This window comes from Tauraco erythrolophus, chromosome 4 (genome assembly GCF_009769465.1).
Source record: "Tauraco erythrolophus isolate bTauEry1 chromosome 4, bTauEry1.pri, whole genome shotgun sequence".
NCBI classification, from domain to species: domain Eukaryota; kingdom Metazoa; phylum Chordata; class Aves; order Musophagiformes; family Musophagidae; genus Tauraco; species Tauraco erythrolophus.
Window position 1 is genome coordinate 60,966,664 of NC_141468.1, and position 54,139 is coordinate 61,020,802.

General features: G+C 50.7%; 3 protein-coding genes across 6 annotated transcripts; all 3 read left to right on the forward strand.

The window, feature by feature from the left end:
- Positions 1-2,733: 2,733 nt before the first annotated feature.
- On the forward strand, positions 2,734-10,520 carry EIF3D (eukaryotic translation initiation factor 3 subunit D). Of its 3 annotated transcripts, none has more exons than XM_086611094.1 (15): positions 2,734-2,792; positions 3,178-3,310; positions 3,639-3,684; positions 4,084-4,220; positions 4,322-4,407; positions 4,896-4,968; positions 5,095-5,210; positions 5,428-5,560; positions 6,180-6,327; positions 6,573-6,703; positions 7,123-7,208; positions 7,437-7,566; positions 8,052-8,194; positions 9,037-9,317; positions 10,356-10,520. In XM_086611094.1, the coding sequence occupies exons 2-15, from the start codon at positions 3,188-3,190 to the stop codon at positions 10,367-10,369; spliced, it is 1,647 nt and encodes a 548-aa protein (XP_086467220.1). In that variant the 5' UTR covers positions 2,734-2,792; positions 3,178-3,187; the 3' UTR covers positions 10,370-10,520. The 3 variants fall into 3 exon arrangements, with proteins under 3 accessions (XP_086467220.1, XP_086467222.1, XP_086467221.1); XM_086611096.1 differs by having other exon boundaries at positions 5,098-5,210; XM_086611095.1 differs by lacking the exon at positions 2,734-2,792 and adding an exon at positions 2,854-2,898.
- A 1,012-nt stretch (positions 10,521-11,532) lies between these two features.
- On the forward strand, positions 11,533-19,907 carry FOXRED2 (FAD dependent oxidoreductase domain containing 2). The gene is made up of 8 exons (XM_009983557.2): positions 11,533-12,056; positions 13,663-13,914; positions 14,434-14,703; positions 15,373-15,539; positions 16,198-16,363; positions 16,858-17,099; positions 17,975-18,145; positions 18,902-19,907. The coding sequence occupies exons 1-8, from the start codon at positions 11,533-11,535 to the stop codon at positions 19,165-19,167; spliced, it is 2,058 nt and encodes a 685-aa protein (XP_009981859.2). The 3' UTR covers positions 19,168-19,907.
- A 1,681-nt stretch (positions 19,908-21,588) lies between these two features.
- TXN2 (thioredoxin 2) lies at positions 21,589-30,184 on the forward strand. 2 transcript variants are annotated; one of them, XM_086610244.1, is made up of 4 exons: positions 21,589-21,598; positions 22,329-22,564; positions 24,188-24,311; positions 29,481-30,184. In XM_086610244.1, the coding sequence occupies exons 2-4, from the start codon at positions 22,329-22,331 to the stop codon at positions 29,595-29,597; spliced, it is 477 nt and encodes a 158-aa protein (XP_086466370.1). In that variant the 5' UTR covers positions 21,589-21,598; the 3' UTR covers positions 29,598-30,184. The 2 variants fall into 2 exon arrangements, with proteins under 2 accessions (XP_086466370.1, XP_086466369.1); XM_086610243.1 differs by lacking the exon at positions 21,589-21,598 and adding an exon at positions 21,613-21,633.
- The last annotated feature ends 23,955 nt before the right edge of the window (positions 30,185-54,139 follow it).

A 54,139-nucleotide genomic window follows, 5' to 3' on the forward strand; every position in this document is an offset into this window, starting at 1 on the left:
GGGTCAGCAAGAGAGGATGAGGCACGTGCAGCTGCAGGGCCCCGGCCGCAGCACGGCACAGGAGGGAGATGCAGTGCCTGGCACCAAGTGGAAAGCAAGACAGACCTGCTCACCCCCCTCTCCTAGTAAATTTGGCCTATTATGCGGCAGCAAATCTCACCTGCTTCAAGACTGGATTTTTTTCTTAGAACATTTCTTTCTTGATAAGAAACTGGAAGGTCACGTTCATGCCCAAAGGAGCATTTATCCTGCACTGGCCACTCCCTACATACGCCTTCTCCTCCAACCCACACCCATACCCAACTCTGTCCCCCAGAAATGTAACTTGATGGGCTAAGCTCAAACTGCATGACCTGTTGTCTCTGGGAGACAGCAGCAGCTTTACATTCTCTTGTAAGCACTTCACACAGGCTCAGGAGTGAAGAGAAAACCCTGGAAAGGAAAGGATTTTGTTTTCTCAGTCTGTTTGCTTCTCTTCATTCATTCCTTAGTCTAGTTTTCTCTTCAGAACTTCTTGCTCTTTTTATCACCATCTCTTAAGCAGCCAGTCCCTCTGCGCCCATTCAGCCCATTGCCCCAGCTTGGGAGGGCAAGGGACGGGCGCTGCGGGGGTTACCTGGAGCTGGGATCGCACTGAGCCACCGTCAGTGACTGGCGAGGCAGTTCCAGCACTAATGATGTTTGTCTCCAAAAAGGCTGTTTAGGTGAGACGGTTACAAATTGTATTTTATAAACTGTATTTCTATAAGTGGATTTTTTTGCTAGCGGGGAAAAGTACTTTAATAATCCCACTTCTGATTAATGGCAGGGTGTCTTGGCGATGCAGAGACTGCTGCAGCTTCAGTTCTTTCTCAAGGAGGAATTACAAGTGGTAAATAAAGGAGAAAATGCACACCTTTCTGCCTGGAAAACACTGATCTAGACTTTTCTTAGGTAAAAGATACCCAGTAAAATTCTCTGAAGAGTTAGTTTTTAGCCTGTGAGCTGAAGAGATCTGTAAACTGGATCCTGCTCTTTTTAGGGGCAGAGAAAATTTCAATCACTCTGGCATGTGAACATGTGAGATTTAATGATTGCCCTCACTCCCTGAGGAGAAATACTATCCCAATTACAGAGATAGAGATCTGAGGCACATGCTGTATTAAATGACTGGTTCATGGTCTCCTAGAGAGGCTGTAGGGCTGAATCCTAACTTGCAGCACTAGGTCTCCCCTTCAGCAGGTCAAGGAAAGCCATCAGGGACAACGCAAAACCTTCAGTACTACCTTGTGAACACAGCAAGGGCAACTGCAATTCCCATTCTTCATACATGTTTACCTCTCAAAGTCAGGTGTTTTATAACAACCTCTAAAACACAAAGTCAGTTGAACGATCATACAACTACAGCTTGAAAATGACCTGCTTTTCTGCAAAACCACTGCATAGTTTGGAATACATTTTTATTTCAAGAGGCTGTGTGCTTGCAAAAATTGGGAGGCAAAGCATTAAATCATGCTTCCTCTTCTGACGCATCGCCTTATCAATATACTTCTTGTCCAGAGCACCGTAAGTCTATTTAAGGCTCTATCAAAGTCACAAATCTGTTAACTTCTACCTCCACGTTTATCTGTGAAAACAGGAATTTACCTACCAGACTTCACGGTAACTCTTATCTCATGTCTGTAGAACAACGTGGCACAACCAGATGGGCTACTGCATGCTAGTAACTGAAGTCTTCATTTGACTGAGCTGAGGATCAGTGTTCTCCCAATACACGATTCTAGGCCAGATAATTTGAATACAAAGATTGGGTAGTCCCTTGTGTCATCATGAAGCCCAAGTTATCTTCAGGAGATGAGAGGATAAACAGGAGGAGGAAGTTTGTTAGACAACCTATCTCATCCTGCTGCTATCAGGCAAGTCAATTACACCAAAAACCATTCCCAACAGACATTTGTCTACCATGGGCTTAAGTACTTCTGCCAAGTCCCACGTTTCTAGGAAGTTTAATCATCATTTCTGCTGGAGAAGACGATTCTGACACCTCGCCGTTGTCTGTTTGAGATACTGTGCTCTGCCCTGCTTTCAGGTGCAGGAAGCAATGTTTTCTTCCCCTTTGTGACAGCCAGGTACAAACGGAACAGTTTTCTCATGTGTCACCCCCACCTTCTCTACTTAAAAGCCGAACCCAACCTTGTTAATCAACAGGGCGAATTTTCCATCAAGGCCACTCTCTTCCCACTCCTATGCGGTTTTGTTACTCAGCGGTAACTACGAGGCAACAAAATTCCAGTAAACGATACCGCAGTGACAAAAGGCACAGCAAAGCGGGACGCAGACCACCTCGTCCCGGGCACGCACCGCACGGGAGCAGCCTCACGGTGCCCCCCGCGCCCCCTCCAGCGGGGCGGCAGCCGGCTCCGGCACCCTCGGCCACGGAGCCGGGCACGGAAGGAAGCTCTGGCTGCCATGGATGCGGCGGCCAGACGACGAGGCACGAACGTTCCTTCGCCGCCCCGCCCAGTGTCTCCGCCACTTTTCCAGCGCGGCTCTCCTGTATCTCCATGCCCATGACGCACAGCGCGAGCTTGGAGGACAACGCTTTACGGCAGCCGCGCTTCTCTCCTCCGCGGCGTTCTCTTCTTCTTCTTTTTTTTTTTTTTTTTTAATTTTACGACAGCGGTGCTCGGCGGCGCTGGTGTCGCGCGGCGCTGACGCGGAAGGGAGGGTCGGGGCCGCGCGCGGCCTCTTCCGTCGCCCGCCGCCGCCGCCGCCGCATCCGCTGCCATCGGGGCTGTGACGGGGCCGCGCAGGTGAGGGGGCTGTCGGGGCCGCCCCGGGGCCGCCCCGTTGTCCCACCGGCACCCGCCCGCGGCCATCGGGACCCCCAGCCCCGCCCCGGCGCTGCCGCCGGTTCCGGTGAGGGCCTTTTTCCCCGCCCCTCCCCCGCGTACAAACGGCGGCAGCCGGGACTGGGAGTCTCCGCGTTCCCCTGACCCTATCCGCTCTCCGCCGTGCGGGCCCGACTGGCAGAGGCGGCCTCCCCGCCCTGCCGTCACGGTGGTACCGCGCCCTGGCCTGTGCCGGGGCGAGGCCGCGGTCCCCGGTGCCCCAGCGCGCTGGGTGTCGCGGCGTGCGTGAGGCTCGCCGGGCGGCAGCTGAGGGGGTTGCTTGTTTTTCATTTTTTCTGCCCTCTAGAAATTAAAAAATGGCGAAGTTCGTGACACCCGTGATCCAGGACAACCCCTCCGGCTGGGGCCCGTGCGCCGTGCCCGAGCAGTTCAGGGACATGCCCTACCAGCCCTTCAGTAAAGGAGACCGCCTGGGAAAGGTACCTCCACCGTGCCACGGTGTGTCGGGCTGTCGCTGGACAAGGCCTGTGTATCTTCTGGCATCCCACCTGCACGCACTGCTGCTGCTTTTTGCTTCCTGCGACCGTGGCTGCTCTTCTGACACCCTTCGCGGTGCATCCTGATATATAGCACAGTTGCGAACAGTTAGTAGGGCTGGCAAGTGGAGGTGGGAGTTGCAAGGATTAGTTCCGGAGTGTACAGCAGTGTTTGCTTTTGCTGCTTGAAGGCCTGTGTATGTAAAGTCAGAGGTGGGGGGAAATGTCATGTTAAAACTCGCTTATTTTGACTGTTTATGCTTGTCCTTAGGTAGCTGATTGGACGGGAGCCACGTATCAGGATAAAAGATACACAAGTACGTGTTGTCTGGTGCCTGCTCCTATGGCTTATTTCCTACAGAGTTGTCTTCAAGCGTCGTTCCTGCTTTTATGTCTCACACCTGCTCTGGTGGTTACCTGCGCACCTCAGCAAGAGAGGCTTCTTAAATTGCGAAGTGTGCCTCACCCTGAGAAGAGCTCTGTGGGGCTCTCCCTGTCCTTAGGGCTTACTCCTGATGTTTGTACTGCCTTATGACTAGGGCTTCTGAGGGAGGCTTGGAGTGGGGAGGAAACGTGCTGGCGTAAGGCAGGAGTCCCAGTTTATGCATCAAGCTTAGGTGAAGGCAGTTGGAGAGAATTTTGAGGGAGAAAGGGGCAAAGAGCCAGGTTTTTTTTTCCTAGAAGCTTGATGTCAAGATGTTTCGTTTTATTTCCAGACAAGTACTCATCGCAGTTTGGTGGCGGAAGTCAATATGCTTATTTCCATGAGGAGGATGAGACTAGCTTCCAGCTGGTGGATACAGCACGAACGCAGAAGACAGCATACCAGAGGAATCGTATGCGATTTGCACAGGTAGCCTGTATTTTCAGACACAGGCTCAGAGGAGAGCTTCAGTGGCACAGAATTATTTTTCAACTGACATCCTTTTTTTTTTTTTCCCTTCATTTCTGCAGAGGAACCTTCGGAGAGACAAGGACCGTCGGAACATGCTGCAGTTCAGCATGCAGACGCTGCCAAAGAGCGCCAAGCAGAAGGAGAGGTGAGGCCTCAGATAGGAGCATACCGTGCTCGGGTTGGAGTGAGTGAACATACTGCTGATAAATTTTTGAAGTTACTGTAACAGAATCCAGTAGAGCGAGCAGTCAGTAAAGAATTTCAGGATATTTCAAGTCCAGTGTTTTGCTGGTGTCAGCAGTAGTTACAAGCATGGATTTCGAACAGCTGTCCTAGAATTCAGGAAAATTTTTGAATAGTATTTAGAAAGTAAATGTGGTGTTTTAAAGCAGAGCATACTCTTTCTGAAAGCTGCGTTGCAGTCTTTAGAGGTATTTGGAGAGCGGCTCAGAGTAAAGATAGAGCTTTTAATACCCTGGGCATCTTGATCAACAGACAGCTCAGCACATGTTTCAGTGGCTCGGTGCCTGAAAGCATTGCTCCTCTGGTGGTAATTTGGAAAAGTAGGAATTGTTGTGGCACGTAGGAGTCAAGAACTTCTCTTCATGGCTTTTCTCATACTTGTCATTTTAGAGATCGTTTGCGCCTACAAAAGAAGTTTCAGAAGCAGTTTGGAGTGAGACAGAAGTGGGACCAAAAATCACAGGTAAACAAGCTTTCTGTCCTCTGCGATGGTTTGGTTTCTCTGGCTGCGCTCCTGGGGCAGCTCCTCTTGCTCAAATCCTGATGGGCTGTGTCTTTGTTTCTCTCTCTTCCACCTCTGGCTGCACAGCAGAAGCCGCGTGACTCCTCTGTTGAAGTTCGCAGTGACTGGGAGGTGAAAGAAGAGATGGATTTCCCTCGGCTGATGAAGATGCGCTACCTGGAAGTGTCGGAGCCGCAGGACATGTGAGTTCCTAAAGCAAACGTGTTCCTGCTTCCTGAACTGACTGGATTTTTGGAAGGCAGGAGGGCAAGGGTCTTCTGGCCCGGTCCCAGTGTTCTCAGTGAGGTACCCAAAGCAGGGGGAGGTAGTGGAACACCCAACAGACCCCTCAGTCCTGTGCGGTTTGTGGGTAGTGTTATCTGTAGGGGGGTTATCAAGATGGTTGTCTTACCTCTGCAGAGAGTGCTGTGGAGCCCTAGAATACTATGACAAAGCCTTCGACCGCATTACAACAAGGAACGAGAAGCTACTGAGGAGCATTAAGCGCATCTTCCATACCGTCACTACTACTGATGACCCAGTTATCCGAAAGGTATGTTCACTGGTTTGTAAAATCCAACAGTGTGTTTCCTGGTGCATGCTGTTTTCAACAGACCCGCTGTCATGGTCAAACCAAAGTTAAGAGGTGGTCAGAAAAATGTCAGATCGTTAAACTCGCAAAGGCAAAAAAGCATTAGCTGGTATTGTTATTTTTCTTAGGTCCAAGGCAGAGCTGAATTAATGCAAAACTAGGAATACTGGCCAAGGAAAAGGGAAGGGGAAGCAGACCGGTACTTGAGCTATATTGGGAAAGAACCTTCCATGTCAGAAATGTGGTTCTTGAGGTTTCTGCGTTTGGAGATGAGGAAGGCTCAGGGAGATTTCTGTCTGTGACCCAGTGAGCAATAAGGGGCCAAGTCTTTTCCCAACAGAATTCATGTTGTGTAATAGGTTTCTTACTTTTTTATTGCTTGAGGGTGGACCTAGATTGCTGGGTAGTACCTCGCGCTTTGTCTAGCAGTCAGTGGTGTACCTACGAGTCTGGCTTTCTCAGTGTGAGAGAAGAAATACGTGATCTGGTTTGCTAACACTTCTCATCCTGGCTGGGGAAGGAAAGGGGTGTCTGTTCTTGTTCCTGAAACACAGTTTTCTCCTCTTCCTGTTGTCTGTAGCTGGCCAAGACGCAAGGAAATGTGTTTGCCACAGATGCCATCCTGGCCACACTGATGAGCTGCACTCGCTCCGTCTATTCCTGGGACATCATTGTCCAGAGAGTTGGATCCAAGCTTTTCTTTGACAAGAGGGACAATTCAGATTTTGGTGAGGAAAAGTCGCGAAAGACACTTCTGTTACAGTAGCTTAAGTGTCTAATTTTCTCTATGCTTTTCTTCAAGTTTATTCTGTGTCTCAGTGTCCGCACTGAGACACCTGGAAAAAGCTGGTTATGGTGCTGTCCTTGGGGGTAAATTCAGTACAGATCTGCTCCAGCATGGGGCTAGAGACTCACTGAAGCTGACGTAGTTACTCCCCCAGGTGTAACCGCTTCTGTCTGGTTTTCTTCCCAGACCTCCTGACAGTGAGTGAAACAGCCAATGAACCACCACAGGAAGAGGGAAACTCCTTTAATTCTCCACGCAACCTTGCCATGGAAGCCACCTACATCAATCATAACTTCTCCCAGCAGTGTCTGAGGATGGTAAGGTCAAGCAGTACTGAGTAGTAGGGTCTGTGTTTCAGAGAGTCTCAAGAATAGACTTCATTAACGCCGCTTTAATACAGCACAGAAGCGTTTTAATTGACAGAGGTATATTACGCTGATGTTCTTTCAGTTTTGAAAAAGGTGGGATTTCTTCTGGTGAGTGGTGTGACTTTGTTGGAGAAAGATTTTCACCTTTATTCCACAAAGAAGAAATCCCACTCCTACTGGTGAAGCAGGCGGGCTTCTGAGTACGCTTAGTGAAGCTGAAGTGACTAATGTGAAGATGAGGCTTCTCATCAGCTATGTTAATATTTTAGCATTTTTCTGTACAAGGGAAATCAGCTACTGTTGCTGTCCAGCAGGAGAAGCTCCCTCGGGTTTTTTGTCCTAACATGCCGTTCTGTTTTCTTCTGCAGGGAAAGGAGAAATACAAGTTTCCCAACCCAAATCCCTTTGTGGAGGATGACATGGATAAAAACGAAGTAGCCTCTGTTGCGTACAGGTATGTTGATATCTCTCTGATGGCCAGATTTGGCAAGGGGCCAGGATGTCAGTGTCATACAAAGGCCGAATGAGTCAGGAGTGTTACTGATAGAAGCTTTGCCATGAAAGGGATTCCTGGATGTCCTCACAGTGAACAGACAGAAGAGAAAAGGATTTTGCTGAATGCTTGCATGGATCAGGAAGAGAACAAGGGTCAGAAGTAACCAGCTGGGTTGTTTTTTGGCAGATACCGAAGGTGGAAGCTGGGAGATGATATAGATCTCATTGTCCGCTGTGAACATGATGGAGTGATGACGGGAGCTAATGGAGAAGTGTCGTTCATCAACATCAAAACACTGAACGAATGGGATTCCAGGGTGAGGAAGAAAGAGATCCCAAAGCTAGCTCTAACTGCTGCACTGCTGCCTGATGTGCCAGGTACAGCAGGCAAGATGAGAAACATCTGGCGGTGTCCCGTGGGTGGTTACGTTCCGCCAAAGGAGTGTAACTTTGGTGGACAAGCAGTACTGATGGGATTGTCCCCCAGATGCGAGGTAGCTGGTTTGAACCTTCTTCTCCCCAGGTGCTGAGCACAAGTAGCCAGTCTGTTCCCACGTTTCCCTCGTGAAGACTTCCCTCACAAACTTCCCTTCCTAACCAGTGCCACAAATCTTGGCCAATCCCTGCTATTTGCTTTTCTCCCTTTCCAGTGCAAAGGCTTTCCTTGTAGGTTGCTGTTTGCGTTCCCCCATATGGTATCGTAAGGTAGACACAAGAAGCTTCCCCATGTGTTGTCAAGGTGGCTGAAGCTGTGACTGCTGCCCGCTTCTTTGGTTGACCCTAGTTTTGATTCTCCCCTCAGTATTGCAATGGAGTGGACTGGCGCCAGAAGCTCGACTCTCAGAGGGGAGCTGTGATTGCCACAGAGCTGAAAAACAACAGCTACAAATTAGCCCGCTGGACATGTTGTGCGCTGCTGGCTGGATCAGAATATCTTAAACTCGGGTAAGATGGGATTTTCACACCAAACAGCTTGCAAGTGCGTTTTCTGTGATTTAACTCAGTGTGTGTAAAAGTGAACCATTTGTGGAATGGGTAATCATGAAGTCACCCCACGTTCTGAGTGGCCGAGAGGGGAAAGCTTGTGGTGAGTGCACCAGCCTTGGCGTGAGCTGCATCTCCTCAGCATCCGGCTGATGTGCCCCCCGCTGGCGCTGATGTGCCCCCCGCTGGCGCTGATGTGCCCCCCGCTGGCGCTGATGTTGTGAGACTTCACGCACGTGATGGGCAGGCAGCTCAGCCTGTTTGCCAAGATTGCCAACAAGGGAAATAAATGCCGTGACTGTGCTGCCTGTCAGGAGTTTGACTGAGATCCTCAGTCACCTGTTACTGAGAAATTGGGTGCAGGGGAGGTATCGCCACAGCCTGTTTTGAACTGTCGGCTCAAAATCAGCTGAGTCTGTGCAGTGGATAATGAACAAGAAGCGTTTACTTACTTGGTTCTGGTGGTCCTGAAATCCTGGGTTCCATCCTCAGATATGGAACTGATGTGCTTACATCTGTTCAGTTCCAAACTCCGGGCTAATTATGCTGATGCTTAATTTTTATCTGTGGGACTAATTCTTACTGTATCTTTCATACCACCCCATCTGATTTGGGGTGGTAGAAGGATTCCAGGTACATTACTGATTGACAGCTTGTAGCCAGGAGATCCTCTTAGCTTTCAGTTTTGGAGTATTAGGATTTTTCAGCTCAGAAAAGATGATCGTGCTGCTTTTCTTGGTGTTGTTCCTCTGCTGGCTGGGCTTAATCTCTGATACCCCTCTGGTTTCTTCTTGACCCCCCAGGTACGTGTCCCGTTACCATGTGAAGGACTCTGCCCGCCACGTGATCCTGGGCACGCAGCAGTTCAAGCCAAATGAGTTTGCCAGCCAGATCAACCTGAGCATAGAGAACGCCTGGGGCATCCTGCGATGTGTCATTGACATCTGCATGAAGCTGGACGAGGGGAAGTACCTCATCCTCAAGGACCCTAACAAGCAGGTGATCCGGATCTACAGCTTGCCTGATGGCACCTTCAGCTCTGATGAAGATGAGGAGGATGAGGAGGAAGAAGAGGAAGAGGAAGGTTCGTAGCATACTTGGTGATTTATGCTTTTAATGATCTACTGGTCTGGGTGAAAAAAGGTTCTCTATGATAAAGACCAGATCTAAAGGGTGAGATCTGAGTAGTGCAGTGACAAGAGAGGAGTGAGGCTGGAGAATGTGTGCTCCCAAGGATACTGCTCAGCGGTGGAAAAGGTGTGTGTGAGTGACATTGGGAGAACTCCATCAGAAGCAAAAAGAGCTGCCGGTTGGAAATGCAGATGTTGTGCCTCTATGGATACTGAGCGAGGACTGATTTTAACAGGGGAGGGGGAGAGTTCCCAGGTCCAGAGCGCTGACTGAGGAAACAAAGCCTGCCAAGGGAGCCCTTCGCTCAGTGGCCCCGAGATCTGGGGAGTGGGTGCTGATTTCTGTTGGAATTGGCTATTTTTTTTACTACACTTTTAGAAATGGGAGTGACTATGAGATGACACACTTAAAACGCGTGCTGACCTAGCCTGATGGAGGTAGCTTAGCGAAGGCTTTTACAAAGTGGATGTTGGAGTTGAGCAATCACTAGTGGGTCAGGGTGAGAGTTTTGGAGGATTGGTTGTGCCGCAGCGGACAACCGCAGTCTCGCCTTGCTGCCTGAAACCATCTGTGATCCCTGACGCATGCATGGTCTGTCTGTGCTCTGTCGACAATGGGAAACCGTTTGACCTGGAGCTCTTGCTTTTGTGATACAAAAAATATCTTCCAGCTTTTTTTTAGGCTGTAAACGTAGCCTGGCTGCCTTGGTTTTCATTACCGAAATTTTAGGTCGCTGCGTAATTTGCTCAAGAATGTAAATTGTGTAATTCCAAAGGAGGGGTGTGTGTGGTCTGGGTGGATAGAAAAGTTTGTAGGGGAGGGTGGGGACAGGAACACTGAGGTGGGATGAATCACTCTGAAGTCCCGGACTTGTTTTTTTCTTGCTCTTTGTGGCATTTCCTTGACAGAGATCTCAGATTTCATTTGGGGGTGTGTAAGGTTTTCCTTCCCCAGCTGCGTTTGTTTCATTAACATTCCTCGTCTCTTTCAGAGGAAGAGAGCTGAGCCCCGTGGTCGGCCAAGGGGGACCGCAGTGCCCCGGCAGCCTTCCCTCTCCTGCTGCTGCCGGACGGGTGAACGGTGGCTGCACCTTCGCGCTTGGCTCTTCTGCAAATAAAGGATGAGGGGGGAGAAAGCAGAATAAAAATGGCTTTTGGTCCGTGAGGCTGTGTTGTGTGTCCCCGGGGTCCGGTGCGCTCCCCAGCATGGGGGGAGAACGGCCGGGGGCGGGATGAGGGGTGGGGCGGGGCGGGCGCAGGGCCCTGGCGCTGGAGCCGGGCTGGGATAACTCACGGCTTCGCTTCCCCGCCCGCGCCTGCCCCTTTAAGCGCCCCTCCCCGCCTCCGGACACGTGGTCCGCGCGCAGCGGCGCCAGGGTGCCGGCGGCGGGAAGCGGCGTCACGTGACGCGGCGCGGGGTGCTGGCTCCGCGCGCGGCGCGCGCCTCCCTCTCCGCTCCCGGCGGGCGGCCGCGCCGCCCTCCCGTTTCCCCCGGCGCGCGCGGCGGCCGCCGGGCGCGGCGCGGCAGGAGCGGCGCGAGCTCCGTGGTGCAGGTGCGGCCGCTTGGCGGCACGGGACGGGTCCGGCCGGCTGGCGGCGGCCCCGCTCCCCGGGTGCGCCGCGCCTGATGCGCGGCGCCTCGCGGGCGGTGGCCACGCCCTTCACGCCATTGGGCGGGGGCGGGGTGGGAGGGCGGCGGGGCGAGCCCGGTCCCTATTGGCGGGGGCGCGAGGGCGGTGCGGGGCACCCGGTCTCCCGTTGGCTGAAGGGCCTGCGCCTCCCTTTCCTATTGGCTGTTGGGGTGCAGTGGCGCTGCGGAGCACACAGCCGTCAGCCCGGGGTTGCCGCCCGACCGGCCCGCCCTCTGCCCCCGGGCCGTCCGCCGCTACCGGGGGGAGGGACCCCGCGCACCTGTCGGATGGAGGGCCCGGGACCCCCGTCGCTGTGGGCTGGCAGGGAGCAGGGCCCCGCCCCAACGCCTCCGCCCCAACGCCTCCGCTCTGGCTCGGGCCCCCGAGGGGTGATGGCGGCATCATGGCGGCTGGGCCTGCGCTGGGGCCAGGCCAGGCCAAGCTAAGCTAAGCTAAGCTGGGGGTCTCTGGCAGGGATGTCTCTGGGTGACGTCTCCCCGGTCCTCTCCCCAACAGGGGCAGCTGTCTTGGCCCTGCCATGGCCCCAGCGCTCTGCGGGATGCTCCTGGCGCTTGCCCTGCACGCCGGCAGTCTGTGTGCGGCGAGCGGCACCGCTTTCCTCTACCATGACTACTGCATCATTGGGGCTGGCCCCTCGGGCCTGCAGGCGGCCTATTTCCTTCACCGAGCCAGCCGGGATTATGTCGTCTTTGAGCGGAGTCACGCTCCTGGTAGCTTCTTCGCCCTCTACCCTCGCCACCGCAAGCTCATCAGCATCAACAAGCAGTACACGGGCAAATTGAACAGCGAGTTCAACCTCCGCCATGACTGGAACTCACTGCTCAGTCACGACCGTCGTCTGCTTTTCCGACGCTACTCCCGTGACTTCTTTCCCAATGCTGACGTGATGGTGCGTTACCTGGAGGACTTTGCTTCCCTGCTGAAGCTGCGGGTTCAGTACAACACGGCCATCGTCCATGTAACGCTGGAAAGGGATGCACGGGCCTGGAATGGTCACTACTTCCTCCTGACTGACCAGGACAGGCAGAACTACAAGTGCAGGTAATGGGCCAACGTGAGGCTAGCCACACCACTCTCCATGGGCATCTTCAAAGTCACAAAATCGCAGAATAAATTAGGTTGGAAGAGACCTGCGAAGGTCATTTTGTCCGAGCCCCTTGCCCAAAGCAGGGTCAGTGGTGTCAGGTTGCTCAGAGCCTTGCCCTGTTGAGGCATGAGTGTCTCCAAGGATGGAGATTTCAGAGTCTCTTAGAGCTTTAACCACTGTCACAGGGGAAAAACATTTTGCAGGGATCGGCTGGGTGGGTGGAATAACTGCTCCTTGGAAGGCGTTGCCTTTCACAAGCAACGTTATGCCTCAGACAGCTGAGGAGCTGGCAGGGCAGGCAAACCGGCTGTGACTGCTGTCACTGCAGTTTCCATGCTTGATATGTAAGCTTGAAATCACTTTTGTTTTATCACTAGATAATTGCTCTCTGTGAAAAAATAACTCAGTCATATTTGTAGCCACTGCTGCCTTTCTTACAAACTCAGGTGAGTCAGTGCAGTGACACCTCACCTCTGGTAACCCACCTGTGCTTAGAAGAATGAGTATTTAAAAGTGTGTCCCAGCCACCTGAAGCCCTGGGTTAGTACAGAGCCGGCAGGAGGGAACCAGAGAAAAGAGGGGCTGTTGCAGTAGAGGGAGCCGCCTGAGGAATAACCCTCAAGGTTGCTGGTCCCAGAATTCCCCTTCCCCTTGTCATGTTTGCGTGTGTGTATCCTGTACTGCCACTGAGCTACATTCCTAAAAACCATCTAGAAGTTGCTCATGTGAACATATGGAGTATATTTCTCACCTCTCCTGAGAACCTCAGCTCTACAGCAGCAGGTCACGCTGGCTGTCACTTGGAGGTGTGCTGGCTGGCAGGCTTGGAGGGGACAGAAGGCAATCCTGGACACCCACACACCGCGAGTGAGTTGCTCTCGGGAGCTGTGTGAGCAAGGCTGGGGTGGCAGACGGTGCCAAAAGCCTCAGCTGCCTGGTGTTTGCATCTAAGTCACAAAAATTTCCCTAAGATTCAATTAAAAGTTCGTACAGAAAGGTATAAAAAGATTACTGTACTGAATTTTCGTGTTAACAATTATTGTTGTTGCTAACATATTTTTATGCCTAGGAGTTACATTTTAAAATATTGAAACCATTTTCTGTCCCTCTCAAAAATAACTTTTGTTCCGCTGTATTAAAAGGCAACACAAATTTTAAATCAAAGTAACTTTTTAAGCAGAATATGATCAACCTGTGAAACACTTTATCATTGTATATATCATCAGTGAGTACGTATGAGTAGTATTTGCACATTCATGAACAATGGAGGGAGTCTTAGGAAACAAGTGGAGCTTATATGTACAGCACCTACACTGACTTTTGATATATATAATGACGTTCCTAGTTGTCTTTGTTGGCCTGAGGATGAGGAAGAGAGGAGCAGGTCATTAGGTGAAGCTGGGGAGAGGTTTCTCTTGAAATCATGACCTGTGCAGCTGATCCAGCATGGCTGGAGGGGGCACGTCACAGCCATCTTCCACAGTGGGAGGAGTGACAAGATGGAGCCACAGCCCTATTCCTGTAACTCCTGCATTCCATAGTGCTATCCCTGTTTTGCAGCTCTTTGTTGGTCGCCACTGGGACGTGGGTCCCCAACGTGGTAAACTTTCCCGGCTCTGAACATGTTGAGGGTTATGAGACTGTGTCCATCAACCCGGAAGATTTTGCTGGCCAAACTGTGTTGATCTTGGGCCGAGGGAACTCGGCCTTTGAGACGGCGGAGAACATTCTGGGCGTCACGAATTTCATCCACATGGTGAGCCGGTCCCGCGTGCGCCTCTCGTGGGCCACCCACTACGTTGGGGATCTGAGGTACGAAACCACTCCTCTTCCTCTTTCTGACGCAGCCGGAGTACAAACACGGGGAACCGCTTCTTGCCCAGGCAACAAGCTGGACTGTCCAGGAGGTGGTGTGGTCCCGGGGTGACAGAGGAAATACAGCGCCTTCTGTCTTTAGATCCTTGGTTTAAAGCAGTCCAAGTTGCAGTTACTGAATGCAGGAGCTTGATGAGAGCTCTTCAGGGTCCCTCTGAAATAGGAAAGTGTTCCCTTGGAAACTGTATCATTAAAAAGTGCTGGCTCCCAAATTGTTCCCTTGCTTGCAGTCATGAAGGAACGCTGAGAGCTTGACTCTATCCCGCAAGGACAGTGAGGGCTATGTTACCTGTGCTGTGCCTGTGAGCCTTGAGGCTCTGGGGATAACCTTCACACTGAAAGGGAGTGTGGAATGCCTGGGAAAGATGTTTCATTTTCAGCAGCTTCAGACAGAACTGTGCACCCCACCTCTCCTCCCTTCTTTTAGCCCTTCTTACATTCTCCTTTTTTTCATAGAGCAATTAACAACGGCCTGCTGGACACCTACCAGCTGAAGTCTCTGGATGGGCTTCTGGAGGGTGACCTGGAAGATCTGGCTATCATCAAAGACAAGAAAGGGAAGCTGCACATCACACTCCGGTTCTACTTGGAGAGCAGGAACACCAGCGCAGACATTGACTCCATCACTCTCCCGCAGGACGAGCTGGATAATTTTGCCACACGTGCACCTTACGACCGTGTCATCCGCTGCCTGGGCTGGAAGTTTGACTTCTCTATCTACAACAGGTGAGGGAGAACCAGGATCTCCAGGGAAGCAGGTATCTAGAGAGAGACACTATGAAGGGCCTGACTAGGAAGGAAAGGGAAGGGCAGGTCCTCTCCTGGCAGCATTGCCTGGACCGCCACATGCTCTGAGCCACCTGGTTCTGCACAGTCTTTTGTTTACCCCGCAGCTATGTCCACATCCCAGTGGGAATGTGTATGCCACTGCCCCCTGACCGACAGGCTCCAGGACTGAGCAAATGGCAGTGTTGCGATCTGAGCAACACAAAAAACCTTGTGCCTTTAGAACTTAACATCCTGACCTGCCAGATCACATGAAGAAGGCTAGCAATGTTTTGTGGGTTTTTTTGGAATGAGGATAGTACAGGTACAGATCACTACAGAAAGGTTTTGTCTGCTTTTTTCCCCTTCATTCCACCTTGGTTAGTCTCCTAGTAAATCCTGCAGTGGAAAAGCATACCGCTAATTTCACTGTCTTCTAAAATTCACTGTCAGTGGCTCAGGATGGAATTTGAACTCATCCAGAGCTACCTTGAGATGAGCACCCTGGTCTTCTGGAAGATCCTCGTCATAGTAGGGGGCAGCAATATAATGTGTGCCTTAATCAGAAACCCTTTTTATTTTTCCGCCCCTGCCCTTCCTGACAGCTTGCTCTTCTCTTTTGCACATCAGGTCCCTTAGAATGATGCCAGGAAAAGGGAATAAAAATAAATATCCTCAGATCAAACCCAGCTACGAGTCCAGAGGCACTCGAGGGCTTTTTGTTCTCGGCACTGCTAGCCATTCTGTTGACTTCAGGAAATCTGCTGGGGGCTTCATCCATGGTTTCCGGTATACAAGTGAGTACTGGGGCGTACAGAAAGGGCAGAAGTGGGAATTGGTCCTCCCTTTGAAGGAGCAATTCATAGCTTGCTACTAGAAAGAGATCATCCTTAGTCTTGTGCTGGCAGTAAGAATGACAAAACACAGCCACGCTGCAGCTGCAGTTATCTGAAGTGGAGGAGAAGTGACTTGGGGTCATATCTGAAGTTTTTGGTTGTCTGTCTTTGTTTTGTCTTGTGTCTCTCTTACTCATTGTCTCTTATTTATGTAACACAATAGATTTCTGCCTGCCAGATGCTCTGCCGCGTGACAGGCTGTGGGTGAGAGGTCTGTGCTGTGGAGTTAAAACCCAGCGGCTTTGGGCAGTAGAGAGAATTTCCATTTTTATGTGTGTGTGCCCATCCTTATCATTAAAGGACTGCTCAGAAGTAATGAAATATCCCTGAGGACCCCCCGCCCCCTCACGAACCACTTAGCATCACATCAGCTTTCAGAGGGCATCTCCACTGCAGTTGCCAGTGATTGGGGTGGGAGATCCTGAGCACGGATGAGCTGTAAAGCTTATTTATTGTGTCCTGCCAGTATCTGTGTGCGCTGCAGCACAGTGATTGGATTTCTTAAAAGGGTAAGCTTGGATTTTTAAATAAGCTGTCTTTGTTTCTCTCAATGTCTTAGCTCGTGCAGTCCACCGCCTATTGGAAAACCGTCACCATGGTGTCCCCTGGCCATCCACAGTCTACCCTATTACACAGCTGACCAATTCCATCATCAAGCGAGTGAACGAGGCCTCAGGCCTCTACCAGATGTTCAGTGTCCTGGCTGACATCATACTGCTGAGAGAGTGAGTGAGTGAGTAATTATTCCCAGCGCTGCACTCTGTCGTTTCATTCCTTTTTCTTTGCTTCCCGTGGTGCCACCACGCAAATTGCTCCGTTGCCGTCTAAGGACGTTACCGTAACATAGGCAGCCACCTCAAAACCTCTACCACTGCTGCAACCCATGCCACTATGCCCAATTCTGCCAATTACTTCTCTCTTAAAGGACTGATGATCCAGACCTTTGTGCTAGGCTCGGAAGTGTAGTACCCAGGGAAAAGCTTTCCTTGAGTAGTGCTCATGTAGAGAGGAGTCCCATAATCTCGGAAAATAATGGAGTCTCGTAACAGTATCTGCAGCCTTCATAAGCTCTGCATCAAGTCCAGCCCAGATCTGTAATGACCAAAAATAATTACTATCTGATGGCTCTTTGGCCTTAGCCTCAACCAGCTGAGGGGATTGTTAGATTCCAGCTGGCTTTTCTCTGGTGGAATAGTCTGATGGTTGTTGCACTTCACAGGAATGCCACAGCATTTGAATACCTGGAAGAGTACCCAGTTGGAGTCCTGCCAGAGCTGGAAATGCAGACAGGGAGAAAGGCTCCCAATGGGCTGTTTGTCATCATCATGGAGTATGGGAGGAATTTCTCTGGGGCTGACAAGGATGTCTTCTACTACAACCGAGCTGTGGGAGAGGCACAGCATGCCTGGCAGTCCAACTTTTTGCACCCTGTTATTTATTATTACAAACGCCTCCCAACAGGTAAGCTTTCCTGCCTCTCCCTGATAATTATCTGATATGCGCAAAACAGAGAGGGATGAAAATAATTCAGAGCCAAAGAGCAGGGGAACCTGATGGCATTACACACCCTTCTCCTCCACTTCCTTCATGTCCATCCTCTGGGGCACCCACTACCACTGTGTGAGCTGAAAAAAAGCCGGGAGTTGGCAAGAAGTCTCCATTGATCAGACTGATACGAGGCGTGGCTACGTAGTGTACCAGAGACCTCACATTTGAGAATAGAAACAAACAAATGGGCTGGGAACTTCCCTATTCCCAAAAAGAGGAATGTTGCTTCCCTTTGGCTGGTACCCTGCGTGTGTTTTGCAGAGTCGTGGCAGAGGAGGCTGAGCTGCTCAGTGTTACTGCCAAAAGAAGGCTGCTTTGTGTGGCCTGCCCGGGTCTGAAAGGCCACGAAGTGATAGAGGCAGCCAAAGGCAAGGGTTTGAAGATGAGTGTTACACAAGCACGCTCGGAATAGATATCCCTGGGAAATGAGTGTGCTGAATCTTCGTCTCCAGAAACCCAGGGTCAGGGTCTGGCCTGCCTTGCACAGAAAGAAGTGTGATGGGTAGCAGCATTAAAACTTGAACGCGGCTCAGCCTGTCTGGCAGTCCCTGCCCAAAGGGAACGGGAGTGAAATGACAGGAAGTACTGTAGGCAGGGACAAGGGGCAGCTGTGCAGTGGCAGGGCTGTTGAGGACAGAGCTAGCAAAGGGGATTGCAAATGAAAGCAAGGTAGGGATTAAAAAGGTCAGGACAAAAGCTGGAACAGCTGTCGTAGCTGCTTTGCACTCCCCAAGCTCTTTTTAATGCCGTTTTGATTCTGAGAGATTCCCTTAATGTTCTCTTGGCAGAGCGTGAGATGAGGCTTCGGCCTCCGGATTGGCCTCTCCCCCGCCCAGATGCCGTCCATCACATTGTGGAGGACTTTCTGACAGACTGGACAGCCCCGAACGCTCACATCCTGCCGCTAAGGCGGTTTTTGGAGAACTGCCTCAGCACTGACCTGCGCAACTTCTTTGCAGGTAATTTGAGCACAGGGTCCAGGTGGCGGGAGGAGGAGGAGGGATGTGAGGGACTTGCGACAGGAGTGATCTCTTCTGCAAATAGCTGAGATGTCCCTATGGCAAGTTGGCGGTCTCACTGTCAGTCACACCTCTGGTGTACTCCCCGGACGGGCAGTAAAAAGTGACAGTGTTGTGTCTGTGTTCCCAAATAGCCTTTGCTCTTGCTCACCACCAGAAAGAGACTACCCCAGGCACACACGGATTTAGGGAAAGGTGTATGAGGTTTGGTTCGGTCCTTTTTCTACCTGCAGTTTTCCTTCCTCCTCTGTTATCTGAATGTTCCTTTGTGCCATCGGGTGCCAGATCTCTTTTCATGTACTGATGATGGGATTGCTTTCCCATGGGGGATGAGAGTGCTGGGACGTGGGAGCTGGTCTCCCTTCCTGGTCTGAAGACTGGTCTGGGAACCTCCTGCAGGAACCCCACATGCCGCACAGAGGGAAGCAATCCTGTGGTACAAAGAAGATGCCAGAGGGCTGCAAACTTAAATCCAGCTCCTTTTCCTCGCGGAGTGCAGACTGGAGATGCCACCCTGCGTCTCCTGAGCTCTGCAGTATTGAGTCGATTACTCTGCTGCCGTCCAGGCCAGGGTGCTGGCTAGGAAACTCCAGTCATCTTCCCTCATCCTCTTTGCCTTTTGTTCTGAATAAGTCCTCAAAAGTTCACGGGAGTTACTCTCTGCCAAGTCTGATTTTTTGATCCTTTCCCCCACAGAGTCCTGTTTCCTGTTTGCCTTCACCCGTCAGAAGCTGCCTCCCTTCTGTCGGCAAGGGTACGTCGGAATGCAGGGGCTCCTGGGCAGCGAGGAGCTCCGGCGCCACGCGGTAGAAGCTGGCCTGCTGGAAGATCACACTCTCACAGACTTCTCAGGCAACAGACCCCCTGATAGCCGTGAAGGGTCAGAGGACCAGCTGCTGAGAGATCACGTGATACCAGTTCGTCCGCTGCAGCATCTCGTTAATGCCAAGGATGAACTGTAACTGTTCTTGCTCCACACTAAAACCCATAGGTGCTGTTGTGACTAAATTGTAACGGAGATCCACAGCAGGGTTCTGCCCTTCCTGTGCACCTTTTCTGTCCCCATGCCTTCCACTGATCATGAGTTGCCAAAGACCTGCTCAGATCTTGCTGTTACAAAGAGGACCAATGTGCTCTGAAGGAGAAGTGAGGGGCCAAAATCCAGTGACGCTGCGGCTCCTGCATTGTCCTTGCAGAGTTCAGAGTTGCCTGAAGATGGTGTTCGTGTTCATCTCGCAGACCAGTATCTGCAGCCATGTCAAGGGGTCAAAGAAGAGAGCGCAGGAATGCCCGGGTCACTTGAAGTGTCACATCTTTCTTCTGAGGTGACCTGCTCACACCCTGTGGCAGCCCGGTGCAGGCTCTCTGGTCCCTGGACACCATCCGCTGCATACACTTGAAGATTTGTTTCTATGTGGAATCCCGAAGCGGTACTCCAGGCAAACTTCATGGTTGTTTCCTGCATTTGAGTTAGGGCAGTTATATAGCTTGAGTGGAGAGGGGTGGTCTTTTTTTACTGTGTAGATCAAATAATTTGTTGTTTCCCAGAGAGCACTACAAGCGACCCTTCCCTCCACAGAGGACGCGTAGCTTGCCTGGAGTGCCCGGGACACAGAGACTTAACACTGAGTTCAGCTCCGCTGTCCTCACGTTTTTTTTCTCCTGCACCAAGTAGCCTGAGAGATGAGCCCTGTGTTTTATAAAGCATGACTGATAATTTCTCTGATTTGCACTATGTCCTGTCAAGAAAGTTTCAGGTGGACTTGGATGTTGTTAAAATGCTCGTCCTCTGTTTCTTTTATTCTCCTCCAATCACCTTGAGATCTTACCAGCACTGACTGGGAGACTGTCTGCACTTTATTGCTCCCTCTGTCAGTGACCTGCATGTGTCTGTCACCTCCCTGTGGGCTCCTTCCATAGTCCTGGAGCTGCAAAGCAAGAGCCGTTTTGACCTCGACCTTATGATGTCCCTGTGATTTCTAGGAAATGGAGGAGGGGAGAACTGGCTTTTGCCTCCACATGTTTTCCAACCCCTTAGCATCTAAAAGAATAAACCCCTCTGCATCTGTGCTTCCCGATACCCCAGACTGGGGGGGCTGTACCTCCACGTACCCAAACGCTCCCAGTTCTTTGAATTCAGCTGCTGTTCCTGTCAAGCCCCAGTTCCTCTCCTGCCTCGGCTTCATGCTTAGAGCTGTCTGTACGCATGGGGAAACGATCACGTTCTCTGGTGTCAATCAGCATCCTTGCCCCAGCCAGCTCCAAGGCCAGTTGGGGAAATGGCTCTTGTAGCCTGTAGTTGTCTGTGTAGTGCCACTACTTGCTACATCCTTGGCACCATGGGCTTTTTCTTTGGGGATCATCCCAAAGAAGAGGGGTAAGAGCCTGCAACTGAAACAGGTTGACTGGCTGTCACTAAGGGCCTGTTCATTCATTCCCCATCTGTGCTGACATTGAGTGCAGCTGTGTAGTACCTACACGCAGATGCCTTCTCCAGATATTTCCTATTCCATCCTAGAATTCCCACAAGAGATCTGCAGACTGGACGCTCACAGTACATGTGTTGCTGTAAAGTGGATTCCCTTAGAAAAGCAATGATGTAAAAAACTGACACCCACGAACTCTTCCAGCATGGTCTGCACCTGTCTCTCAGGGTTGGATCCAGTGACTTTAACCACAGCGGTTTTGCTGCCACTTCCTTCCAGTGGATCCCAGGGAGCAGGGATCCAAGACCCTACCCTTTGTGCGTGGCTACGCGAGCATTGCCCTTCCAGCCTCGCTCCTGCTGGGCCCGATGTGGTTGGGGCTGGCAGGGGGAGGGAGTGCCAGCTCTGCATCGTTTCCGATCAGAGGCCGGGGGGAGCTGTAAGCCACGCGGGTTTGTAGCCACCCGTGGGAGCAGGGTCGCGTGCTGACCCTGGCGCCCTGCCCGGTTGTGCGTAGTGTGGAAGGGAGCTAATGGCTGGCTGCAAGACGGGCGTTGCCGGGCTATGTCCTTCCAGCAAAGCTTGAAAAAGCAGGTGGGCGGGCGGCGCCCTCCGCCCAGCCCCGAGCTGCAGGGAGCCGTGAGCCGGAGCGGCCGCAGGCGAGCGGAGCGGGAGCGGGAGCGGGGCCGGGAACGGGGCGGGCAGCACGTGCGGAAAGCGCGCCACAGCCCGGGCCGCGCTCGCGGCGCCCATTGGAGGGCGCCGCCGCCAATGAGTACCCAGGACTGGCCCCGCGTGACACACCCTGCCAACCCTTGCAGGACTTGAAGGACGGCCACGGCTACCAATCAGAGATCGGCACTTGGGGCGGCGGCCAATCGGTGGGGAGGATGGCTGTCCTGTTGTTCGCAGCCTTCCTGTGGCGGCGGCCAATTAGCGCGCGGGTGGGCGGGGCGCTAGGCAGAAGGTTGGTCGGTGTGGGTCACCTCCGGGCCCGGGAAGGTGCGGGGCTTGCGGCGGCTCTTTCTGTGGGTTCGGGGTGTCCCGTGACCGGGGGGGATCTTCCCGATGGCGCCGGGGGAGTGGGAGTCCCCTGGCAAGGAAGTCCCGCCCTGTGGGGCTGGCGGAGGGAATCGGGCCCCCATGGCTGGGAGGGCGGCCTGCCGTTTGGGGCTGGAATAGCAGCGGGACCCCCGTGTCCTTCCCTGCGTGGCTGAGGGGGGAGCCCGGGGCTGAGGGGCCCCGTCCTACTGGTGGGAGCTGCTGGGATCCCAAGGCTGAAGGAGCTGTGCCCCGTGGTACCAGGGGAACAGAGGTTCCGTGACAGGGGGCCCTGCCCTGTGGGGTGGGAAGAAACAGGCTGCGGAGGAGGGCTCTGCTCTGTAGGGCTGGGGGAAGCGAGGACCCTGTCCCTGGAGTGGGAGGCCCTGCCCCATGGAAATGGGGAGGAAGCTGGGGTCTGTAGCTGGGGGTCCCGTGGTGGGTGGAGCCCCATGGCTGTGGGACTGGAGCTACACCGGGGTGGCAAGGGCTGGGTGTAGCGGCAGTAAGTGCTTCCGAGTGGCGTCCCATGTTTTTGCCTAGGGCACCTCCTGGCTTAGGGGCTGCCCTGCTGAGAGGACTCTGAGCAGAGCGTTGCTGCAGTGGGACTGGCTGTGGGGTGCACTCGCCCCACATACCTTCTCCTCTCCTCACAGATGGCCCAGAGGCTGGCACTCCGGCAGCTGCTGTCCCTCACCCCCAGGACACTGCCTCTGCAGGGGCAGCAGGTGCTCCCTGGGCCCCTGGCACCGCGTGTCCCCGCGGTACACCATGGCAGGGCCTTTCGTACTTCAGCAGGCTGCAGGAGCACCTTCAACGTGCAGGATGGCAGCGACTTCCAGGACCGGGTCGTGAACAACCCCAAACCTGTTGTGGTCGACTTCCATGCGCAGTAAGTCCACCCCACAGCTCTTGTGCCTCTCACTGCTATCACACTTGCAGGTGTATCCCTCCTGCTTTCCTGACATGGCGGCTCACCAGACACCCTGGAGACGTGAGTGTCTCCAAACCTGAGGGCTTCCTAAGCCGCAGAGCTGCGAACCACCTTGCCAGGTGTCTGGTGTTCAAGGTGCTTCTGCTCCTGTGGCACAATCTGTAGAGGTTTCGCCCGTTGGGTTGCACTGCTGTGGTTGTAGCTACACCCCGCAGAAGCGTAAAACAAACATGCTGGGAGCTTCCCCAGGGCAGCACAGCTGCACCTCCCGAGTGCTCGGGTGTCACCCTGGCCCTGGCCTTGCATCATCCTGCAAAAGACCTCTCAAGAAAAGGCTCCGTTACCTCTCTTTTTTAGCCTCATGGATTAAATGTCCTCTTGAAAACGCTAAATGATATTAACAGCTGTGGAAGAACATTGTGCTTCCTATACCCCTGCACCGTCATGTTGTGTTTTTCCAGTTTTCTTACGCTGCATGCTCGAGGCTGGGCTCTTGATGGTGAATGCCTTATTGCGTTAATAACAGCCACGTGATACCAATGACAGCATTTGTCATCAATAAAAATGTTGTCATCCCCTTGCCAATAAAAATATTCCTAGATGTTATCTGCTGGATTAACAATACCAATTATCTTTGTTTTCTCAAGTATTTTCATAGTCTCGCAGTGCTGTCATGTGAGCCTGTTGTGGCTGATTCTGGGCAAACGGAGTATGAAACAGCCTGAAAACTTCTGCTCTAACTAGACCAAACTGACAAACCCAAATAAGCATTAATTGGCATCATCCAAGAAGGAGAGGACAAGTACTTGAGAGCCTGAAACAGAGGGAGGCTGAGGAAATACAAAGTTTACCAGAGCTTCAGTTTTAAAAGAAAAAGGCACCTAGAGCTTTAACCCCTATTTTCCTTGAGCTGAGTAATTTCATGCCATCCTAACTGGTACACTTGAAGGATGCAGGGAGCATTTTCTGTGTACAGGGCTTTGCGAACTCTGCTGTTGCTGCATCTGGGTTTGGAATTGGTGGTCTGTCTTTGAACAGATGCGATGCCTCTGCAAGTTTTGCAGCTAAAGGGGGATTTCTGTAAACCCCGCAGTGAGTGTGGAGGGGAAGTGTATGGTCTGGTGATTGGCATAAACCGATTTGAGTGTGGGCTGTGACCGCCACACCCAGCAGAGACACTTGCTCTAAGGCACTGTGCGGTCACAGCTCTGAGTGTACCCACCAGTGAGGACACAAAGCAGAGTGGGGATGAATGGCTGAGAAGAGGGGGCAGAAAGACCACCAAGGCTGGCAGAGCGGACTGCAGTGTGATCGAAATGACATCAAAAGCACCATGAATGCTGAACAGTGACCTCTTCTTCTGCTCAGCCCCCCCCACCACACATGCACACAGAAAACCCCTTTGACAGCTCCTTTGCGAGAGAAACATTTTTTCTAAGCCGTGGCTCAGCAATGGCGTTTCCAGGCTGGCTCTTGAATAGAATGGCGATGGTGGTAAAGGCACTGACGTACCAAGCAAGCCTTCCGCAGCTGCTGCTGCACTTGGCTCCTCTAATTTCCCTTCTCCTTTTTCTCCATCAGGTGGTGTGGCCCCTGCAAGATCCTAGGCCCAAGATTAGAGAAGGTGGTGGCCAAGCAGGAGGGGAAGGTGCTGATGGCCAAAGTGGACATTGATGATCACACAGACCTTGCTATTGAGTATGAGGTAGGCGCTGGAAGAGCACGGGCTTTCCTTTGCTGGCAGTGTGAAGATGCTCCTTCCCCGGGGAGAGGTGTGCCTGCACAGCAGCGGCGTTGGTGGGGAGGGGAAGCCCAGTGCCTACAGGTTGCTGATCCCTCAGGTCACTCATTAGTAGGTGGATTTCACTGCTTGGCTCTCCTCCAGCTCTTCTGCTTGTGTTCAGCACCAGCACCTCTAATTCTGCATAAGCAAGTCCTCTAAGCCTTGCAGGCTTTTGTCAATGTAAATGCTTGCCTGCCCTTGAGGAGCCTGCAGCATACGGGGCATTTTACTGTGTCCATGGGCTGCTCAGGTGCAGGGCAGGAACATGAAGTAACAAGCCCCAGTCTGTTCTGCTCCTGAACGTGGTTCTTTGTGCAGCCAGCCTGTCCTCTTTCACCTCCTTGTTCAGGATTTCTTGCTGGATGATAACGTCCCATCCTTAAGCCGCAGCATGAGAAGACATGCTGGTTTTGTCTGGACAGGTGGAAGCCAGGTCAGAGAACACATAGGCAACAGGAGCATGTGTCCTGCTCTTGACAAGTGTGGACCTTAGTGCTTACACTAGTGTTTTGCATGCCTGTTGTGTGTGTTCCCTGTGCTGCCTTGCTCCCAGGAAGAAGCAGAGTGACTGGAGAAGGCCACGGCCTTGGTTTATGTGATTTATTTATCTTTTCCCTGTGTCAGTGCTTAGGTAGTTTAAGAAAGGCCAAAATCCCCCTCGTTGTCCCTCCTTGTAAACAACATGGTCTATGGAGTCAGGGCATCCTGCTGCTGTGTTTTACGTGGAAGAAAGTACTTAATTTAAGTACACTTGCATATCACACAGATGGAGCTGCTCTCCCTCCACAGGAGGGAGCTGCTTACCCTCCCAGGGTGGAGGGTAGCACAGGAAGCACCTCAAGTTGCCCAGCAAAGTGTGAACCATCTTCTGAGCCAGCTGTCATTTTGTTGAGCCTGGAGGAGACGCTCTGTACTGTTCCCACACCCTGCTGAGCCAGAAGGAGAAGGAAGTGGAAACAGCTTGTTCCCTCCCACTCTTTGCCAAGGAGACCTTTCTGCCTGTGCTGTGGTAGTGAGTCCACCCAGCTGGCGCCCACAGACATGACTTGCAGCTTCCACAGGCTGAGCATGAGAGCCTCCGGTGCTCTCCTCAGTGGTGGTGTGCTGGCAGATATGCCCCAGGCCAAGGAAGATGGCTCTGGCTCCTGAGCAGGGCTGTGTGTTGCAAGCCCCAAGGCTGTGTAGCTGGAGGGTTCTGGTGACAAGAAGTTGAAGTGGGTGAGGTTGTTTCAGTGGTGGTCAGAAAGTGCATAAAATCTTACAGATGCAGGCAAGGCTCTGGTAGCAACCACCCTAAGGAGAAAAGGAGAAGAGAATAGAGATTATTAGCTTAAATCTTGTACTGTTTCAAGCTTTCCAGTAGATCAAATTAGCTGGCATTACCAGAGGATAATCTCAGATGACTGGAAAACAGCAGAGTGTGTGCATGTGAAGAAAGGTCTTTAAAAAGAGGCTGAAAGTTCCCGAGTTGTGCAGGTTTGATGACATGCTGCATGTGCGCTCCCACCAGATGGTGAGTGAGCAGCTACACGGCCTGCTGCGCACAAGCGTTTGTCTGCGGGGTCTGCCTCTCTCGCAGCCCTGGTGGCACAGGTGCAGGCAGGATTGGTGCTGCAGGCAAGGGCCAGCTTCCAGCAACTCATTCTGGAGCCTTGTATGCAAACATGGTGAAGTTTTTGTTTTGCAGGAGGGCCTGGGGATAGTCGCTGTGTCCTCTGCTCTCGGAGTGATGCACCTATCTGGTCTTGACCGTTATCCCCGTGGATAAAACTCCATCCCTAGGCAATGTCTGTGAGCAGGACAAATGCAAACGCAGAGGGCTACAGGAGAAATTTTTGCTTTGATCTTCATAGTTTGGGGCATCCTTTTCAAGGCAGAAGTTTCGTTCATGTGCTGAGCATGTGCTTGGTTTTGCTTCACCTTCTGGGAAGTTGCTGCTTAAGGAGATGAGCAGAAGGGCTGATGGAGAGACACCAAGTCAAGATCTAAGAGGGACCAAATGTAGTGTTTAAGAGAGACCAGGAAAACCAAAGGTGATATTTGGGAGGGATCAGGAAAGATCGTTTGTTGTTTTTTTTTTTTCAAAGCCATTCCACTGGGGATCAGTTGTCTGCAGGCTGACGACATTTTTGTTTCAGGGGTTTTTGGCGTCCATGCCACCCCTGACAACTCCTCCGCTAGATGCCAGGAAGTCTCCTTCCATCCGTGTTTATTCCCCTGCCCATGGACGCAGCCCCCAGCTCGTTGCCTGATTGCACAACATCCTCTCTTCAGCAGCCTCCTTGGTCTGGGAGAGAGGCAGGGTGAGGGGGAGAGATCTCCTGGAAGTGCTGAGGAATGCAGTCACATTCCTTCACATGCGCCACCGTCTGCCCTTGGCTCCCAGCCGTCCCAGCTTAGCACGAAGTAGGGACGCGTTTCCTGCGACTGGAAATGTCCCCAGCGGCCTTCCCTGTCCGGTTATGCCCAGCACAAAAGTTCTTTCTCTGGGGATTCCTCCTTTTATCTAACACCTTTCATCTCTGGTTGTGGCCTTTCTCTGCTGCTCCAGCCTACTCCTGACCTCTCGCCTTGAGAGTAGAAAGGGAGAAGGAAAACTTTTTGTTTAATCTGTTATCTCTTAAAAATTCTTTAGATTCATCTCTTGCCTTGGCCCATTGCCTGCGTGCGTGGCCACTGGGAAAGGGCAGCCACTTCTCCGGCCGCTGTGGGAGGGCAGCCCTGGAGAGCTGCTGGACACGGGGACGGTCATTCGTCAGTGAAGCTTGGTCCTGTGTTACACCTCATTCCAAAGCCTGGGTGAAATCCTTCCCCCTGCTCCGTTGCGTGGCATCCGAGCTTGTATAAAATCCACGGTTTCAGATGGGAGAGAAATCCCTCGGTATGGGTGCTGCCAGGAATAGGCTGGATGGCTACGTTTATTTATCTGTGTGGTCAGTGCTGATCAAAAGCAGCTTGACTTTTTCTTTAAAAATGCTCTTGAGGGAGGAGGAGGGTTTGTTTAGGTTCAGTGCAGATGGGACTCAAAAAAAAAAAGAAGAAAAAAGAAAAAAAAAGGCGGGGGAAAAAGGCCCCAACTTTGCCTTCTAGAAATTCCTGTGGCGTCTCAAGCAGCAAAACAAAGTACGTGCTCCGTTAAGGGGCTGCCCTTGCTGCAGCTAGCAGGAAGGAAGCTGTCAAAAGCGTCCTGTTTTCTGGGCAGAGGCAAGTTGCTCAGTGCCCCTGGTTCTCACCCTGCTCTGTGGTGCCAGCCCCAGACCTGCCACTCCTTCTCAGGGTTTGCTCACTGCCGTGAAAAGGGGAGGAGATCATAGAATCATAGAATGGTTTGGGTTGGAAGGGACCTCAAAGATCACCTAGCTCCAACCCCCCTGCCATGGGCAGGGACTCCCTCCACTACACCAGGTTGCTCAAAGCCTCATCCAGCCTGGCCTTGAACACTTCTAGGGATGGGGCATCCACAATTGGAGATGGAGGGATTGAGGCTGCATGAAGCTCGTGGGTGTGCTGGTCAGCATGTAGAGCCCTGTAACTTATTTTGTCTGCTCCTCTGTAGTGCTTTGAAGAGTCGTGCTTTCCTCACCCAGCCTGTCATGGCTTGACGCTTGCTGTTGCTGGTTGGGCACTTTGGATTTTTGGATGGAGCTGCGGTAACTCTGCTCGTTATTAACCCACTTTGCAAAGCAGAGGGAGGCTCAGCAGAGCTTTGCCCTTCTCGGGGAGGGAGTGACCAGTTGAGTGCAGTGCCGGTACCGTCCTTCCTCATAGCTAAAATCACAAGGGAGCACGTTGGTAGCACTATCGCCGGCCCTGGGGCCCAAGCCCTCTGGATCCACTCGTGCCAGACACTAGGAGGAGCTGAAGATCGAGCGATGCAGCAGCCCCGGTGCTCCCATCCCTTCAGATGAGACTGCAAAAGCCGTGGAGGACAGACAGACTGCAGGGAGCCATGCCAGGCTGGCCGGCCGGGACCGGGTGGAAAGGGAAGCACAAAATGTCCCTTTCATCTTGGGCTCCCGACGGGAGAAAAGCCAGCTCTCTGGCGGGTTTCCCGAGGAAGGATTTGCAGATTCTTGCTGGCATCGGGGCTGGCAGTGCACGCGGGAAGGCCCTGCAGGCTGGCGGGGAGGCAGCAGGCGAGATAAGGACAGGACGTGTTTCAGGGGGGAGGCTTTGCAGAGGTAAGGGTGCCGAAGCTGTGAGTTCAGGAACATGACCAGATCTCTTCCCTGCTACAGCTCTCCAAGCTCTGGTTGCTCCTTCTCTCGATCGTGTCCCCGGGGTCTCTTCTGTCACCAGTCAGCCGGCAAGTCCCTGCGGAGTGCTATCATTTCCACTGCTGTTCTCTTGGATAATTCCCAGAAAACTTTGTTCTGGGCTAAAAAAGCAGTGCCTGGAGCAGCGCAGCTGCCTGCTGGCTCTGGCTGGAGGGACCTTTTCACTTCTTAGCTAATCATCAGGGATCTGCAGTGGACAGCCACTGGCGTGTAACCAGCTAAACCACTGAAAACAGGAGCAGAAAACGAAATATGGGTTGGAGGGGGCTGTCATTACCCTGGTAGGATGGAGCAGGAAATCTGCCTGTGCAGTGATGGGTGGGGAACCCTCCTCCAGCTCCAGTCCTGTCTGGAGAAGAACACGGGTCTAGTCTGATACCACCCTGGCCATAAAATATCCAAAGGTCATCAGGTCTGAGAGGTGTCCTGGTAAAAGAGTGAGTTTGTTTGCTTATGATAGGACAAAGGGAAGGAGAAGAGGACTTTGTACAGGAGATGGGGGAGAAGCTTTGTCTGTTTGTTTTTATATTAGTTTTGGGTTTGTCTTTAAAATTTTGAGTCTTATTTAAACTCAGGAAGCTGCTCAGCCTTGACTTAAGCAGTGCGAGGTAAGTCAGTGCAGAGATGAAGCCACAGGGAGCGGAGGAACACGGAGCTTGGCTGGCCTGTGTTTTGTGAGTGGACATGCCATCCTTGAGCAGTGTGTGCTCAGCTCCCTTGTAGCCACTTCTTCTGTGGAGCTCCAGTTGGGGCCCAGGTGCACCTGGGCTTCCCACACCCTGTGCTCACGTCTCCCTGTTTCTTTTACCCCTAGGTGTCAGCAGTGCCAACCGTGCTGGCTATGAAGAACGGAGACGTTGTGGATAAGTTTGTGGGGATAAAGGATGAGGATCAGCTGGAGGCATTCCTCAAGAAACTCATCGGAGCCTGAAGTAAAAGGGTGGCTGTACCTCTGCCTCTGGACATGTCCACATTGTGCATTCCTTGTGTGGGAGAACTGAGGGGAATGTGAACTGCCTGCCTTGTACCACCTGGGGTGTTCTGGTTTGGGGATTTTTGGAGATGGACAGTGTTGTAACCCTTCCCTCCCACTCCCCCTTGTCTCGAGCAGCAGTAGTAAAGGGTGCCGAGGGCTGCTTATTCTCAAAATGGGGAATGCGGCTGGAATTGGGAGCCTGTGTTTATCAGCAAAGAGCTGACATGCGGAGCTGCTGCTGCTGCCGAGTTAGGAGGAGGAATGTTTTTCTCTTTGCCTAGCATCTGATAGCCCAGAGCAGAGGGCAGCTGCTCCCTGCAAGATGTGGGTACATACCTGCCCTGGGTGGGTTTGCTTAAAGCTGAGAATGCCTCTGCCTTGTCTGTGAAACCTATCTCTTTGTCCCTCTGTCCTTGTGTCACTGGGACAGGTACAACTCCTCCACTAATCCATGGGCTCCCATCTTAATTTTTTAAGAGAAAATAGAAGTATTTTATGGATCTCCTTTTGTAGGTCTGTAATAAAGAGAACTTTATCGGTCACTGCTGTCTAGCTGGGGAATAAAACTTGATTCTCAGAAATCACAAGGAAGTCCCTTCTCTGTCCAGAGAGGTGAGAGGGAGTATCAGCAACGCATTGGCTGGTTTCTAACGATGGGTTGGGAGAGCGCACGTCAGGACTTGATCCTTACTGAAAGGTAATGTGCTGTGTCATCATTTAACCCCAGCCGGCAGCTAAGCACCGCACAGCCACTCACTCACCCCTCCCCTCCCCTCCGGTGGGATGGGGAGAGAGTCGGAAGGGTAAAAGTGAGAAAACTCATGGGCTGGGATAAAGACAGTTTAATAAGTAAAGCAAAAGCCACATAGGCAAGCAAAGCAAAACAAGGAATTAATTCACTACTTCCCATTGGCACACAGGTGTTCAGCCGTCTCTAGGAAAGTGGGGCTCCATCATGGGTTAACGGTTACTTGGGAAGACAAACACCGTAACTCTGAATGTGTCCCCCCCTCCTTCTTCTTCCCCCAGCTTTATATGCCGAGTGTGATGTCATATGATATGGAATATCCTTTTGGTCAGTTGAGGTCAACTGTCCCAGCTGTGTCCTCTCCCAGCTTCTTGTGCACCTCTGGCCTGCTTGCTGATGGGGTGGGCTGAGAAGCAGGCTCTGTGCAAGCACTGCTCAGCGATAATGAAAACATCCCTGTATCATCAACACTGTTTCCAGCACAAATCGAAAACGTAACCCTATAGCAGCTACTATGAAGAAAATTAACTCTATCCCAGCCAAAACCAGCACAGCTGAAAAACAAACAAGTGGATTACTTTGACGGGGCTTTCACTGCTGCTATTAGGACGCCCTGTGGGTGCTGCTGGATCTGGGGTACTGGAGGAAGGACTTGCTTCCTGTGTGCTGAGGAACAGCGGCTCATTGCACACAATGGAAACCGAGCTGTGTTTGCTCCTCCCATGCTTTTCTCACTCCTCTTCTGCCCGAGGAGCCCAAGATCCTCCCTCTCCCTGCATGAATGATTAAATCTGCTCACACAGATTTAGGCAGTCTTTTGACTTTAGTGGTCCTGACCTTTAGACTAAGGGAGGCAGTTGGGTGTTCCTATCATACGCAGCCTTTAGCCCTTCCCGTCTCTTCCTCCTGCTCCCCACATACACCTGTTTCCAGTCAACCTGGCTTCTAGGTGCTCCCAGCCTTCTTGTGAGCTTGTAGGCATGGTACAGTGCCTGGGCTGATGCCTACTATAATGCTTAATTCCAGTTTGCTTATCTAAGCTGCATGAGAACATTGTAAGTGCTTAATAACCATGTACAAGCTGCTTTTTTTTTTTTCCCTTCCCAGCTTCTGTTTCCTTCAATCACTCCTAACTCTGCTTTGGCTCTGCTCCATTTCACCTCCCTAGCATAGGTTGTTAAGAGCGGCAAGGCAATTTTTTTCTGTACCCTTGCAAAAACGATTTATGACCTCTGAAGGAGCAGGGGAGTGGTGATTCAAGTCCTGTGTGTCCTGCTGTGACCGCAGTGCTGCGGGCATGATGGCTCCCACCTGCTTTTGTCACCTCAGGGGCCTGGGCAGTGGCACGAGGTGGTGCTGGTCCCCTGAGATGGGTACCTCCCCATCCTGGCTGAGCTGATCTCACCCACTCACTGCTAGAGGTGATGTCACTTGGATGTAATTTGGTAGAGAACCGTTGGTCAGTTAAGATCAGTAAAAACCAGCATTTTATTTTATTTGGGAGACCGCAGAAGCTATGCTGCTGATGTCCTGCTCATGTTTCAGGCCGGGCAATTTGCCCTGCAGTTTCGGTGTTCCTGCTCTGTAAACACTTCTAGTAAAAACCATCTCCATTTTCCTGCGTGAGCAGGAAAAGTAGGGGAACAGCGTCACGTACCCGACAATAGTCAACTTTCATGCTTCGCCATCCTACAGAACAGGAAAAAACACAGTGCCTGTGCATTGTGTAATTGAGGAGCAGTATAAATTAGCTATTTTATCACTTCCTTCTATGGAAGAGCAGACCTAAGGTGCCATTCAGCTATTAAAGCGCCAGCATGCTTTAGGGTGCATTACGTGAAAGCCACAACTGTTTCTTCGAGATAAATGCTGAAGAGCCACATACACAGTGCCCTGTGGAAATCCTTCAGAAACAGCGTAACGGGCAGAGAGGAGAAGGAGGGGTTTGTGGCACCTTGAGATTCCCTGAGTGCTTTGCGCAGTTTTCACCACAGGACGGGACTCAAAGTGCAAGGATGTTTTCTGTGGCAGGATCATAATTCGAGTCCCTGTTTGCCGACTGCTGGAGGAGGCTTCAGGGATTCCCACAGCTGCTGTTAATAACAGAGGAGGTGCAAGTGGGAAGCACTACCAGCAGTGTATTTATGTAGTGGTTAAAAGAGGGGTTACACAGCAATTTTCATGTCACCTGAATGTGATGTTGGTCTTTCCTGAGAGAAGAGAGCTAAAGCAATAGTTAATTCCTCAACAGTAGCCGCATTTTCCATGTCAGCAGGGAAAAAGTTTCCTCTGCTCACTCCAGCAAGGATGCAGTTAGTTTTCCCTTTTGGAGTTAAGCACATCGAATGCTCCTCTGATCTGTTACGCATTTGCTCTCTCCTGTCCAAGCCTGCCTGTATTACAGCAGCTTTCTCAGCCTCTGATGTTCCTGGTTGCTATTTTAAGAGGACAGGGCAGTTGGTGTTTTCCCAAGGAGAGGAAAGCTCAGCTAAACCCACTGCTTCCTCCCCAGGTATGTTCTGAACCCAACACCAAGATCCTCCATCAAATGTCAGGGGCAGTGCGTCTGTCCTCATAGTCTTGTCCAGTCCAAGGCTCCCAATTCCAGGCAAGGGGAGGTTTTCCATTCCTTTCTATTGGCTTTACGCTTGCATCAAGCCCAGACACAGCTGCTCCTTTCCCCAAACATTTGTGCCTGCCTGCTTAACTCCATGTTAACCTTCAACTGCTCCGGGCCACGGCGAATGCCTGCAAAGGTGGAAGAGCTGCATTACCTTCTCTGCTAGGAGTGCTACACCAAGAGCAGTTTCAAATGCTGGTAGAGGATGGAAAACTCAGGTTGCCTGGTTTGCAGCACACAGAGGGTTGTGTGTATGTGGTCCCCTACAGCTCTGAAGAGGACAGTTTTGGCCACGTTTGGCTCTAATCAGGTCTGGCCTCAGCAGCCCAGCCACCCAGCATTGACAGTAAATCCTTTGCTTTATCAACGTATTATATGATTCCTCTCGTGCAAAGAACAAAACAAATACCAGCTCCATGTCAACAGGGAAACGGCCGCCACTGACGCTGCCCTAGGCAGGGCCTTTCACCAGCCCAGCCCGGCTTTTTGCCTGAACAGTTTGTTGATCACTTCGAGCTTCCCTCCCCCACACACCTCGTTTTTCTCGACTAAGTAATTATACGATTCAGACAGAATCGGCGATTAAATTCTCCAACCCTGCAAGGCTGTTAACAGCAGCGTTAAGCTCAGCGTTGTTCGAAACTGTTGCTGAACTGGATTAAGTGCTCCCTGTGAGTTTCGGATTCCTGCAAGTTAAAGAGTAACAGCTTGCACAGCTGCAATATCCTCAGCAATATAAAGATAAGATAAAAATACCACAGGCTTGACTTCCAGACCAAAACCAAACTAGATCACCTGTTACACAGTCCCATCCTCATTACCTGAACCTGCAACCCACCCAGGCTCAAGTCCATCACCACACACGGATGTCTTCCTGCTGCTCTTCTCAAGGGCACGGGGTGCACTTGTGAGTTTCAGGGTTTCTCTACCTCTGCAGCTTCGTAACTTCAGCAACACTTTCCCTCTTAAAACCTTTCTCGGGCACAAACAAGCTGCAAATCACAGCGAGAGTGGTAGCCACAGGCTGGGCGTGATGCCGGAGGGAGCTGCTATGCTGAGCCATGCCTGGTTGCTTTTTTCCTCAACGTGCTTTCTACCATCTAGGGCAGGACGAAGGCAGGAGCAGCAAGGGAACCCCCAGATTTCTTACACCCAGAGGGGCCAAATCGGTGGAAACCGCAGAGCTCCAGGGAGAGCTTGAAAATGTGACACCTCAAATCCCAGCAGGGATGGAGCGAGGAGAAACCCTGTGGCTGCCTTCCTGGTGGCAAGAGGTCCCTGCTGGGTAGTGAGATGGGGGAACTGGTCCTGTGAGGAGAGGCCAGAGGGGGATGCTGGAGCTGCTCGTGCCCTGTGGGTGGAGGAAGGCTGGCAGCTGCAGAAACAGGGCAGCACCCAACCTCCCATTTGCCCATATTGACTTCCGAGGCCCTAATGGATTGAGAGCAGCACAGAGGCAAAGGACTTGTGAGTACTGGTCGATAAGAAGCTCAACATGAGCCGGCAATGTGTGTTTGCAGCCCAGAAAGCCAACTATGTCCTGGGCTGCATCAAAAGAAGCGTGGCCAGCAGGTCGAGGGAGGTGATTCTGCCCCTCTACTCGGCTCTCGTGAGACCCCACCTGGAATACTGCGTTCAGCTCCGGAGTCACCAACACAAGAAGGACATGGAGCTGCTGGAGCAGGTCCAGAGGAGGGCCACGAAGATGATCTGAGGGCTGGAGCACCTTTCCTGTGAAGACAGGCTGAGAGTTGGAGCTGTTCAGCCTGGAGAACAGAAGGCTCCAGGGTGATCTTATTGCAGCCTTCCAGTACTTAAAAGGGGGCCTACAGGAAAGCTGGAGAGGGACTTTTTACAAGGGCATGTAGTGATAGGACAAGGGGTAATGGCTTGAAACTGAAAGAGGGGAGATTTAGATTGGATATAAGGAAGACATTTTTCACTCAGAGGGTGGTGAGGCACTGGAACAGGTTGCCCAGAGAAGTTGTAGATGCCCCATCCCTGGAAGTGTTCAAGGCCAGGTTGGATGAGGCTTTGAGCAACCTGGTGTAGTGGAGGGTCTCCCTGCCCGTGGCAGGGGGGTTGGAACTAGATGATCTTTGAGGTTCCTTCCAACCTTAACCATTCTATGATTCTAATAATCCAAATAGTCACAACAAAAATGCACTAAAATTGACTGGATTTTCTCCATGACCTGCAGCTTCTGGGAAGTAATGTCCCTGCACATAAATAATGTGTTTATCCACTCACATACTCTTGTTCTCTGTTATGGAGAGTGCCAGCGGTTTCTGGGGCTCACAGATGTCCCCAGCAGCTGTAGCTGCTGATGGAAGAGGACAGGAACCAGCCTGCTTGCTCTCCCACCCAGGGAAAGGCTGAGCTCCCAGTACCCTTCTCGGCACACACTACTCATTCCTCTGCTGCTGAAGGCACCCTGGCTCCATCTCTCCTATGAGCGGAAGAGTGGTTGAGCAATACTGAAAAACAGGAAATTTTTGCAGTGAGAGTCCTCAGAAACATCCACTTCAAGTTGTCCAGAGGGTACAAAATGCACCAGAGATTTTGGTGTTTTCCGGAGACGACGGTGACCTCCAGCCACTCGTGTGGCTATAACTCCTCCGTGCTGGTCCCACGCAGCCGGCAGCAAGAGGGTGTTTGTCCCAGCTTCACGTCCTTGGGACAGAGAGGAGGTGCATCTCCCAAACTTGTTTTCTTGCTCCATCATGAGGCAGTGATGCTTCCCTGTGGAGCCCGTAGCCATGGGCGCAGGGACTATACGGCTCTTTTCCTTGCAGGTGGCTTTAACCGCAGGGCCATGCCACGCTGCAGCTGGCAGGTAACGAGCACCCTGGGTCTGGCCAGCACAGCAGCTGTGATGGAGATGGAGAGCCGTACTGCCTGCAAGCTCCGGCATGCCCACCGGTATTCATATAACATCGTTTTGCTTTAATCTGGCTTTTTAAAGTAAATTGTCAAAGCCCTTTACTGTTCACCAGGAACCTTTTTCTTCTTTTTTTTGCCCGCAAGTTTCATCTTTCAAAGCTTGGCTAGTTTTGAGTGATGCTGAAAAAAAACGTTTACTTTTTGTTCCATGCCTGTATTGTTCAGGCAAAAGTGGTTGTTTTCTTTTTGTCCTGGCATAGCTCAGGAGTGACTGCATGGTCTGAGCTCAAACTTTCTAAAAATACTCACCCGTGAGGAGAAATCCAGCATGGCAGCATTCAGACTCAGAGATTAACGCCTCGGAAAGGCGCGGTGATCTGAAAAGAAGCCTGTAGCAGCATCATGCCAACGCTTTGGGCGATGTCAGCCCAGGAGCTGCGATGCGTGGCAGGCAGAGAGGACCTGCGGAGCACTGCGGGGTCTCTCTGGGCCAGTTGGACCCAGGTACTGGGAAAGTCCATGCAGCATGGGCAGAACCAGCCCAGGGGAAATACTGTCTGTGGGGACGCGATCGGGTGACTCAGAAGTTAAGAAAAGAACTTCATGCTGCTTGGAGAAGCAAGGCTGAACGATGAGCCTGCTCCTCACCAGATCTTCGTGACCACATCCTCTTCTCAAATCGTGAGACAGGCGGCTCTGGGGGAAGGGAGGATGGCAGGGACTGAGCAGAGCAGAGCTCAGGCATATGACAAATTGCAGGAAAGCATGTGGAAGCTCCTTTTTGTCCTTCCACTGGCTGATTGCAGGAAGCTCCCCAGGTGACAGCTTTAGCAGCTGCTGGGGCAGGAGACCTTATTGTTCTGTGCTCATGTTTACAGTCTTGCCAGTTTTTGGCAGGAAGCTACAAGACAAAACCCTCACATTCCTCCTTCTCTCACCGGATTTGCTCTCAAGGGGCTGATCCTTCAGCTTAGCTCTTTCAGCCCTTGCTACCTGAGGAGGTCCAGCCTTCCCAGCCAGGCTGGGTCCTATGAGCTTCACCCTGAGATCCTGGCAGGAGCATGGACACTTTTCACTAGAGCTTGGACAATATTAAAGGTTGATGCTTTCACGCCTGCCATTGCATTTCTAATGCCAAACTATGTGGTTGCCCAGCATGCCAACCCTCTTGTACCTGTCTGGGCCCTGTTTAGTTCCCGTTCCCTTTTCGCTAGCCTTGGGCTCAAGTTCTGTTCTTAGTTTGGGTTTTTTTTGTGACACTCAGAGGAAGCATGTTTGGGGTTTTCTTAATCTGTCTGGCATTGCACAGGAAGGCAGAAGCTGGCAGCACCCTTGAGATTAAAGCATGTGGGAAAATGAGGGACACATCACTGCTGGACTCACTGGAGCCCGCAGCATGGAAACCAGCAGCATGTGGCCATGCCCACAAGCAAACTCCTTAGGTTGCTGTCATCTCCCTGTTCTGCTGCTCCTCAGTAGTGCTGTGCCTCCCTGTGACACTGTGCCCAGCCTGTGGTGGCCAGCAGCACATGGCTGACCCAAGGGCATGGTTTCCAGCCTCGTCTTCTCCAGCCTGCAGCTCGAGGACACAGCAGGCAAGCTCTGCCAGTGTTAGATCCCAAGTCTTGTTCCCCTGCCTTTTTTTTCCTTCCCTCCATAGGGTTTCATTCCAAGGTCGGGAATGAAGGTTACGTCCCCTCCGAGGAATCGACAGGCTGTGGCATTTCCGGTGAAGACAGCCACGCACTGGAGGCTGCCGGCAGCAAATCCGCCTGCCACAGGGCTGCCGGAGCAGGCGGGCTGTTGTTCCACCGGCTTTGCTAAGGGGTGTCAGCCGGGGTTCTGCATGGAGCGGACGCGCCCGGTGTTGTAATCTCACCTGGAGAGCACCTGGCTGTGGTTCAGCCTGCGCCATGCCTGCCTGTGCCCGTGATCTCACAGGGTTTTGCAAGCGCTGGCTGGGTAGAGCCAGCCTGCGGTGGGGGAGCTGCAGAGAAGGCGCGGAGCCCGGGGGTGATTCAGCCGGGGAAACCTCTCTCCCAGCTGAGTCAGGCTTTATTCCAGTTGACTCTGTGCCCTGCTGTGGGGAGGGGGATATGTCTACAAATTGCCGGAGCCCCCACGAACTGGGTGTCCCCAGCACTGCTGCCCCTCTGCCGCTCCCAGCCCAGCATCCCAGCCAAAGCTGGCTCCTGCCATGGCTGCTTCCTCTTGGCGCTGCTGCTGCGCACAAACAGCTGCATCATGTCAGCCCGACGGGCTGCGCCGCCCTGATAAACGACCCAGTTCCCGAGAGCGCGGACAGAGCTGCCGAGGTACGGCTCCCTAGACTGAGGGGAGGGCAGTGGATGGCCCAGCCGTGCAGGGAGGTCCCCACCACACATCTCATCTGTGTCCCCCACCAATGTTCTGACTCGCACCATCGTATCTCCTGGTGTCTTCTCTTGCCACACATACAGCAGTACAGGTAGTGCCCAGGGTCTTGAAAACCATAACCTCTGCGTTGCAGAAAGGGTGCATGGGCTCTCTCCAGGCAATAGGCTCTGGGGGTGACTGGCAGCACTGTTGGCACTTTGGGAAGCTGTGGCTGAACACTTGGCAAAAGGGGCCATGGAGGCTGGGCGCCTGCAAATGGTGCCCACGCAGAGATGAAGGAGGGGCAGCCTCTGGCCATCACCCATGGGCGCTTCTCAGCAGTCCCTCAAGCTCGGTCCGGGGGCACTAGGAAACAAAATGTGCCTAATGGGGCAGTTCTCCTGCCCTGGCCTCCACTGGGTCTGCCCTCTCCCGTGCCAGGACAGGGGGATGGGACAGAAAGGTCCTCATTATTCAGGGCTTGCTACTTAGATGAGAATGTTATCTCCAGCCCAGATGTCAGCTCTGACCTCCCTCTAACCTTCTGGAAATCAAAACAGATGAAACCCTGTTTGTTTTAAAATAATAAAAATAAGCATTTGGGGTGAAGCAGGAAAGCCTGGCCCTGGGGGTACAGCTGGGGAGGGAGGAGGGCACGCGACCAGATAAGCCTGGTAAAATATGCCACACTGCAGATCTGAGAGGGATATGCCACCCTGGGCAGAGAACAAAGTCCCATGGCTTATGGTGACTGTGCACGTATTTTGGGCCCTCTAACCTATATCCAGCAGTGGTGGTGGTGCAGACATGGCTTCCCATCCCATCCCATCCCATCCCATCCCATCCCATCCCATCCCATCCCATCCCATCCCATCCCAGCTGGGCCTCATTGGTCCAGAGGTGGAACTGATGGGGAAGGTGACCTGAGTTTGTATTTCACCTCCCTGCCTTGCTTTGGGATTGACCAAAGGGTCTCAAAAGGAGATGTTGATTCCTGGAACGAGCTCTGCGTTTCAAACCTGAGTTGACCGCCTTTTGCCCATGCAACCTAAGGCAGTCCCCAAATTGTTCCATACTAAAGAAAGCTGGGTGACATGAACAGCTGGTGATTCCTGTCCTTGGTTTGTGTAAAAACTTGTTTTATTGCATTTCTGTATTAATTTTCTATAGCTGGGGAGCAAACTTTGCTCAGCTCTGACCTAGGCCAGGCCTTTGAGCACCTCACCTGTGTTAACCCAGGTTTGTATCTCCGCTCCCCATAGCAGACTGCACTGCTTTGCTTCCTCTTCTTTGTAAGCCCACAGCTCCGGTCTGGAGCTGAACACCAAGGAGGTCTTTACCCAGCACCCCTTGTCCTTCTGTGTCAGACATCCAGGCACCCTGGGCTGCAGCACCAAAGCTCCTTATGACAGAGGCTCGATGTCAGTTCTTGCTGCAAAATGAGAAGTGGATGTGACCAGACGAGAATCAGCACTCTCGGGCTTTCTCATTCTGCTGCAGCCTCTGTAGCTTGGGGCAGTCACTGGTTCAGCCTTGGCCCTACTCTGCCCAGTCCATTTACACTGCAGGAACCAGAGCATGGCCTGCACTGAACTGCTCTAAGCCCTCTCTCCTGGGACTCCTCCTGATGGGGCTTTCAGCTGTGCAATGTGGACTGGGCAGAGCTGAGTTGCACGCTCAGCCGGCAGTGCAGAGATGCCCTGCCTCCCTCCTCCCTCCCTGCCTGCAGATCATGTCCATGACCTATTTGTCAGCCTCATACCTGACATCTCATATCCTTGTGGTGCATTTCTCCCATCCACAGCCTGGAGTTCATCTCAGCTTTCCTCATTTCCCATCTTTTATGAAGACTTCAGAGGGATTGCTCATCACGCCGCAATCCTGATATTGCAAAAGGCACCTCTGATTTGCAGTTACACGTAATTTTGCCTACTATTATCCCCAAGACAGCAAGCAGGTAAAAGTTTTGAGGTCCACCTTCTTGCATGCCTCCTTTGAAATCACCTCCTGGCTCACTGAGCAATGGGTGTTCTTTTTTACGGTCTGAAGGTTGTGCCTCATAGTTATGACATCATGGCAGTGATGCATTGCCCTCGAGCAATATCACCAGAGCAGAACATGATTTCTGTTGTCTTCCAGTCCTAGCTACCACCTGGTACACCCTGTCTCCCCAAGCTTCAGGGTTACTGAAGCAGAGTAATAACTAAGGTGAGTAATTGAGAAGCTACCTGACCAGATTTAGACCTGCCTGTAAACATCTTCTCTGATAACAACAGGAAGGAGAATCTGTGCTTGCTAGGGCACAGAGCCACTGAAGGAGAAGGATGGTGCACAGATGTCCCTGGGTACGCATACGGATGGCATTCACACAGTGTACCTGCAGTACAACTCTGTGCTCGCAGAAACCAGCACAGCTCCCCAGACTTGAGTGAATTTGCTCCCATTTTTATGACCTAAACTGCTGAGCCAATATTTACATGATAGGCGGATGCACCGACTCCCTGTGTGACACCACGTACACGCTCTGACGCAGGCTGGTACTGTGCACGCACACGCCAACAAACGCACTCACAAAGACCCGTGCTTTTACAAGTAGGCAGACATCTGCTCTCCTCTAGGAGGTGAGATGGCCAATTCCTCGGGCTGCTTCATGATGCATTTGCAAGAGGAGCGACTCCAGGGGAGAAGTGTGAAGCTGGCCAGGGGGCTGGAGCACCTGACACAGAGCAGGGGCTGAGGGAGCTGGGTTGGTTTGCAAAGTGAGGAGATGGCTTCTGAAGGGGGTTATCTAACCATTTGCTTCTACTATCCAAATACAGGTCATGCAGAAGGTAGAGTCAGATTGTCAGAAGTGCTCAGCGAAAAGACAAGAGGCAAGAACAGAGACTGTGGATTCGCCATCCTCAGAGAAACTCAGCTGGATATGGTCCTGAGTACCCTGATCTAACCTTAAGGCTGGTCCTGCACTGAGCAGGTGGTTGGACTGGAGACCTCCAAAGTTACCTCCTATACTACATGATGCTCTGATTTCGGTAATCCTACACGTTTGGCAACAGACATTCCTTAATTCAGATGCTGATTGCAACCACTTGCATGTGGGATGCTGTAACCACCCCTGTGACCAGCCACGCAGCTGGAGTAAGTTCATTCACGGCATCACTAGAAAGGAGGCTTTCTCGCCTCTTCTCGGATGCAATTCCCTCATAGTTTCTGACCAGCTTATGTCTGGCTGCCCGCGACTGTGCATTTCCAGTGCCTCTCTAGCACTCAGGTGGTCAAACGGACCAAGAAAATGATCAAACTGAAAACATGTCTCTTTTGGTTGAAGTTTGCTTCCAGCTGGATCAGCTGGCTGTGTCATCTGGGACTGGCAGTGGAAGTGTGAAGATCAGATGACAGAGGGGAACAGGACTTATTCCTTCAGGGGCTGCTCAGACTCGAGTTGGCTTTGCGCAGTCATCAAGCCCCAACCCTAACCCTTGTAAGGCTGAGGAGGAACATGATGTTCCACCATTGTAAATTAATCTAAATCACATCACTCATCCCGGGGGAAAGGGTGCACAGCTGCTCTTTCTTGAGACACAGACAGCCTGCAAGCAGTTAAAGGGCGGCTGCTGTGGTAAGCTCAGGAAAGGGGGGGATTACCTGAAATCACTCCCACCTGTGAACCACTCCCACAGCTCCTGCCCTCCTTAACTCTTAAAACATGTGGCTTGAGAACTACAAAAACTCAGTACATGGCAGGGAAGGTCATCACCTCTGGCAGCTCATGCACCTCTGTGCAAACCTGAGTGTCTGAGAACTGGTAAGCCCGTGTAGTAGCATCCAGCCCACTCAGCCCTGTGTTCCTGCAACTTGAACGCAGCCATGACTACAAGAAGTGTGTTACACAGGAAGCTCTTGGTGCCTGTTTCTTCTCTTATAAAACAGCCATAACAGCCTCCTGGAGTGCTAAATAGGACTGTTTTGGGTAAGGATTGCTGAGGGTCAGTGTGTGCTTTGTCCTCTAGAAGGCCAGCCTTGCTCAGCTCACGAGCGGTGTGGCTAATCCCTGTCTCCTGCCCACTGTTCCTTCCCAAATCATGCTGGTGTTTGCAGAAGGAGGAGTACTGTGACTTTTTTTTTTTTCCATTGAGAGAAATTGAGTCACACCAGGGTGATGTCCTAGTGGCTGGCAGCAGGCCCAAAACCAAGAGTTACAGGCTGAATCTCTGCTCACCATACACTCCCCATCCCAGCCACTGTATGCATGTGGCTTAACTCCTCATGTCCTTGGTTTAATGAACTTGTGTCAGGAATGTTATGTGCATAGCAATCTTATCTGATGACAGTGACGTTTTTTAGCATGTTTATGTTTGGTTTTATTTGCAACCAGTTTCCAGAGTAGTTCAGCTGGGTAGATTGGATGGGGTTGGTGTTTAAGAATCCAATGCACACACCAGTAGCTCAGCCAGAGATACTGGGGGGGCTCTGAAGCACATCCAGAGGCAAAAGGATCTGCAGTGGAGTTTGTGCACCAGATTTGCCAGCTGCAGCCTTTCACACACTCACTAGTGTCCGACAAGCAACGCCGGGGGGGCTGGGGGAGGATTGTTTGTTTTTACTTTCTTTTTTTTTTTCTTCCGGTTCCCAGTACTATCACAACCAGATGGGAATAGGTTTCCCACGTTGGATGCTGGGGACTCTCCAACCCAGTGCTCCCAGATACCCACGACATTACAAACGCAGACGTTTCTGCTTCACCACAGCTCCAGCTAGTAGGAGGTATGGGGAAGAAGGGGAAGGGAACAGGGTCATTTTCCAGTTTGAAATTTAAACAGCTGGATTCAGTGAGGGTTCCCAGGGTTTTTCCCGGGAAGGAGGTCAGCGGCTTGTGCAGGCAGATAGCCTGGGAGCAAGCACCAGGAGTGCCCCTTGAGGCTCCACCTCCGCAGTTTTGCCTGGAGCGGAGCGCTCTTGCCCATATAAGGCTGTTGTTGCCTGCAAGGAAAAAGGGCCATAAATAGCTGGGTGATCGTTACCTGCCTTGCTCTGTGCGAGATCGGGCACCTTCCCAAGTCGGAATCTTCCTGCCTGCGACTTCCAGGGCTCCCCTCCCCGCTCCAGCTCCGGGAAGGCAGCGTTTCCCATGTCTCCGCTTGCGGATGTGTAAGCTCGGGCCACGAGGTCCAGTTTCTCCAGGTGCGGTGCTCTGCCCTGCACAACTCCTTGCCTTGGACTGTTGAGAGTGTAGAAAGCCTCCTGCCTGAGGCTACTCACTTGCTTTACAAAGTGCTGCGGGATTGGGGCTTCGGCTCGCTTGCCTATGTGCCTTTCTTCAGCAGGTCATGGGCCAAAAGTTTCCTTAGTTTCAAGGGTGGTATTTTCATTCTTCAGTTGAGAGGGTATGTGCAAGGGAAGGTGTAGGAGGAGAAAGAAAAACAGTACAGCAGGGCAAAACAAGATATTAGCAGAGATGGTAAGCAGCCCTATGCAAGACATTTCTGCTTGTGTCTTTTCTGGGGTATGAAATCCCACAGGAGAGGATGCACTCAAGCAAGGGACTGCATGACAGGGAAGGACCTGTGCTGACCTGCATGTAGGCAGGGATCGCACCACCTTGATGAGCTTGGCCCTAATCCCATAGCATAGCTGTGGCACTTCTCTTGCAGGGTCCCCTGTGCCCTACACAGCTCCTGGGAGACATGGGGACACACAGAGAGGGGGAGACTTGGCTGTGCCATGCGGCCCCTGCTGTTGGTGTCGAGAGAGGAGGCTGTCTGCAGGGTCTTATGCTTTGCATGTGAGCCTTCAAATGGTCATCTTCCCCCCACCTTTTCTCTCTGGTAAAATGATCTTCTGAGGCATATTTGCCTGCCTTAGATGCATTACTTTCCAAAGAGGGAATACCTAAATGCAGAGGAGATCCTGCTGTTTTCTGGAAGGAGAAGCTTTTCGTGATGAGGAAGACACTGTGGGCTGAGCGGCAGCAAAGTCCTAGACCAGCAGTCAGGAGACCTGGTGTATCCATCAGACAATTACTTGCCCATTTCCTGATGTGGCTGAGTTTTACTCCTTTTCCCCTTCCCGATTTTTCTCTGAGTAATGAAACAATTCACTGTCAGTGCATATTTTAAACACTGACTCTCTCGGTTCCTGTCTTAGACCCAGCACACACTTCTCAAAAGTTTCCTGTGGGCCCCAGCTACAGCAGTTTAAACATTTTCCATCATACATGAGGTGGCTCTGTGTTGCCATTGGGTCCTTGGTTCCCTGACTTGCCTGGTCAGTTGGGGTAGTATCCTCCACCCAGCTCTCACCTGGGACCTGCTGTAGGCATTAGAGCCAGTCTCAGCCTTTCTTCACTTCTGACTGCTTTCTCACACTGAGTGTGTCTCATCGATTTGAGCTTGAAAGCTCTTTGGGGAAAGCAACACGGGCTGATCTTGGCTTGAGAATCTCTGTGCTACTGCAACGCAGTGAGAAAGGAGAACTGTGGCTTGATGTGCAGCAATGAAGGGGGGAATGCCTATCTTCACTAGATATCTTCACTAGATTATCCCCAATCTCTTCCAGAGAGGAGAGGCGAGGTTGTTCCCTATAAGAACTGCTATGCTTGGGGAGCTGCCACTGAGAATTATGAGTTTTCCCCTAGACAGTCTCTTCCAGGTCTGCTGGCAGGCCAGGAGACACAGACCCTGTTGGGACTGTAGCTTGAGCTACTCTTTTCCCATTCCAACATAAACACAGCTCCCCTGCCTTCCAGGCAGCTCCATGGACACAAAGGCAACTTTCAGGGAACACTGATGTAGCCCCTCATCTATGCTTGAATATCTGGGTGCCTTCTACATTGTAAAGGTCTTGGGCAAAGAGCACTATCACAGGCGACAAAAGACGTGTGACACTGACTGGAGACTGAATCATAACATGCTTCTGCTGATACTGCGGGTTAAAGTGCCTTGCTTGACCTTTCTCCAGAAATTCAATAGAGAACAAGGTTAGAGAGCAGCAGCGTGAAAGGTTTCATGCCACTGCAGGGTGTAAAACGTTTAACATCAAGATGGCAGATGTCCTTATAGTACAGTTTTCCATCATTGGGATTGCTTCTTTTTGAGGCAGGATGACCCCAAGCCCCTGGGTTTCTTCCTTCCCCTGCCAGGAGGCAGAAGGAGGAGGAGGGGTACCAGTGCCAGGGGGCCTGGCACTCCCCTGCGGGACAGCTCGGTGCCAAGAGGTGAGGTCATTGCCATCAGGATGAAGCGTAGCGTTGGCAGGGAGGAGGGCAGAGGCCTCTCCTTCCCAGCTGTTGTGTGTCTCTGGGTCTGAGTGCACAAGGAGCGGCCAGCCAGGACACCAGCAGGCAAAAAGATGTCCTGTGGGACATGCAGGGCCCTCTTTTTAAAGCAAACTTTGCTTTGTGAATGGAATGGATGCAGAGGGTCTGGACGAATTACAGCTTGCAGGCCCTCTTGCTTTCCTATGTTTCTTCCTGGAAGTGTTCAAGGCCAGGTTGGACAGAGCCTTGAGTAGCCTGGTCTAGTTGAGAGGCGTCCCTGCCCATGACAGGGAGGTTGGATTAGATGATCTCTGAGGTCCCTTCCAGCCTATGCCATTCTATGATTCCTCCTATGAGGGTGAGGGCAGCACCCGTTTCAGGGCACGTGAATCCAGATCAGATCCTTTTCCATTCCCAGGCATTTACACCCAAAGTGGCTTTCAGGGGACCATAATCTAGATTTTCAGTTTTAAAGGAGACTTTACAGTGATCTGAAAAGACCTTGGGCTCCTGTATCCTGAAGAAGCACAAAAAAAAGGCATCTTTAAGTGCTTCTAATTATACCTTTTCTTTTTCTTCCTGCTTTACATATTTTCCTGCTTGTTTTTTTTTTTTTTTCTTTGCTAATTAGAAGACTAATTTTAGAAATTAGTCTTGTCCACTCTGGAAAAGCAATAGAAAATTAGTAAAAATGTGGTAGCATGAAAATGAAAGTAAGCCTGGGGAAAGGTAATTGTTTATAACTGAGGGGTTTTCTTAACTCCTGTGCCTAATTAACACATTATAAAGGGAAGCCTTTGTTGAAACTTCCACACCCTGCTTTCTCAATTAAGGTACAAGACAGATCACAATAAAACGAGCATGGAGACAGCTGGTATGTCCCCTAGCAAAGCCAAACCTGATTTAGCATTCCTTAAGTATAAAAAACCAACATACACATACCTTCTTTTCCTGCATATGATTCTTTTTTCTCCATGTAATGCAAAACTCTTTCTCATGGATTCCTAGTGGCAACGAAAAACTTAAATTATGATCCTCATTGCTGATGTGTTGTTAGCCCACAGGAAAAAGGGGCTGGGATGATTATTTTCAGGGTTATGATGGCTGCTAGAAGAAACTTTGCAGGAAAGCTGAATCATTGGGTGAGCATCTTGTTTTCATCTTTTTGTGTTTTGCTATCCCACATCTAAGGGGTGGCTTATGAAAATTCAAAAGGCTTTTATACATGTACATTCCTCAATAAAAAGTCAAAGAATTATAGGCCTCTGTGCTGTCTCGCAATTAGCCGCAAACTTATGTACAGGTGTGTGTCTCAAGTTCAGTGTTAGATGCAGCTGTAATCAGGAGAATGGTTTAGCAGCAAGAGATTTAAGGATGCTTTTACTGCACGTGTAAACAGAAAAGACAGGGAGGGAGTGGACAGGATTTATCACGGGTTGAATGCCTTGACCTGCTAAGTAGAAGAGTTATTTAATTTCGTGCTTTAGACTTATTTGTATCACGTTTGGGTTTGTAACTCAAAGTTCAAACATGCTCTTGCACAAAAAAAATCTTTTAACCTCCTCTTTTTCTGAGCAGGTGCAGAAGGCCGCAATGCCTGCAGGACTCCTTCCATCCCAGCCTAACACAGGCTGATACCTCACGTAGAGAAATTTCACAAGAAGCCCCCAAGCACCTCTGTCCTGTGGGTTTGGTTCCTCTAACACTTTCCTGTCTCTTGGAAGGTGAGAAATATTGCAGAGCAGATGCTAGCCTGCAGTTGGGCAGCTCAGTAGCCTGCTACTCCTCAGTGAGGTACTGATTTTTGACAAGAATTGCGTGTTATGCAAACATGTAGGATGCCCACTGTTTCTGGGCATTCCTTCTTTGTTCTAGAATAATCCCAGGAAATGATGCGTTGATAAATGAGAAAGAAGATCGCTGTGTTAAATGGAGCTCATCTGCACCTTGGCTAAAAAGTGTTTTCCCACAGTGAAGGCACCTCATGCACCTCTGTTGGTATTTCTCACGTCCTACAGAGTGAACTCCTCAGTAAGTCCTAGCTAATTTTCTGCCTTCTGTGCCAGTGCTGTCAGTTCAGTCTTCTGGTCCATCCACCTGACCCAAACATGGTTCTGAGAATGAGGGCAATGCACAGATCTTCTTTGCGCTCAGTTTCTTGCACTGGCCCATATGTTTCAGAAGACAGAACAGACTGGCAAAGCCATACAGAACAGTCCATGCTGACAGTGGGAGGCCAGAGGAGCTGGGAGAATTGAGGAGGCTCTCAAGGGAGCAGGAAAAAAATCCCAAATGTGGGAGGGAATCTTGGCAGAATTGAAAGGGGGGTTGTTGAGCAAAGCATGCACTGGTTCCAGATGCACAGAGCTTGCAATATGTTACGCTGAGAATCTGTGGGTGTGTTTATAAGACCTTCCGCTGACTTGCAAGCACAAAGGATGTAGCCTCCTCTTATCAGAAAAACGTGGGCTTCAGTCTTGCAGAAGAGGGAGAATGGATTCTTGCGTGACTTTACATTCAGTGTTCTTTCTGGCTGTAGCCCACAAGAATGGTTTCAAAGTTTGGCTTTGACTGGACCAACTTTGGTTTCTGGAAGACAAAAGTGGTGTCTTTAATTGTGGCAGGCTATAAACGAGTTAGTTCCCCTGCAGTTCCCACAACAAAGCTACAATGAAAATCTGGATGACTTTCTACAGCACTGGAAAAATCCCTTGTTCCTAACATCTCTTGGGCATACTAGAATATTTCAAGCTAGTTTCACTTTGTCCTCAGCCAGTTCCCTGGAATGAGAACCACAGAGCCACTTCATTTGAGCAAATATTTGGCCTTGATTACTATAGCAGGCTGAGCCCAAAAACAAACAGCAAACATGAGGTAAGCTGAGAGGCACCATCAGCAGAGTAAAAGCTCACACAGTAACCTCAGGAAAGGCAACAAGCTGAAAGTAGGGGTGCTCTCTTTTTTTTTTTTTTTTTGTAAGGAGTGGGGGAAAAAAAAAACAAAGACTAAATTTCTGCTAGGAGAGGAAGAGGGAAGTAGACATCCAGTTAGATGCCTTTTGTTTAGAGGTCCATTAAAGGTGACTGATGATGAAAAGCAATTAAAACAATAAAAAAAACAAACTGTGAAGTAGATAAACATTATCTCCTTTATATATTCTCTGAATTTAGTCCTGTTTTCCAAATAGCGTAGTCAACCTGCTACTGAATTCTCAGTTCTGTGAAACCTGCAAAGCTTGAGACCCAGGGAAGGAAAAGAGAAGCAAAGGCGGTGTAAAGTTCTCCACAGCCCTCCCGTATCAGGATGAACCAAACAGCGTTTAGATGGATTTGTCAATCTCTTTAAAGTACTTTTTCTTATCAATATCTGACCCAAGCCTGGCAAGTATGTTTGCTACCTGAGTGTCACAAGCATGACAGCTACAGTGTGACAGAGGGGCTGGGGAAGGATGTTACTCTCCTTTAAGCTTATCCTCCATGAGTAAGAATGCCCCCAAGCCCTTCTAAACTCTGGAATCTTAAGCATTTCTTACTCCCTCTGAGAAAGGGAGAGGGAAAAGGAGGTGTTTGAGGTGTTAGTAAAGGATCCTTAGCAATTGTTGAACCAGGGAGCTGTGAGGCCAGGACACACGAGCCTAAAATTACATGCATCGTACTCGCTGAATTATCACTGAAGGAGCTAAGCCACAACAGATTGTGTGAAAATGTTCAGTTTGTTTTCTGCAGCAAAGAGTTGCCATGCTTATTTAAGGCAGGTACCAGGATGTGTTCTGCTGGCATTTTTGACAAGTCTGGGTAGGCCCAAGGCAGAAAACTCAGATTCTAAATCCCGATTTTGGGGCAAAGATGCTTTTGCTGGATGGCTTGTATTCCTGCTGGTCCTTTTGTATAATGGGGTCGGATGCCAGCTTTCTTCGAATTTAAAGCTGAACAGAAAACAGTGAGCAGCAAGAGAACTGGGCTAGAGGAAACAGGGTTAGGAAAAGGATATATTGAACTACAAAATGCCTGTTGCTTAGCATTGTGGTTGCATTTAGATGGCAGAGATTCTATTAGAATTCCTTGGAGGTAAAGAGCTCTGGGCCATTATTCTTAGTATGTCAGATCAGGAATGTGGTGTCTCTAACCATGCATAATGGAGTTGTAATTCCATCTCAGGGTTTGGAGGAACTCACAAGCTCCAAGGAGAGTTTTCATCTGCCTAAGACTGAAGTTTTCATTTCGGTGTGTTTCTGAGGATACTTCCACGACTTCAGTCAGAGCACAGCTGTTTGATAACCTGCTTCCCCAATAAAGGTCCTTTCTACAAGATAATATCAATCTAATTTTATGGAAAGGAGGGACTCAATATAAATATACTTAATGCGCTACGTAACGGATGAGTAGAGATTTATGCCTTTCAATGATATCCCAACTGAGCAGAGATGCTGTATATAAATGCTTTGTTTTCCAGCTGCAGGTCTTGTCATTCGTGTGCTAAGAAAGTAAAAACAAGCTAAAGCAGAAGCAAGAACCACAATGAAGGAGCAGGAGTTCAGCAGATTGTTCACATGGGACTGTGTGGGTGGAGGGTGGGGGAGAGGTGAAAAGTAGACTAACTGTTTTAAATGCTAGAGTATGCCAGGTACGGCTCCTCCCCTCCTCCCCAGTCTTTGGGTGCAGGTGTAGTTCCCTCTTAAATTTTCTCCATCAGCAATGTCAATTTGAAAGACTCCTGTCACTGTGCCTCAGTTCAATCCCTTTAGTTGTGCTGATGCACCTCTCTGTGGGCCTATAAACTAGATCAGTGAACTGATCTTTTTTCTTAACCTTCTTTTTTAACTCTACTTCAGTGATCCACTTTACAATATGGCTTTTAAAACATCTGCATCAGCACTGCTGGAGCAGTGGTAAGCTATGACACAGCACTAGGAATGAATGGCTAGTGGAAGAATAGACAACACCTTAAACCAGCTTCGCTGATGAAGAAGGTGTGATGGAATCGCACCCCAACATATGAGAATGAACCAATTAGGCCATACCTTTTCCACAGCCATGCCAGAAGTTGGGTAGTCATGGTAAGGATAACATCATTCTGCAAGAAAAGGGCTTGTCTCCTCCTAACATCTGCTACTGGCCACTTCCAAGACAGGTTACTGGGCCACGTTTCCCTTACTGTGGTCCAGTGCAGCTCTTTCATGTCAGCTGCTCCTGGCAGAATTTGGATTAACAGAGCTAGAACTTGGGCTTAAATGGGTAGTCACTAAATTCGTAAGCTCTAACCCTCCAGTGGAAACATCACTCCTCCCACATCTTAGGTTCATGGTTTTCCTTCTTCTGCATTCTCATAGTTTGCATTTGGCATTTGTTAAGGGAGCAGAACAATAAAGAATCAGTATAAGGGGAAAAGGAAGTTACGTGCTAATAGATGGCGCGTAAACTGCAGACAAATTTCAGGTTGTTTGAAGGACAGGCGTGAAGTCCACAGACATATGTGGCTTTCTTCTACAAACCCACCTCCAAAGAGCCATATCCTTTTGTTACAGTACGTGAAAAGCCTTCAAGTTCTCATCTGCATTTATGGCTGCTGCTTTGTATGGCTGTACATATTAAAGCCACTCCAAAGTTGCTTTTTTTGAGAAATTCTATTTCTGCTCTGAAACTACTGATGTTTCAGGCTTTTGCAAAAGCAGAGCTCAGGCTTCTTAGCAGCAGCAGATTGTGACATTCTCCAGATCTGTACCGCTGTGGTTTCTGCCTAAGCCACTGTGGTTAGCATTTAGCAATGTGACTTCTCCGATCAAGTAAACACCTTTTGTCTCTGTTACTCTTCATGCTTCCCTCTCTCAAGCTTGTAAGAAACGAGTTTTGAAAGAGATTTCTCCTGCCTCACAAAGCACTGGAAATTATTCACCAAAATTAATTTAGCCACTTTACCTGTTTGTCAGATACAAAAATCAAATGTTGCTGCATTTATTGTTGATCACAGATGTGCAGATGTCTCCCAGGGATTGCTGTTTGCCAACAAACTTAAGCCCAATTGTCTTGGATTAAACCAGTGTAGGGGAAAACATTGTATTTCAGCAAAGCAGGCATTTGTTTGGTCCAGTTAAGGCTGGCAAATTGAAGAGGCATCTCTGGATGGTCACTGCTCAGTGAGTACATTTTTTTTTCCCCTCTAGATATACTACAGGATCATTAATTCACTGATGCTGAGATGATGTTTTTCAGAATTCAACGACCATTACAATGACCATTTTTCTTCTGAAGGATGCTGGCTTGCAAACTTTGATGGAAAACGTTGAGTGAAGTTGATCAGAAGGATCCCAATAAACATCGTATGAATGTGTAGAAAGTAACAGATGCATTAAATTAGTATGATAGCTTTTTTAGTCATACTTGTTTCTCTCTGAGGTGTGTCTTCTTTCCTGGGTAACTTCCTGCCACCAGATCAACACAAAAACCTGTTGCACTTATTTTCAAAGTAATCAAGCTACAGAAAACAGGCACTTTGAATCTGACTCACCTCAGCTACCATCTATCTACAAATCTGACCAGGAGCGAAATACATAAAGAAGTTTTCAAAAGAGGCGGGATGCACTTTTTGTTAAGAGAAAGGATGGTGTAAATCTGCAGCAATCTTTGTTCTGAACTCAGTTTTGATGCTTTACTGCTTAAGCCATCAAGAAAATTTTGATACTAATTAAACAGGAGTGGGACTACATTCTCAAATTAAAAAAAAAAAAAAAGAAAAAAAAAAAAGCCAAACCTTGAGAAGACAGTCTGGCTGACCTTAGACTTAAACCTTAGCATGAGGAGGAGCACAGTACATATGAGAGTATGAGAGTCAGAAAAGAATAAAAAAAAATTAACATACCCAATATCATATGCTCTTCAAAAATGGCTTTGTGGCAGCCTTTTTATGTCTGCATTTCATGCTTGCAGTCGTTATCTTTTATTTCCCACATTACTACTGCTGTCAGTTCGTTCTGCCTTTTGTATTTGCTTTCCCAGCTAAGACCTGCTATTTTTCACCTTTAAAAACTTTATTTAGACTTGATGCTGACTGCTTTCCTTCACTTACTTTTCCTTTCACAGTCACTTGGCTGAAGAGGCAGCCTCTGCTGTTCTTAAAAAGCTTTTGACACATGTAGTTACCTCCACTATTTTCATTCTGCTTAATTTTCACACGAGAAATTAAACTCCTGTTGTTCAATCAATAAATATCCTTTCCTATATTGGTCACTTTTTTCATGGACCAGAATGAGTCACTGGATACTGCAGATCATTTCACCATCTAAGGTATCTGGTTATGTAGGTACCTCTGGTTGTCACCAATTCCAGCTTCCTTTCATTTTTGGCCTTGATGTACGAGTGAAGACCTATTCTGTATGTTCCCTCCTCTGTGAAATTGAAATGAAATTCTATTTTGTACCTGTATTTTACATTTCTCATCACTACCTTTAACAACGACACTTCTGTATGCCTGATACTCAGCTTTACAAACCTTTCAGTGATTTCTCCCACTGCCTTTTGTGTCTTGAGATACAAAGGTCTAGCATTGTTTCCAAACTGCTGCAGGGAATCTTTCTAAGCCTGAAGTGTTTCACTTAGACAAGAAATGCTTACTCCAGACACTTTTCCACTACCTTCTCTTTATTTGAGCCTTTTTCACTTCATCTCTTCCACTTGTAATTTTGATTTTGTCATCAGTAAACTTCACCTTGCATTTTGTCATTGGCACCCACATCTGCAAATTCACCCTCCTCACAGAAAGTAGCAAGCCCTCAAGGGAGGGAGCCTTGTATTTCTGCATGCTTGTATAATGTGTAAAAAAAACTCATCTGCATAACTGGATCTCATCTGCATAACATAATCTGGACTCATAGATGCTGTGATCTTTTCAGAAGGACTTTTGCCTTGCATCTTGGCTACCGCTTCCTCCTTTTTCCCTGTACTCGTCTTGCATTTCACCACTGAAGAGCACTGTAGCAAATGCAAAGAGGCAGAATTACATCACCTCTATCTTTTCACACCTCTGCTACTATTGCCACGCTTTTCCTATCCATTGTGAGCCTTTTTTAACAAACACACCAGCTCTTCAAGCATATCCGCAGCATCACGGATTGCATTGCCTCAGTTCTGTCCCTTCCTCAGATGAAACTAAGTTCTGACTCGCATCTTCCTGTCGTGGTTATTTTGCACTATAAGACAACAGGGTTGCGTGGGGACCTCTTGCCCGGGTGAGGATCCTTGCCCCGCCTTCCCCCCCATCATTTCCGAGGACTCCTGGCATGGCCTCCGCAGCCCATCGCCCTGCTACCGGAGGCTGACCCCGAGTTCCCTTCTCCCAGCCCTGGGCGCAGGATGGGGGCGGGAAACGCGAGGCTCTCCAGAGTGCCAGCGGGGCAACGTTCCCGGACGGGCAGAGGCTGGCGCGGCCCGCCGGTGCCCGCCCGGCGCGGGGCATTGTGGGGCTGGCCTGGCACGGCCTGGCGCGGGGGCTTGTGGGAGCGGCTTGGCACGGCTCGAACCGGGGGGAAGGGAAGGGAGCAGGGAGGTTGGCTAGGCCCCATGGCCGGCGGGGGGAGGCCGGGGCGCGCCGCCCAGCCCTCCCGTGCCCCTCGGCGGCGGCGGCGGCCGCCGCTACCGGCCCGC

Coding starts and splice junctions, on each gene's coding strand:
- EIF3D (XM_086611094.1), top strand. CDS start 3,188: ATGGCGAAGTTCGTGACACCCGTGATCCAGGACAACCCCTCCGGCTGG. Junction 6,328..6,572: donor GAGGGACAATTCAGATTTTG/GTGAGGAAAAGT, acceptor TTTTCTTCCCAG/ACCTCCTGACAGTGAGTGAA. Junction 7,567..8,051: donor TGAACGAATGGGATTCCAGG/GTGAGGAAGAAA, acceptor TTCTCCCCTCAG/TATTGCAATGGAGTGGACTG.
- FOXRED2 (XM_009983557.2), top strand. CDS start 11,533: ATGGCCCCAGCGCTCTGCGGGATGCTCCTGGCGCTTGCCCTGCACGCC. Junction 12,057..13,662: donor AGGCAGAACTACAAGTGCAG/GTAATGGGCCAA, acceptor CCTGTTTTGCAG/CTCTTTGTTGGTCGCCACTG. Junction 16,364..16,857: donor GACATCATACTGCTGAGAGA/GTGAGTGAGTGA, acceptor TGCACTTCACAG/GAATGCCACAGCATTTGAAT.
- TXN2 (XM_086610244.1), top strand. CDS start 22,329: ATGGCCCAGAGGCTGGCACTCCGGCAGCTGCTGTCCCTCACCCCCAGG. Junction 22,565..24,187: donor GTGGTCGACTTCCATGCGCA/GTAAGTCCACCC, acceptor TTTCTCCATCAG/GTGGTGTGGCCCCTGCAAGA. Junction 24,312..29,480: donor ACCTTGCTATTGAGTATGAG/GTAGGCGCTGGA, acceptor TTTTACCCCTAG/GTGTCAGCAGTGCCAACCGT.